This window comes from Lithobates pipiens, unplaced genomic scaffold (genome assembly GCF_037356315.1).
Source record: "Lithobates pipiens isolate NorthernLeopardFrog02 unplaced genomic scaffold, aLitPip1_a1.2 Scaffold_16, whole genome shotgun sequence".
NCBI classification, from domain to species: domain Eukaryota; kingdom Metazoa; phylum Chordata; class Amphibia; order Anura; family Ranidae; genus Lithobates; species Lithobates pipiens.
The window spans coordinates 351,975,253-352,047,341 of NW_027507748.1; the positions used below are offsets into that span (position 1 = coordinate 351,975,253).

Genomic DNA, 72,089 nt, shown 5'->3' on the forward strand with positions numbered 1-72,089 from the left:
CTCAATCAACATTGACTATTCTAATCCTTATGCTGTTAGCATTAGTAAATGGATAGGAGAGTATATAACATTTGCTTATTTAAAAAAAAAAAAAGTTTTTTTTTTTTTAATCAAGTCATTTTTTTATTAAACATTTTTTAAATACAACGACAAATTTAAAGCAGTGTAGGGACAACCCAAAAAGAAGTTCCCTATGATATACAATAATTTACATAAAATAAACCAAATTAAACTAAACAAAATTTATAAAAACAAACAAACAGAGCACCTCTCTGGCTCAATACTGTAGGTAATGTTGAATCATACACTTAGAACAGTCAAAATATGATTATGCACAAAAGCACAATCATACATTATGGAGAAACATTATCAACTTTTTTTTTTTTAAATCAGATTTTATCTTTATTTTATTTTTTATACCACAACATATACACAAACATTAAAATCAAAACACAAAACACATACACAAAGACAAAAAAAGAACAGAAAAGGGGGCAATTTTAACCCACCCCTTTTCCCACAAGTCAATACACAATCCTTTTATCCTATAATTAAAAACTATTTTTCTTTTTCCATACATCTATTTTCTAGCAAAGGTAACTCCTAACTCGGTCCCATATCCATATGGTCAAGCCAGGGCTTCCAAATAGTATCCAAATTCCTCAGAGAGAAAACATGCCTCTCATAGGAGATGGATCTATTCAGATCAAATTTCCAATCAGATATAGTCGGAGGGTGAGGGAAGGTCCACCTAATGGCAATTTGTCTCCTAGCCACAAAGCCACAAAGAGCACTTGTGCAACAGTAAACCACCTTGGTGGTTTAAGCATTGACCTATCAAGATAGCCCAGAAGACATATTAAAGGATTCACTGAAAGATTCAAATCTAAGAGCCCATTAGGTGTACTCACAACCTCTGCCCAATACCTCTGAAGTTTCGGACATCATCATAGTAAAATGTATCAATGGCCCCGAATTTCCACTTCTGGAGCAAGCCGAGTCGGTTGTTAAGCCAATATTAAACAAAAATTGGGGGGTCCTACATACCCTATGCAATATATAAAATTGTGTTAATCTAAATGAGGGTGAAAAAGATACAAGGGGAAGAGCCCGAAGAATCTTATTCCAGAGGTAGTCAGAGATAGGGCCAATGTCTCGCTCCCATTTCTCTCTAGATGGACAATGAAATTTATTAGAAGTACACTGTAATAGAGACTTATACGTAGCAGATATTAGGGCTTTAGTAGCAGTTGCCTGAACCACTCTTTCCAAAACTGGGACCGGGGGAAACAAAGCAGGAGAAGAAAACTTGGCATATAAGCCATGTCGCAGCTGCAAAAATTGATAGAACCATCTTCAGGGTTCATCAAGGTTCAAAGTAAATTCCCTTACCAACTGATCAAAAGATTTAAGTACACCCCTCTCATAAAGAGAGTGGTGCTCGTTCCCATCACTGAAAGCCCTAGAGGGTCAATATCTCAGGCAGTTCTTCATTGCCCCAAATAGGGGTATATTTATTTAGGGAGGAAACCCCCAGTATCCTTTTAACAGATTCCCAGTTTCCAACATCTTATATATAAGTACCAGGGTGGGTATATTAGAAAAGGAGGAGCACCCCAATGCCCCCTCCAGGGCTAATAGCGGCTGGTGTCCTTGAAAACTATAAGAGTAGTTGAGGTCTCCGATTCCCACTGTATTTAATGCAATTAAGCAGCAAGAAAATAAATCCTTGGGTTTGGGGACACTAACCCCCCCAGCCTCCTTTGGATATTGTAGGAAATCTAATTTGATACAGGGGTCTTATTTCCCCAAATCAAATTTCTAAATATCCTATTAATTTTAAAGTTCTTCAGAAGGATCCAAACTGGGGAATTATGCAAAAGAATATAAAAGTTGCGGCATCCGGATCATCTTAATTAAATTTATGCGGCTTATTACTAAAAGGGGAAGTTTACACCAAACCCATTATCAACTTTAATTAGTAGAAACTCCCTCAAAACCGCACATATTAACCCTATCCAACAAGCCCATTTCTCTCTGCCAAACCTATTCAAACAGGTGAACATTCACATGCATTTTAACTACTCTCCTCTATGATATTGGATAAAGCATTACATAATAAATTACTAGGACCTATCCAACGTGACCATATTTTTTTAAATTTTTTTGGGGCATCTGATATGTTTATACGTTTTCCTCTTTTTAGTATATAATTCAAATTCACACCACTGTTTGTGGGTTGGAGGTGCAGGAGAGGTCCATTTTTGTAGAATGAGTTTGCATGCTAGATATAAGGACCTAATCCACATAGTATGCATCTCATCTGGTAGCATTCCCTCAGGGATTATTCCCACAAGTGCAAATGTAGGGTTTCCTACCATTTTAGTTGAGCATAATGAATTTAGAGTTATAAACACTCTTTCCCAATGGAGATGGAATTTGGGACATCACCAGAGCATGTGACTAAAGAGCCATCAGTTAAAGCGCAACGGGGAAATAATGGTGTTATGGATTTTCCCCAAGCATAGAACTTTTGTGGGTGTAATGAACCCTAGGCAGAATAAAAAGTTGAGTCAACCACTGAGATGGCGAAAGAGACCTTTGGTCTAACATCCAGTGCCTGAGTCCACTTCTCCTCATCCAAAAATTTGAAATCCCTTTGCCAGGAAGTGAAGATGTTTACCTGCATTAGGGTGCTATCTGTCATTTTTAGGACAGAATAAAGATCTCCTATTAACCCCCGTTTCATACAGGATGTAGAGATGGCCATGGATAAAAGTTTAGAGGGATTATATTGCAGCTGAAAATTGAACATCTGACATTGTAGTGCATGACGTATTTGAAGATATTGATAAAAGTTGTTACTTGATAACTGATAACGTTCTTTAAGTGTATTAAAAGATAACCAGACATCCTTTTTGTATAACCGATATGGAAATACTATATATACCTCTGAGGGATTCACAGAACAGCTGTATTTATACTGAGTTTAAATTACACACAAGTGGACCCTATTTACCAATTAGGTGACTTCTGAAGGCAATTGGTCCCAATAGATTTTAGTTAGGCTGAATACATATGCACACCACACTTTTCAGTTATTTATTTGTAAAAAAAAATTAAAACCATTTATAATTTCTCTTCCACTTCACAATTATGTGCCACTTTGTGTTGGTCTATACCAGTGATAGCGAACCTTGGCACCCCAGATGTTTTGCAAATACATTTCCCATGATTCTCATGTACTCTGCAGTGTACTTGAGCATCATGGGAAATATAGTTCCAAAACATCTGGGGTGCCAAGGTTTGCCATCATTGGTCTATACATTTACATTTTTAAGTGTTGGCTGTAAAATGACAAAATGTGGACAATTTCAAGGGGTTTCAATACTTTTTCAAGGCACTGTGTATATATGTGTGCATATATATATATATATATATATATATATATATATATATATATATATATATATTCTCTCTATATCCATTATACCTTTTGTAAGTATAGTAAGTAATGCCACCCATTCAGATGAGCAGAATATTATGTCAACAAGTAATCTGTAAATTGATATGCGACTAATTCTTAGTGGCAAAATGAGTTTTAAATGTGAGAAAATAGGCAAAAGACGATAAAGCATTTTTAATGAAATAACAACACAAGACAAATGTTTCTCAGTCACGATCCAATAGTATATCTTAAAGTTCAGGGACCTTTGTTCAGTACAGTGCTTTATCAAATTATGATTGTAACCAGCTGTAAAAACAGCCCTTACAAGTCCCTAGAGAACTATAAATGTCATAGTCTGGTAATGTGAACAGCTATGCCCATGACTTTTCCTGGGGCACCCTTTGTGATCACCTTGCTTAACACACGAAAACAGGTTAGAACAGGAGAAGGAAGTTTGTAAAAACAATGTGGCAATGATAAGCATAACTTGTTCACCAATCTGTCCTTGAAAAGTCACTTATTCATTGCTGGTTTTGCTTGTTTTTCTCACATATATTTTTTTCAAAGAATGAAAAAAGTTTTTGTCTAATTTAAGTGGCGTGATAACAGTTCATTATAAAAAAAAATGTTTTTGGTGGGGTTCTGTTCCTGAGGTTTGATTCCGTGACCTGAGGTTATTTCAGTTTAGTTTCTGGTGGCATGACACGATCACAGGGATTCAGCTGGTCAAGTTCCTCATTGAGCTTGTTGTTAGCGTGAAACATCTCTTGCTTCTGAAGATATGAAATTACGTGAGGCGGCTGACTCTTGAGATGTCTTTGAATCGCACATTCACGACACCTCTTAGTCAATAGATATCCTATCTCACACAGATTAAGCAAAATACAGACTATTGTTGTGATCACCATAAACAATGTGAAAATATTTTTTTCAGTAGGTCTTGATATAAAGCAGTCAACAATATTGGGACATGGATTCAAAGTACACTTGACAATTCTTGGCAATGAATAGTCCTTATAAATATGATGAAAGATGTAGAGAAACAATGCATCCACCAAAGCTTTGGCTATAAGGCTGATAAGATAGGTCCACCATAAACCTCCTCGCTTCTTTCCGATGTCTGTATACAGCCGTCCACAGTTCTCTCCTTGCTTTTCCCTGTGTTTCCTTTCACGATCTTCCCGGTAGGCCACATGCATAATAACGAGAAGAGATGGACAGGTGACCAAAATAAGCTGCAGAGCCCAGAGTCTGATGTGGGACACTGGAAAGTAATTATCATAGCAGACATTAGTGCATCCAGGCTGTTTTGTGTTACACTCAAAGTCGCCTTGTTCATCACCCCAAACCCTTTCAGCTGCTACCACATAAACCAACAAGCGGAAGACAAAGACCACAGATAGCCAAATACGTCCAAAGCCTGTTGAAAAATGGCTTGCTCCACTCAGAAGGCCTTGAAAGACACCCCAATTCATGATTTACCTTTGAAAACGGGAAAGAAAGGTTATTAAGAAAAAAGTATTTCCAAATTATAGGTTACATGCATATGTTAAAATGTAGACAATATATCAAATGTTATGCAGCAATGTCTGTGTGTCAGTATATGTTTAGGCCAAGTTCACACAAATGCAAATTGGTTACAGGTTTCCCTGTATCCAATTTGCATGACAGGCAAGTGTCAGAGTGAAAAAGGGTCCTGTACTTGTTTGGGTCCAGTTTAGATGCAAATACAGGCAAAATTTCGGACCTGAATTGCCCCTGAACCAGTGAACAGACACACACCGGACCCCAGGCATGAACCCACTGCCGCATATATGTGAACCCAGCCCTAATGTGCAGATTATGTCCAAATCTTGGAAAATGGCATTAAAGTGCACCTATAATGAAACAATTATGTAGGGTGCCATTGCTGAAATCTTTTTAGAGAACTCTGCTTGCTTGACAGTCATACTGGTGCTTTGGACATAGGCTTTCTAAGTCATTGACATAGCAAAGAGTATAGAGATAAAAGATCCTGACGTTAGTTTATGGATAACTTATTCTAGTTTTTTTAATCAATAGAAGAGAAATCAAGCACAGCTAAGCAAAGAACATTTTCATTAAGGGGACAGGACTGACAGCCACAGTTCTTCTGTCATCATCTCGGATGTTATTTAAGCTGGTGAGCAGTAAAGGGACATCATTTGACCACTCAGTGCTTTTTCATAGCTGGATGTCACATGCACGCTCAGATAAACCAAGCAAGCATATGTATGTGAATTGTGAGAAAATGAGGGAGTACAGACAGATACTTAAGCAGCTAAGCAGATTTGTCTAACCTGGCTTTTGTAACACTGTGAGAATGTAGAGGCCTAGGGCTGAACGTGGGTCCCTGGATATAAAGTATTACATTTCTGGCTGAATTACAGTGCTGAGCCTCAATCACTGTAGCACGCAGTACTTATGTAGCTACACCTAATACAGATTGTCTGCCTGTATTTAGTAGTGAGGGTAGAAGTACTGACCAGGTCTCTTTAAAGTGATATTAAACCCTCAGTTTTTAAGCACTTTCAGGACCTGTTTAATCACAGCTTCTTCAACTTTTAATCCTTGTATATGTATCAGTTTAAACAGGTGCCATTATCATGGCCAAAGATTTCCTGATTCAGAGTGGCTCTTTTCTCTTGCAGCATCCTAGGGAGTCACTCTTACATGCAGGGACTAGAGTTGTGTCTCCTGACACTGTGTGTATCAATAGAAACACATAGCCCCGGAGCCTAGGATGGCAAGGCACTCGACTGCTCCTCTCCTACTCTTTTATTTTTTTTTCTCTAAGCTAACAGGCTGACAAGACACTGCACTGTCCACTGCATTCCTTTTGTAGCACCCTCTACTTAGATAGGTGCTAGAAGGTAGGATTTTTGTTTTGATCTGTGTGGCTTGGGAGTAGCAGCTGTAACTCGCAGACAGCATCACTCCACTGTCACCTCCCTCTTGATTCTAGAGGATTCTAGAAGAAGAGGAGGGAAAGAGGGAATGGAGCTGCCTGGAGTGTCTCAGGGAGCCCTAACCAATCCCCAACAAGGATTGCCAGGGGCAGGCCTCCTTGAAATACCCAGGGCCAGCCCAGATGGGGAGGAGTTATCGAGTGGAAGAACTGAGGATTGAGTACTAGACAGTCTGGGCCTTTGAGGGAGTTCCCCGGTATGGGGGGGGGGTGACCTTGGACCTGGGACTCGGGTGCAGGATGGAGTCCTTTAAGAACTTGTGAAGGATCCTAACAGGAGGCACAGAGAGGAGTCAGAGAGGACAGCAGGAGCTAGTACTGCCAGGCAAGTCTTCAGGAGGGAACCACCGCTTGCAGCCAGGAGGGCTGGTGAGTGACATGGGCAGTAGGGAGGACTGGAGAGGCATGCCAGGGAGGACTGGAGAGGCATGCCAGAGAGGACTGGAGAGGCATGCCAGAGAGGACTGGAGAGGCATGCCAGAGAGGACTGGAGAGGCATGCCAGAGAGGACTGGAGAGGCATGCCAGAGAGGACTGGAGAGGCATGCCAGAGAGGACTGCGAGGAAACAGTGGGTGTAAAGCCAGTAAGGATTGCAATCATGTTAAACTTTGAAGACTGGTAGTATAGGGAATCAGCACTAAGAGCAGGAGTCAGTAGCATTAAAGGTTGTATACTGCAAGTGCTGGCATAACAATGTTAATATTTTTATTTTTTAGTGGGGAATGTTTATTTTATTGTGCTCAATTTGTTAAAAGAGAAATGCGGGATTAAAAAAAAAAAGAAAAAAAAATTCATACTTACCTAAGTGTATTCACTATTGTTCCTAAGCTGCGTCTGTCCCCTGCTACATCTACACTAAAGGCCCTACACACAATCAGACTTTTTGACAACAAACATGCAAATTAGCTGTTTTAAAGCAACATCCGACTGTGTGTACGCTCCATTGGACAAACTTTTTCGGTTTTCATCTGACTTTTGTTGGCTATGCGAACAGACAAACTTTTTGACAACATAAGACCAATGGTGCAAAGTCCGATTGTGTGTACACAAAATCATCAGACTTTTGTGCAAAAGATCAGACAACATTACAGAAGTTGACCAAAGGGTGGCACCGGAGTAATTGAACGTTCTCTTTTGAAGTGTCGTCAGTTTGTTGAAACGTCACTACGTTCGTGTTTGTTGCCTAAAAAGTCTGATCGTGTGTATGCAATACAAATTTACGGACAACGCCCTTTGCACAAAAGTGCATGGGAAGGTTTGTACAGTCCCATCTTGTGTATGAGGTTTAAGAGCAAATATGGCTAATGTCTCAGTATTCAATGAACAAAGAGCCGGTGGATGGCTGATGACTTAGTCACCAGCGCTCTGCTCTTCCCCTCCAGCGCTCACTGGAGCTCCGGGCTGTAGAAGGGTGGGAGTGGCTGGCTCAGGCTCTTAGTAGTGAGCTGAGCCAGCTGCCAGTCCAGGCATCTGGGTCCATCCCTACATTAAAGTCGAGATCTCTCCAGAGTCTGAGCCATCGAAACAACATCAGCCGACAGTGGACTTTAGCCCGCTGTTGGCTGATTCTGGGTCGCAGAAGTGCAGAATGAAATACACGTCTTTAACCCACAGGAGAAAAAAAAAAAATTCTGAGGGGGTTTAATACTACTTCTAAAGTGTTGGTAACTTTAAAATGTAATACATCTGTCTCTTTAAGGCTTTTAACTGTGTTTTTTCACAACAAAATGCAATTTTTATTGTACTCCTTATGTAGTACCTGGTTGATACTGCCAGTTCCCCACTTCATGGTTGTAAACTGACCATGCTAGGAACAGATGCTGATCCGTGCTTGCATGGTCAGTTTGCATCCCTTTTCATCCCATTTGCAAGCACACAGCATGTACTCTCCATGGTCAGTGTGTTTGGCATGCCCCCTGCAACCCCCCCTCTCTTGATTGATAGCACCCACCATCATATCCTCAGCCCCATTGTCATCTCCCAGTCAATATGAGGTGGTGATGCCCACTTGCAGGTCCTTGATGTGCGGATCATGTGACCTGGATCAACCATGTTATAGAAAGGTATAAGCGCTGTTTTTTTAGATTGAGAAGTGTGGATTATTGAAAGGTATGTTTGTATGATTAAAGAATATATATTTGTGTTAAAATGACTTCACAACTACTTTAATGCATTTCCTATATGTATTAATAAACCACTTCAATACCAAGCACTTTTAACACCTTTCTGCCCAGGCTATTTTTCAGCTTTCAGCGCTGTTGCAATTTGAATGACAATTGCGTGGTCATGCAACACTGTACCCAAACGAAATTTTTATAATTTTGTTCACAAAACTAGAGCTTTCTTTTGGTGGTATTTACTTACCACTGGGTTTTTTTTATTTTTTGCTATATGAAATGTAAAAAAAGATAAAAAAACAGTTTTTCTTCATTTCTGTTTTTTTTTTTATATTTTATATATTTTCTATTTTTAATGATTTCTTTTTTAGCACACTTCGACCAGAGCACTATAATATTACCATAGTAACATTGTACTACTCTTGGGAAGGGATCGGTATTTGTTTATTTACACGTTATGCTTGCTTATAGCAATTTCATTAATATAAGCAAGCATTTTACTGAATTAAATCAATTCATTCAGTTTGTTTTGTTATGATTAGCTGTGATTGGCCACAGCTGATCACATGACACAGATGGGCTGTGATTGACCCGGTCTGTACCATGTGATCACTGTGACCAATCACAGCTAGCAACACAATTGTATACAATGGATGTCTTGAAAGGAAGCCGTCCATTGTTTACAGCTGTCATGTGGCCTGCTGTGATCAGTCATCGGCGCTGCAGCGCAAGGTGCAATCTGGGAGGACGTCCTATGCTGGCCACCTGGAACAACGAGAGTCCATCATTACGCTATTGTCTTTGTGGGAAGTGGTTAATATGAAAATCTTGTACAGTATTTAAAAAAATAATTTGCTACAGAGATATTTAAAGTTGTATTGAATCCAAAAGCAGCCATTTATTAAATTGCATCTTACCAATTCTCAGATGTGGTGACTGCATTCGTTTTCTTTTTTTAGGTTTTCTTTATTTTCACCTGATGATCTGGCCAGTAAGTCTGTTTTTCAGCTTTTCTGAAAATGTAGCAGTTAGTGTTGAGATAAACAGGAGTGCTTACAATAAATGGCTTTTATTTATTCATGCATAACCTTCATCCTAAAAGGAAAGAAAAAACTGCTGTAACTGATTATAAAGTGTTAGCTGGAGTTCAACATAAAAATGTTAGACGTACTAGCAGATTAAGATACACTAAGCCCACGTACACACGGTCGGAGATTTCCACAACCAAATCCGTCGGATTTTGCCCGTCGGATTTTGTCCGTCAGATCTTGTCCGAAACTGTTGCATACACACGGTCGGGCCAAGTTGGCGAAAAATCCGATCTTTCAGAACGTGATGACGTAATTTCGTTACGATGGGACTACAATCAGGCTAGTAGCCAATAGCTTTGATGTAGGAATTTGATCTGAGCATGCGTGGCACTTGGTCCGATGAAAATGCTCTACACATGATCGGATTAGGTCCGTCCGGCCCAGTTGGTCGGGAAATATTTCCAACATGTTGGAAAATTGGGTCGGACGGAGATTCGGACGGAATCAGTCCGATGCATACCACACACAGTCGGATTATCTGATGACACGGTCCGATAAGACGCATTCCGACAGATTCTCTGACCGTGTGTACAAAGGGCTAATACTTCCTTTCCCCCTGACTGACAATGCTGCTGTTCAAATGTACCCCTGTGCTCCGTCATCCAGAGTGGCGGAACTAATACAGGAGATGTGTTACTGGCCAGAACACCAGGTAGAACAAACAGAGTAAAAAATTAAAAAAGGCTAAAAAAAAGAAAATAAATGCAGCCACCACATCTAATGATTGGTTAGCTACAATATTACATTTATGGTTTTGGGGTTAATATCACTTTAATCACACATAAAATGTTTATATTGGTATTACTGTCTTTATTTCGTATAGTTATTTTGGCTACTTTATATAGTATGTTCATAGCTTAAGATACCTACAAAGCTGCAAATATAATAGTAGGTAAAGAAATCAGTAAAGTCAAAATCAACACCAGTAAATACCATACACACACACATATACATTATATATATATATATATATATATATATATATATATATATATATATATATATATATATATACACACACACACCACACACACACACACACACACACACACACACATTATATATATATATATATATATATATATATATATATATATATATATATATATATATATATATATATATGAGAGATTTATATTATTTATATTTATTATATAATATTATTATTGGCAATGTTTTCTTGTATTTTAAATACTGTTATTATTAACTACAATAACTATGACTGATATATGCCTTTGAAAATTCACCACATTAAAAAAGATACTTTATGAATATGGTGGAAAGTTGGGGGTGTCCTGAACTTGTAAATGTCCTAAATTGCCTCTTCACTTTTATAATGATTTTACGATCTGTACTTCTTTGTGTCCATTAAAAGCAATTAGGAAATTTACTGCGGTCATCCTGAAGAACATACGCTACTCTCTACAAATGTCATAATGTGTACTGTTACGTTTTCACTTTTTTTTTTTATTACCCTTGCCTATTGCGACTACAAATCACGGCAGCTCATGTTTTGCACAAACTTTAGTTTGCGATCATCATTATACAGATGACATACGGTAATTTTAATATGTGTCCAAGTAATATAATTAATGTATCCGTAGCTTGATGTAGATTAAAAGAAACACAACAATGGTGCTTAGAACACAACATATGCCAAAGCTTGCCAAGGTCATTCCATTTCAGTTCAGCAGGTAGATAGTGTTTAATCAGACAGCCAGTAGATTGTTAATTATACATAATCATATAGAAGTATAAGTCTTTATGCTATGTTCCTGCGATTCCATATCTTTTCCATATCAGTCATGCACATGCCTCTCGAACGTCTACAATATGAGCTTCACTTTGTTGATAAGTTGTTACATGTTGAATTCTACATTACATATCTCTGAATACTCTTCGTTTCTAGAGTCCTCTGTACTGTCTTGTAAAGTATTAATGAATTAAAACACTTACCTTTTTCTAAGATGTCCTCTTGGGAATTACTTATGAATACGCCATTGCCATTTTGTATCTCAGGACAAAAGGGGGAGTTATTTTGTCTTTTGTTGTTCCGAAATAAACAGATAAAAAATAGAATCCAGTTCCCAGGGAGTGCCTTCAGTTACTTGATTAAAAGTTTTCTTCTCCTAGCATGCTAAAAGGAAACCGGATCTGTCTGTATTGTGGCCAATCTGTGAGAAGTGGGCAGGTAAAGGTGTGTGCTGGAATTCCACTTGATTGTTAACCCTGTGAGCAACTCAACAAGTAAATGCACACTGCTAACTGGAAAACTTTCCCCCCACAGGCTTCTGTAGGTTTTCTTCTGGTTTCTTCCGGAGAAAGAAAAAAAATGCTGTTTTGCACTATACCTGTCAGGACTAAAATACGTAGACTGTTACTGTTTATGTCTCCTTCTGAAAAGACTAATTACCTGCCTGCCATGCTCATTCTTTGGCTTTAAAGTGTTTGTAAACCCCTTACAACCACTTTAAGCCTAGATTGAGGCTTACCTGTAGGTGCAAGAAATATCTCCCAAACATAAAAAGTTTAGGAGATATTTGCAGAAGTCGGGCGCAGGCGCACTGAGCGTACCGTTTCTAACAGCGATCATGCCATTAGTGGCGGCACCAGTGTGCATGCGCAGGAGTGAGGTCATCATGGCTTTGACCAGTCACAGCACCGGAGCCGCGATACTGTAAATCACTCGGGGATAGATGGCAGCGTTGGAGGAGGCAAACGAGGGCCGATGCGTGGGCTTCGATCTCAGGTAAGTCATTCATAATGAGCTAGTATGCATAGCATACTAGCTCATTATGCCTTTGTCTTGCAGGGTGTATTTTTTTTTCTAAAGAGGCTTTACTTTCTCTTTAAGTGACTGTAAAAAAATAGCTTTTTCTCCAAAAATAATCCATACGCATCCACTACTTAAAGTGGTTGTAAAAAGTCACCTTATAAAACAATCCATTCAGTGTAAAATATAAATGAAAGGAAAAACAATTGTGTATAAATATAATTTACCTAAAATATATTTTTTTATAAGTGATGCCATTCCCTCTGTCCTCAACTGCATAAGAACTGGGGAGAGGAGAAACAGCAGCACACTCATCTTATCAGTGAAAGGCTGTGCAGGGCAGGTGTGTCAGGACAAGTCTGGTCATTGGAGGAGAGCACACTGAGTTCCCAACACAGCTAAAGAACTGACCATGATGTGGTGTTCTGCTTAGTGTGGTCAGTTTTAAATAGGAAAGCAGGGAGGCTTGCAGGAACACCAGGGATTTCACACAAAGGAAGCAGATATATGCACTGACAAAAAATGTGTTTGTTTACTTTTTCGTTTCATTTGTTTTTTTTTGTTATTTTTTTCAGGTTATTCGTTATGATCAAAATTAATTATTTCGAATAAATTCGAAAATTCTGAAATGTGAAATTTTGGAAATGTGAAAACAATCCGAAAAGCTAAAAATAAGAAAGAAAATCCGAAAATAAGAACGAAAATTAGAATATCTGAAAATGAGAAAATCTGAAAAAACTAGCTAACAATAATTATTAAATTCTAGGTATTGGAATTCCCTTTCAGATTTGGCTGTTAGTGAACGTAACGAATATGAATTTATCCGAAATAATGAATGTTGCATCTAAACAAATGGAACATAACAAATTAATAATAATAATATTATTACTAACGCAGCAGAACACAGTTGCTTTAAGATCTCCAGAGTAATAGGGAACCCATTTATTTAGAGTACAAGAACCTTTAGTAAGATCCTCTGAGCTTGCTAACAGATAAAAACCCCAAAAAAAGGAGAACACTTCATCAAACGCTAAACAAAGGAAAAGCTATCACCGCCATAAATCACACAACTGATCCATATTGCAGAAGCTACAGAATGAACAATGCTAGCTCAAGTTCAAAATAATTCAAATCTCAGAAACCACCATTTTTGACTCTGCACTTTAAAGTTGCTTGAACTGCAAGTTTCTTATGAAAAGCCATTACTCCACTCAGGACATTTTTTCAACTAAAACTCTAACATAAATACAAAAGACTTGAAAGCATTTATTAAAACATCTACTAAGGGGTCTATGCCTACCATCATCAGACTGGTCACCAGCTTTACAGTTGGCTTTACCTAAACATTCCTTGGAGGAAGTGAACAAATAACAGCAAATCCAATGTTTCCTTTACATATTCAGATGAATACCACAAGGTGAATTTTTTTTACAAACCATGGCCTCTTCATAGTGACATTCGTGCATGTTATGAGAATAGCGCAGGAATAGCAAAGGAATCACCGGTGGCTACCAGATTCAACATGGATAAATGAAAAAGAGCAGGGGGCTCCCGAAGAAGTCCAGCATCTTGTCCACCAGAAGACTCAGAGACCATAGCAACCAGAGAGAAACAAGCAGCTAGTATAGAATTAACCGCCATTGGACCAGTGGCAGTTTCCACAGTAGTAAAAGAGGTCACATTGCTGTAGGCCACACAAGTCCCCCCTAACATTCTCCAGGGCAAGACTTCTTTTTGATGCAAACATTCCTAGATGGGGCTAGGGAACTAAATCCCTGTCTCCCCTCATTGCAGAAGAGCAGCAATAGGGGATGCAACATCAACCAAGCATAGTAGCCCCAGATTGTGGTGAATTCAGCCTGGAGTGGCATTTCAACAGAAGCATCAGGAGTGATGGGCACATTGGATTCAGGCTGGAATGGCATTTCAACAGGAGCATCAGGAGAAGCCAATGAGGCAAGTTCTAGATAGGCTACCCTTTCTGGTTCACCCGCCCCTAAGGAGGTTCCAGAACCACAGTGCTCTGTTAATTCAAATGTAAACAGGGAGAGGGTATAGATATTCAATATAGAATTGACTTCCATAATTCCATGATGGGAATAATTGTTTCTGCTTCTGTTTTCATGTTGGTAATGGAGAATGACAGATTTTAAAGAAAATAAGTGTGCTTTTCAATTTATGTTTTATTTCAACAAATGATTTCCATTCACACAATATTTGCTTTCCATGTGCAGCTATCACCCCTGTAACCTTTGAAGCGTAACACCCCTGTAACATTTGTTTTGCTGTCTGTGCCCCTGTTCAGAAAATTTCACCTCACTTTCTGTCCCTGTGACAATTGGATTTTGAAAATTGAGTTGTAGTGGAATAAGAATTGGTGATAAAGCATCAGTGAGACACCTGTTTCCCATAAGCCTCGGTTCACACAGGGGCGGCACGACTTGCAGCGCCGCGACCTGTAAACGATCAGCGGCGACTTGCAAAACGACTTCTGTATAGAAGTCAATGCAAGTCGCCTGAAGTAGTACAGGAACCTTTTCTCTAAGTCGGAGCGACTTGAGTCGCTCCTATTAGAACGGTTCCATTGTACAGAACGGAGCGCGAATTGTCAGGCGGCTAAGTCGCCTGGACAAGTCGCCCCTGTGTGAACCGAGCCTAACTCTTATGCCATGTACACACGGTCGGAAATTCAGACAGATAAGGTCCGATCGGATTGTATTGTCGGAAAATCCGATCGTGTGTGGGCTCTATCGGACTTTTTCCATCAGTAATTCAGACGGAAAAAATTTGAGAGCAGGATCTAAGATTTTCCGACAAAAAAATCTGATCAGACTTTTTCCGATCGTTTGAAGAGAATTCAGACGGACAAAGTGCCACGCATGCTCAGATCAAATTACGAGACCAAAGCTATTGGCTACTAGCCTCTATGTAGTCCCGTTGTATGCAACGAACGTCACCCCATTCCGAATGATCCGATTTTCTGACAGCTTTTGTGGTCGAAATATCCGACCGTGTGTACAGGGCATTAGACCCCTTTCACACTAGGGCGCTTTTCAGGCGCTATAGCTTTAAAAATAGTGCCTGCAAACCGCCCTAAAACAGCTGCTCCATTCACTCCAGTGTGAAAGCGCTGGCAGGGCATCAGGAACAGTCCTGCCAGCAGCTTCTTTGGAACAGTGAAGGAGCGGTGAACTCTTCGCTCCTCCACCGCTCCTTCTCATTGAAATCAATGAGGCAGCTCTGTCATGCCACCGGGAAAACGACGCTGCGGTGACGTATTGCAGGTGGATTTAACCGCCCCGCTAGCGGCTGAATAGCGCCACTAAATCAATTACCTCTGACGCCGGTGGAGGCACAGTGTGAAAGGGGTCTTTCACACTGCCAGCGGGCCGCGTTAGTCGTAAAGCGCTGCTAGTTTTAGCGTCGCTTTACCGTAATTTTAGCTGCGCTTTTCGACCGCTAGCGGGATGCTTTTCACCCCTGCTAGCGGCCAAAGAAAGGGTTAAATGTGCCTGAACCGCACCTAAGATGCTGCTTACAGGACTTTTTCTAACGTCCTGCAAGCGCACTGCTCCAGTGTGAAAGCACTCGGGCTTTCATGCTGGGGCTGCAGGAGAGGCGTTTTTCAGGCACTTTACAGGTGTTATTTTTAGTCCTTTAGCTCCTGAAAAATGCCTGAAAGGGGTCTTACAGGAATGAATTTCCCTTCCTAGTGGTGGAGTTCCTCTCACTTCCTGTTGTCTCCTTCTGTTTGTAAGTAGGAGTCATATGTAAGGCGGATGTTTGTAACTTGGGGACCGCCTGTATTGTGTAATGTCTGTACTTTATTATATGTCTTAAAATGTAAGGTACAACGAGGAAGACAAGTGGGTGGAGATTATACCTTTCCTGCATTGTATAATACACTACAGTATATGTCCCATTTTGTATAATTGCCATGTCAGGAAAAACTGATTGTCCTAACATGGCAGCTATAAAAATGCCATTTTAGGAAACATTGATTGTCCTACAGGCGGATGATGTCTCATCATGCTCCTACTTTCTCCATTGTGTCTGCATGATTTGTGCTATTTTGAGTAAGATTTAGTAATCTAAATGTTCTAGAGGAACTGGCATATCAAACTAAGTCAAATTTACATAAAAAGGTAATATGAGGCTCTCCTGTACTTTTTTCTAATTTCATCTTTTTTTGCAAATTTTGCATGTATGTAAGTTGTGTTGCGTAGACTGCAGGTGGGAGGCTGTTAGCAGTGCAATTACTAATGCTTTCAGTGGATATATTCCTTATTGTCAGCCTTATCTAGCAAATGTTGGCTCATTCAGTCCTGATTCTTTTAAGCCTAGTACATACCACTAGTTACTTTTCGTTCAACAAGGCGGGTTGAAGGAAAAAACTGACAGCTCCGGTCAAAGCTGCTGCACTAACAATCTGATGTTAGTACAGCGATCTCCCCTACTGTTCTATTGTGTTTGGACAGGGGAACGGCCCTCTTGCAGAACACACCGGTCAGCTCTCTCAGCCATTGGCTGAGAGTGCTGATCGAGAGTCAGAAGCCGGCCCATGTGTATGGTAGCCAGCTTCTGTCGGACCGGCTACCATACACAAGGGCCAAATGTCTGACTTTTTTTATTAAATTGGCCAATGCCGCTCGACATTTGGCCCGTGTGTCCTAGGCTTTAGCCTTTTGTTGCTCATGGCAATAATGTAAGGTGACCAGACTTTTAATGAAATGCACAGACTCTTTTTTTTTTTTTTTACGATTAATAGCCTGCAATCAGGGCTCTCTGCCCATTGCCGCTGCTGCCCACCTCACAGCCTGTCAAGTCTTACTCTCCGGGCCCTGGCTACTACTGGGCAGGGAGCGGAGGAAAATCACTCTGCCAGAGAAGGGAAGGAGATAAGCAGGTAGGCGGCTGGCTGGGACTTGAGCCAAGGCAGAAGAACACGCGAGCAGAGCTGTATGGGCATGCACCCGAAACTGAAGAAATATTCCCTCCACTCTGAGCAGCACATCATCATCAGAAAGGGGCACAGATAATGGAAAAATACACTCCCCTAAGCTAGTAGGAGCAGCAGAGTGGGGGTGGATTGGAATTCAGATTCTTTTTGTTTAATGCACTGACTGTCTTTTTTTAAATTGCCCCAGCCCCTGACTTGGTCCAGGGACAGTGTCCCCAATCTGCAGATACAAAAATACATGAGAATACGGGGTAGTTCAGATAAACCATTAATATCCTTTCAGTTTCTATGTATGGCTTAGGTTTGTCAACTGCTGGTCGTGTTGCTGCTGCTTTTGACAGCAGTGGCAGCGACTGTGGATATATCAGAGTAATGATGTAATGTGGGGCAGATAAGAGTGACAATTGCACAAATGGTGCCCGTGTGCTCTACAAGCTGACTGCTGAGAGTAATTTGATAATGCTTTAGTTTAGCTGTCCTTTTGGAAGTAATTATTTGTTTCTATTATTGGCAGTCTGCAAAGAAGTAAACATGCACTTTGCGATACTAGTCTTTGTGCTTAAAGTGGTTCTAAAGGCTGAAGGTTTTTTACCTTCATGTAGTCTATGCATTATGGTAAAAAAAAACCTTTAGTGTGCATCTTCCCCCTCAGCCCCCCCCCCCCCAATACTTACTCAAGCTTGAACTTCATCCAGTTATGTGCATGAGAGCAGCGATGTGCATGAGAGCAGAGTATCTCGCTTCTCATTGGCTGAGATGCAGGAGCCATTGGCCCTGCTGCTGTCAGTCACTGCCAGTGAGGAGGAAGCAGGGGCAGGGGCAAGGCTAAGACGTGCTCGCTGTGTCTTATGACACAGCGGGGCTCGAGAGTGAGCACACACAAGTTCCCCTGTAGTAAGAAGTTTACTCGGCAGGGGGGGGGGGCTCAAGTGGGAGACCTGAGAAGAGGAGAATAGGGCCGCTCTGTGCAAAACCATTACACAGAGCAGGTAAGACATGCCTGTTATTTGTAATAGAAAAATTACCTTTACAAACACTTTAAGGCTGCTCACTCTGCACAGTCTCATCATTGTCATAGTTGTTACATATTTGTAGTAAGCCTCAAATTCCCAATATGATGCAATTATGCTTTGTTACTGTCCTATTCCTTTTTCTCATCATCACATACTTCGAAGATGATGATGACCTTCCTAGCTACAGTTTACTTTATCATTTGTGGATTTTTACATTAATGGTCCCCATTTCCCAACACTGTTAAAACAGATTAGAAAAGTTTAACCACTTCAATACAGGGGACTTATACACCTTCCTGCCCAGACGAATTTTCAGCTTTCAGCACTGTCGCAGTTTGAATGAAAATTGCGCGGTCATGCTAGACTGTACCAAAATAGATTTTTAGCATTTTGTTCCCACAAATAGAGCTTTCTTTTGGTGGTATTTGATCACCTCTGGGATTTTTATTTTTTGCTTCTGTTACAAAACTTAAGTATGTTTTCTCCTTCACTGATGGGCACTGATGGGGCTGCACTGATGGGCACTGATGGGGTGGCACTGATGGGCACTGATATGCGGCACTGATAGGCACTGAAAGGCGGCACGATGGGCACTGATAGGTGGCACTGATGTACACTAATGGATGGTACTGATAGACATCACTAATTGGCAGGCATTATTGTTTGGCACTGATTGGCATCCATTGTGGGCACTGATTGGCATCTCAGCACTTCACTGGCAATCTGTGTCAGAATTCACCCACCCCGATTCACCAGCTCAGAGGTTGTGAATTGGGGAGTGAAGAGAGAATCCTGTGGGAAGGAGGACGATTTTTTACTTCATAAAATGGACACCAGATTTAATATTTCATTTTATCATAAGGGATATTAAAATCTATAGATACTTTTAAATAAAATGTATGAAATATTAAAATAATTATATTATAAGCAATATAATATGGCCCCAGAAATATCACTAAATAAACTAGGAAAGGAAGGGAACTAACCATTGTTTCCACATCATAATTAACCCCCTCCTACTTATACTCTATTGCATATGCATTACCCTAATATGTACTGGTTTAAACTATATGGGTTTTAAACAAAATAAACTACTATTACAGACTTAAGCATAGATAATATATAATTCGAACTAGGTTATTAATTAGCAGTTTCTCAAAAAGCACCGCAAATCAAAGTCCTTGCTTGATCCCTGGCACCAAAGATCCCAACTGGTGTATCCACCAAGACGCCCATTTACTAATTTCTCTTATATAATTATTCCCTCCAATGATGTTTAGGGGCTTCCACGCCACAAAATTGCATCCCCTTTGGGTTCTGATTGTGCTTATCTCTAAAGTGTATCGACAGATGGTATTTGTCAAACCCCTTTCTGATATTGCTAACATGTTCCTCTATTCTGACTTTGAGGGCCCTTTTTGTCCTTCCAATGTAAATCAAGTTAGAGGGGCATTTTATAGCATACACTACCCCCTTAGTCTCACACGATATGAAGTCTTTAATAGTATATGTTTGATTTGTACTGGGATCTGTGAATGTTTTTCTTTTTCTCACATGTTTTGGGACTGTTACGCAGCTGTAACACCAGACACAGCTGTGAAAGCCTTTAATGTCCCATAACATCTTAGTGTTTTGTTTTGGGGGTTCTATTAATTTACTATCGTACTATTTTGTGCCTTGAGTTAGTAGCTCTTTTATACAGTAGCTCTCAAAAGTGAGTACATCCCTCACATTTTTGTAAATATTTTATTAGATCTTTTCATGTGACAACACTGAAGAAATGACACTTTGCTATAATGTGAAATAATGAGTGTACAGCTTGTATAACAGTGTAAATTTGCTGTTACCTCAAAATAACTCAACACACAGCCATTGATGGCTAAACTACTGGCAACAAAAGTGAGTACACCCCTAAGTGAAAATGTCCAAATTGGGCCCAAAGTGTCAATATTTTGTGTGGCCACCATTATTTTCTGCACACGCTGCTGCATGTGCAGCCGCTGCAGCATGGCCAACATTGAGTTCCACCTGGTGGGCATGTTACATTAAAACCGCAAGCAGTTTTAAATGACTTTTTTCCGTTAGAAATGTCATTTTGTGTAGGGACTGTTCTAAACAGGGGAAACAAGTGCCACTTCACAGGCATACTATAGACACCCCCTAGGCACGATATTTAAAGGAATATTTCACTTTTTCTTCACTTTAAGTGTCATTAAAATCAGTGCTCCCGAAAAAACGGGCATTTTAAAAAAAATTTCTTGCACTGATACATGTCCCCTGGGGCAGGAGAAGGGTCATCAAACCCTTTTTAGGACAATAACTTGCATATTAGCCTTTAAAATTAGTACTTTTGATTTCGAACGTTCGAGTCCCATAGACTTTAATGGGGTTCTAAAGTTCGCGCAAACTTTCGGTCCGTTTGCAGGTTCTGGTGCGAACCGAACCTGGGGGTGTTCGGCTCATCCCTATCGAACAGGCAAAACATTTGTTCGAACACGCAAACACTGTTAAAGTCTATGGGACACGAACATGAAAAATCAAAGTGCCAATTTTAAAATATGCAAGTTATTGTCATAAAAAGTGTATGGGGAACTGGGTCCTTCCCCAGGGGACATGTATCAATGCAAAAAAAAGTTTTAAAAACTGAAGTTTTTTCGGGAGCAGTGATTTTTAAAGTGAAACAATAAAAGTGTAATATTCCTTTAAATTTTGTACCTGGGGGTGCCTATTGTATGCCTGTAAGGCCCCTTTCACACATGCGGACCGTATGTCCATATTTCATCCATCTGTTTTTGGATGAAATACAGACATACATGCATCCCTATGGGATAGCGAGTGTCAGCGGATGAACAGGGGATGATCCACTGACACCCGATATCATCCGTCTCCACTATGGTCAGATTCTGCAGACGGAGGAAAATCCTATTGTGTTCATCTGATCCCACATAGAGGAGAGCTGAGATCTGACAGGGCAGTCCCTGCACACTTTGCAGGGACCGCCCTGTCATCCGCCGGCTCAGCGGGGATAAACGGAGCGATCCCCGCTGAGCAAGCGGATGTTCACGGGGTGGATCATCACGGATCCGTCCCGTGTGAAAGGGACCTGAGAGCAAAATTACATTTCTAAAGGAAAAAAAGTCATTTATAGTACTAGTGCTAGTGCCAGCTATTAATGAATTGTCGGTCCCGACAATTCACATAAAAGTCATTGAAAAAAATATGGCGTGGGGTCCCCCCAAAAATCCATACCAGACCCTTACCTGAGCACGCAACCTGGCAGGCTTGAAGGGCCCCTTTGGTATGGATTTTTTGGGGGGAACCCCACAGCATTTTTTTTATTTTGGTGCGGACTTCCCCTTAATATCCACATCAGACCTGAAGGGCCTGGTAATGGAATTTTGGGGGACCCCCACTTTTTTTTTTCAATGACTTTTAATGACTTTTATGTGAATTGTCGGGACCGACAATTCATTAATAGCTGGCACTAGCTCTGGTACTATAAATTACTTTTTTTCCTTTAGAAATGTAATTTTGCTCTCGGACTGTTATAAACATGCGCTACTTTACAGGCATACTATAGACAACCCCCCCCCCAGGTATAAAATTTAATGGAATTTTACACTTTTATTGTTTCAGTTTAAGCATTATTAAAATCACTGCTCCCTAAAAAAACTGCAGTTTTTATAACTTTTTTTGCATTGATACATGTCCACTGGGGCAGGACCCAGGTCCCCAAACACTTTTTATGACAATAACTTGCATATTAACCTTTAAAATGAACACTTTAGATTTCTCCCATAGACTTTTAAAGGGTGTTTCGCGGCTTTTCGGATTTGCCGCAAACACCCCATTCGGCGAATGGGCGAACAGTCAATGTTGGAGTTAAACTCATGTTCAACTCGAACAAATAACCAATCCCTACTGAGTACAATGCACAATACAGTACTGGCAGCACACATGAGGAGTGCACATGCATGAAGTATCCAGAGATGACAGCAAAGAGCCCCGATGTGAGCTCAATGACACAGAGCAGCAGCAGCTGCCGACTCGTATGCATGCAGAAAGCCAGCACATCCATGAAGTGCCCCTGCACCCGCCTTGCTGTCCCCTGATGGTAACCCTGCTTACAGTACTTTATTTTTTTTGTCTCCATCTGTTACCAAGATATGCATCCACAAGTCTCCTGTTATTGTATGCTGTAAAGTAAACAGATGTATAAGGGGTGCCTGAGGGTTGGGTAGCTTGCACAGAAGGTGTCCTAACTTACCTACCATTGTTACCACCACAACATTTTGTCCCTACATCATGAAACTTCCTCGGGGGCCTAACATCTGCATGCCTGAAAGTGTGAAGGAGTGTGACAACAACAGACATCTCAAGTCACAGGAGTCTCCCACATTTTGCTGCGGCTCCCAGACACCCAAGAATGGCTGGACAATCTCCCGGCTGATGGTAGCAATCTGCCACAGACAGAGAAGCCTAAGCAGCCGAATAGGGCATTGATCCCTATGCTCATTACATGCTGAAGATCTCTTCATTGCAATCATCTGTCTGTCACACCACTCCATGCCTGACACTCTGCTACAGCCCACACGCTGAGCTGAGGTTGTCCCTAAGCCAGCTCAAATGCTCTTGATTCAAGCCATAGCAGCTGCCATTAAGGTGAATTACTAAAATGTATTTGTAGAACAAGCTGGATTAGTGCCTGCAATATTCTGTAGCTATATGTTTTGAAAATTAATATTCCTAAAACCACAGTTGGGTTTTAGGGCTAATTTTGCTAAATTATGGCTTCAGTGCCAGTCTAGCTGGATTGCACTGAGTTCTCTTTGGCTGCAGGTGTCGCTGTCACCGCCAGCAAGTGGTAGAACGCAGTCTAGTTGGGTGTATTGAGTGCCATCCCTTTCTTGGAACCAGCCCAGTGGGAAGGTTTTCCTGCTGTACACTCTGGGAGGTGGTATTTAAGGTACTGAGATCACGTACTATAGGGTTCCGGTCCAGAAAATATTTTCTGTCTGTTTGGTCCTGGTCCTCCATGCAATTCCAAGCCTCGGGACTGGAGGCGATGTAACTGCAGGGACAGGCCTGAATGGATATGGGGTCATAATGATCCAAGGGTGATCTGGTGCTGTCTCATCTGAGGAGAGGCCTTGCAACTGGAGAAGCATCCAGGGGAGGACTCTTCAGGAGAAGGCCATGAGCAAGGCTGGCTTCTCTGAAGGAGCCTGGAGGCTTGATTGAAGGACACTTTGTGGATCTATATTCATACGGTATCGCTGGACCGGCTGAGAAATACTGGTACTGTATGATAGTTCTCTAAATTTGTCTATGTCCCTCAGTTACATCCAAGTCTGTGGCAGCGAGTTCGTTTCTCAAGTGTTCTACATCCAAGTCTGTGGCAGAGACTTTGTTTCTCAAGTGTTCTACATCCAAGTCTGTGGCAGAGACTTCGCTTTACTTAACACCCTACCGGCTTCTAGGCCTAGTGAGAGGAGGTCTATCCGGAGGTTGTGAGAATCCAGCTGTGAAAGTTCATTCTCTGGATTTCCTCTATAAGAGACTTTCTATTTCTGCAGTTCCAAAAGTACCTGAACTTTCCTCCTAACCCTCTACCCTGCATTAAGAGACTGTGCTATCTTCTAAATAACCCAAAAGAAGATTCAGTGTCAGTTTCTGCATTTCTTTGGGCCCTCTACCATGGGAACCCCTAGACCGAGGCGAGGTCAGGAAGGTAACGGTAAGCCCAATAAAACCAGCAGCTCCTTCGGGGGTCAGTGCTACACTAGATTTGTGAAACTTCCTGTCTGATCAGTCTGTAATTAATGTAATATTCAGCAACTCTGATGAGAGCACAGACCAGGGTGACTTCTCTGTTTCCCAGGATCATTAGAAATCTTTATTGGACATTTACTGAGGGCTGGTGTTTGTTTGCCTGTGAGGTTAGGGTCTGCTTGAATTAATTTCAAAGCCTATGATCAGTTGCACTTATTCTTTAATGTCACTTAGAAATGTCTAAATATCTCTGCAGTGCCTCAGTATAGGGATATCACTTTGTAGCTGCTAATATGTTACAAGAAATCTGTATTTTAGGCTGGCTATGAAACAAACTTTAGCCCCAGAGTGGCACTCTTGCATCTTATAGTAACAATTCCTCCTTCAGAGTCCCTTATTTTTTTTATTTATTATATAGTGCTGTCTATTTACATAGCACTTTACATATACAGTCCCTGTCCTCAGGGAGCTTACAATCTTACAAATGTCCCTAACTCCCATACTAGGTCCAATTTAGACAGAAGTCAATTAACCTTCCAGCATGTCTTTGGAGTGTGCTTGGAACCCGGAGTACTTAGAGGTAACCCATGCAGGTACAGGGAGAACATGCAAACTCCAAGAAGGTAGTGCCGTAATTGGGATTTGAACCACGAATGGGGAAATCCATTCTATTTTTTTCTTCTGTCCACCAGCTAAAAAAAAATAAAAAAAAAGTATACTCACCTTTAGATTTACACTACAAAAAAAATTGTACCCAGCTTTAGTTAAATGCACCCACAAAGCTCAGCTCTAGTGGTTGCCGGCCCACCTTCATGCCATCACCACATCAGTCCTCTTGAAGGTGGGTACAGACAGATTAAAATTCAATCAGTTCGGCAAAATTTCAATCTGTGTGTTGCTCTCCCCCTTCTTATTAGACAGAATTTGATCAGTAGATTGACTTCTGTTGAACGGTCATGCTAGAAAACTCCCTACTGTCAGAATACAATGGCACAGTGCAGAGGATTCCTCCATCCACCTCACTTATGTGGATGGGAAAATCCTGTTCATTTTTTTTCTTCTGCCCACCAGCAGAACAATAAGAGAGCTAACTGTGTATACTCACCTTTAGACTTATACCACAGACACCAGGGCATCTTTTCCTTCCAGTGACAACACCAACACCTAGGCATTTTTTCTCACACTGACCCCAATATATTACTGTGGGATAGAAAGTCCACTGCTATTAAATTTATATGTTACATATGTTTTGATGAGACGTGTTGCACATGTCCCTAAAAACTGCAACCCGCCCCCTACTCCATCCTGGTGGGGGGGCACAATCTTCCCCCTGGGCACTGGAAGACCTTGTCCCGGCACTGCAGGTGGATGTGATGAGGTCCTTGTCAGGGCATGCCAGTCTGTGCGAGGTGGAGGAGTGTAACAAAGTCCTGCCTCCCGAATAGATGGAATACTGATCCAATGATACATTCAGTCAGTGTGATGTGTATCATAGGAGGCAGGACTTTGTTACAGTGGCTGCCGGGATATTTAAATCTGTAATAGAGCTCTGCGTGAGCAGGCTGCATTTAATTGGCACTGGTAAGGATGCATTTAATTAGCATTGATCAGGCTGCATTTCATGGGCACTGGTAAGGCTGCATTTGATTGGTGGTGGGGTGGGTTTGGCATTGGCGCAAAGTGTCTCCACCCTGAAAGGAGTTTGCACTTCCCTGAAACAAGTTTTTGCAGTTTGGGATGTCTTCAACAACCATGTATGTTTTTTTATTCCTAATTGGGGAACATTTATGGGCATCCAGAGGGGAATACTGACAATGAACAAATTTACTGTCTGAGTGATCAGCTACATACTCTACACGTGCAAAATCGTAATTCAATCGTAATGGAGAGGCATTTTATAGCTGGGACTCATGATAATTGCTTCTCTATAGAAATAATTGGGATTTATCCACACGTGTGCAAAGGAAGCAAGGACTCTCTGGAAAGGTTTCATTGGCGGTTGAGTGGTTCCCCACGGGCTGCACAGCGTGGTTCTGACAGGGATGTAGACAGGTAAGAATAATGCTGCGTACACACGACTGGACTTTCCAGCAGACTAAGTCCGATGGAATCAGTTTGTCGGACAATCTGATCATGTGTGGGCTAATCCGATCGTTTTTCGTTTAAAAAATCAGACGGACCTAGAAATAGAACATGTTTCAAATCTGTCCGATGGGCTCAATTTCTATCGGGAAAACTGCTCATCTGTATGCTGGTCTGATGGACCAAATACGACGCAAAGGAAGCTATTGGCTACTGGCTATTGAAGTTCCTTTTTTTAATCCCGTCTTACGTCATCACGTTCAAAACGAATGGACTTTCGAACGGACTTAGTCTGTTCATGTGTGGCCAAGCCCGTATGTTTGGAAAGTCCTTTGGAACTCCGCCGAAAGTCCGTCAGGAAGACCGCCGGACCTAGTCTGCCGGAAAGTCCGGTTGTGTGTACGCGGCATAAGACGTTTGAGACATGGATATCTTTTAAACTGTTAAAAACACCTTTAGTGTAGTTTAAACTGTTTAGTAAATAGTATGAATGAAAACAGCCAAAGGTATAATGTTTCAATTCTTTATTTACTGTAAAGAATAAAAAAAGGAACTTCCAAGAAGACTTTCCATAACTGTGTATGGTGTCAACTTGCAAGCACAAGTATATAACATTGTTTTGCAGTTGTAGGAACATTAATCTCGAGAGTTTTAACTGTCTGTTGATAACGTGTCAAAACACTTTTACAAGGTCCATATAACTGGCTTTTATTCAAGCAACCAAATAAACAGTAAATCAGTACTGTTAAAACAATGTTGTAGAGAGAGACAGTAAAACTGTTATGCATGCCACATCTTCATTTATATAGGCTCTGTATCAATGAACTTTAGCTTACTGTTCAAATCATTCTGGGTCTGTGAGCCTTGGAATGTTCGCAGTATCAGCCAGCTCAAGGTTATGAGAAACACAACAATTATATTCTTTAGGCTACATTCTTGTATATATATAACATTGATAAGGGAAGAATTGTAATTTTTACTACACAGCATAAAACATATACTAGATTAAAATCGAACTCCAGGCAGATACAAAAAAAGTACCAACTAATGCAGTTATGTACTGTATTAAAAACACACACACACACACACACACACTTATATCTTTTCATGTGACAACACTGAATAAATGAAACTTTGCTACAATGTAAAGTAGAGATTGTACAGCTTGTATAACAGTGTACATTTTCTGTACCCTCAATGTAACTGAACACACAGCCATTCATGTGTAAACCGCTGGCAGCAAAAGTGAGTACACCCTTAAGTGAAAATATCCAAATTGGGCCCAACGTGTCAATGTTTTGTGTGGCCACCATTATTTTCCAGCACTGCCTTAACCCTCTTGGGCATGAAATTCACTAGAGCTTCACAGGTTGCCACTGGAGTCCTCTTCCACTACTCCTCCATGACGACATCACGGAGCTGGTGGATGTTAAAGACCTTGCGCTTCTCCACCTTCCATTTGAGGATGCCCCACAGATGCTCAATAGAATTTAGGTCTGGAGGCATGCTTAGCCAGTCCATCACCTTTACCCTCAGCTTCTTAAGCAAGGCAGTGGTTGTCTTGGAGGTGTGTTTGGGGTCGTTATCGTGTTGGAATACTGCCCTGCAACCCAGTCTCAGAAGGGAGGGGATCATGCTCTGCTTCAGTATGTTACAGTACATGTTGGTATTCATGGTTCCCTCAATGAACTGTAGCTCCCCAGTGCCGGGGCACTCATGTTGCCCCAGACCATGACACTCCCACCACCATGCTTGACTGTAGACAAGACACACTTGTCTTTGTACTCCTCACCTGGTTGCTGCTACACACGCTTGACACCATCTGAATCAAATACGTTTATCTTGGTCTCATCAGACCACAGGGCATGGTTTTCATGTCCTTAGTCTGCTTGTCTTCAGCAAACTGTTTGCAGGCTTTTTTGTGCATCATCTTTAGAAGAGGCTTCCCACTGGGACGACAGCCATGCAGACCATTTTGATGCAGTGTGCAGCATATAGTCTGAGCATTGACAGGCTGACCCCCCACCCCTTCAACCTCTGCAGCAATGCTGGCAGCACTCATACGTCTATTTTCCCAAAGACAACCTCTGGATTTGACACTGAGTACATGCCCTCAACTTCTTTGGTCGACCATTGCGAGGCCTATTCTGAGTGGAACCTGTCCTGTTAAACCACTGTATGGTCTTGACCACCATGCTGCAGCTCAGTTTCAGGGATTTAGCAATCTTCTTATAGCTTAGGCCATATTTATGTAGAGCAACAATTATTTTTTTCAGATCCTCAGAGAGTTCTTTGTCATGTTGAATTTCAGTGACCAGTGTGAGAGAATGAGAGCGATAACACCAAATTTAATACATCTGCTCCCCATTCACATCTGAGACCCTATAACACTAACAAGTCACGTGACACCGGGGGAAGGGAAAATGGCTAATTGGGCCTAATTTGGACATTTTCACTTAGGAGTGTACTCACTTTTGTTGCCAGCGGTTTAGACATTAATGGCCGTGTGTTGAGTTATTTTCAGGGGACAGCAAATTTACACTCCTATACTACCTGTACACTCACTACTTTACATTATTGCAAAGTTTCCTTTTTGCTCAGTGTTGTCACCTGAAAACATGTAATAAAATATTTACAAAAATGTATGGGTTGTACTTCACTTATTTGAGATACTGTATATACACACACAAAGTACTGTTCAAAGTCTTAGGCGGGTGTAAAAAATGCTGTAAATTAAGAATGCTGCAGAAAGCGTGTTAATAGTTTATTTATTTTTTGTTGCGTCACTTAGCCTTGTTTCCATGTCCTATGCATGAAAATATAGGAACTGGGATGCAGAAAAATGGTAGCAGGTACTCTGGACTGATCAGTAAAAAATGTAAATATTTGACTCAGCTGTAGCAGGAGGCAGTTTGTTCACATAGGATTGGTGAGCTGTACAATAATAAGTGGCTGAATGCAACAGTAGAGCATGGTTCCTTGCAAGTTTGGGGCCTCACTTATACTAATGGAGTTGAGGGTTTGGTCAATATCAATGGTGTCCTCAATGCTGAGAAAAACAAGTAGATACTTAGCCATCATGCCATACCATCAGGGAGGGGTGTGATTTGCAACAAATTTATTCTACAGCAGAACGGTCCCAAACATACAGCCAATGTCATTAGGAACTATCTTCAGTGTAAAGAAGAACAAGGACTCCTGGAAGTGATGGTTTGGCCCCCACAGAGCCCTGATCCTAATATCATATCAAGTCTGTCTGGGATTACATGAAGAGACAGAAGCATTTGAGGCAGCCTACATCCACAAAAGATCTGTGGTTCTCCAAGATGTTTGGAACAACCTTCCTACCAAGTTCCTTCAAAAACTGTGTGCAAGTTTAACTCGAAAAATTGAAGAATTGATGCTGTTTTGAAGGCCATAGGTGGTGACACCAAATATTGATTTGATTTCTACTGTTAATTTACTTTCCATTTCTATTTCTGAAAGCATTCTTAACCACTTGACCTCCAGAAGATTTATCCCCCTTCATGACCAGGCCATTTTTTTGCAATACGGTACTGCGTTACTTCAACTGACAATTCGTGTGACATTGTACCCAAATAAAATTTTGTATTTTTTTCCCCCACAAATAGAGCTTTCTTTTGGTGATATTTGATCACCTCTGTAGTTTTAATTTTTTTGCGCTATAAACAAAAAAAGACCAACAATTTAAAAAAAGGAAACCAATATTTTTTACTTTCTGCTATAAAACATTTCCAATAAAAAAACGTAAAAAATCGAATTTCTTCATCAATTTAGGCCAATATGTATTCTGTTACATATTTTGGGTAAAAAAAAATCCCAATAAGCATATATTGATTGGTTTGTGCAAAAGTTATAGCATCTACAAACTATGGGATATTTTCTATTTATTTTTTACTAGTAATGTCAGTGACTTATAGCCAGACTGTGATATGATGGCGGAAAAATGTGATACTAACTGACACTTTTTGGGGAGCAGTGACACTAATACAGTGATCAGTGCTAAACAATATGCACTGCCACTGTACTAATGACACTGGCTGGGAAGGGGTTAATATCAGGAGCGATCAAAGGGTTAACTCTGTGCCTAGCCTCTATTTTCTCACTGTGGGGGAGGTGCTTTTACTATGGGAAAGCATTGATCCATGTTCCTGCTTTGCAGGAACACAGGATCAATACCTTCCATTCTGACAGAACGGCAATCTGCCTTGCTTACATAGGCAGATTGCCCTTCTGCCTGTATACTGTGTACTGTGTAATTGGTGTAATGGGCTGTGTGATCACAACGGGAGCAGATCACCGGTGGCGCACACACGTGTACCAGACCTAGAAGTGGCAGATCATGTACTAGGTACGTGATCTGGCACAGAGCGGCGCCCTTCCACAGTATATATGAGGTGGGCGGTCGGGAACTGGTTAATTTACAGCATTTTTTACACCTGCCTGATTTTGCATAGTACTATAAATATTTGTGCATACTTTACTTACAGTTGAGCGGTGTAGTACTTATTTCCTGATACCTCAAAATAGTTGTGTGTAGGATACTGGTACTTGTGCTCACATTTGCAGCAACCCATTACTCGGCAACGTGTCAGAGGGGTCAAGCTGTTCACTGAGTTGTGGCAAAGAAGAGAGAACCCAATTTACACACTGGACCCTTCAGGGGAGAGCTCGTCAAATATAAATTTTAATATAATATAAATTTTATTTTGAAAGTTCTTTAGAATTGTTTAATTTTGTAGCTTTCATTAAAATAATACCTGGTGATCCTGATAAAAGAACCTTTTTCATTAACTTCTTTCTCTGTCTCTCAGTTTGGTTCCTGCGTTGTCACTCTGTCACATATGCCCCTGATGGAGACTACAGGCACAATGCTGACAAACCTGATACACTTGTGTAGTTGTTGTTCATTATTGTCATTGGGGATGAGCCCAAACACCCAAACTGCTACTGTATATGATAGCTTCCTTTGTGTCATTGATTGTTAACCACTTCAATACTGTGCACTTTCATCCTCTTCTTGCCAAGTTCAATTTTCAGGTTTCAGCGCTGTCGCATTTTGAATGACAATTTCGTGGTCACGCAACACTGTACTCAAACAAAATTTGTATAATTTTGTTCACACAAATAGAGATTTCTTTTGGTGGTGTTTGATCACCACTGTTTTATTTTTTATTTTTTTTGCACTACAAATAAAAAAACAAGACCAGACAAAAAAAATAGTTTTTTTCTTTGTTCTGTTATAAAACTTTGTAAATAAGTATGTTTTCTCCTTCACTGGTGAGCACTGATAAAGCAGCACTGACAGGCACTGATAAGGCAGCACTGATGGCCACTGATGAGGTGACACTGATGGGTACTGATAATGGGGCACTTATATGCAGCACTGATGGGCACTGTTAATCATTACTGATAAACAGCACTAATGGACTCTGATATGCAGCACTGATAGGCACTGATAGGCGGCACTGATGGACCTTCATAGGTGGCACTGATGGGCACCGATAGGAGGCACAGTTGGGCACTTATAGCCTCCACTGATAGGCGGCACTGATTAGGAGGCACTGACAGCCATCACCGATGGGCACAGATTGGCATTTCGAATGGGCACTGATTGGCATCCCTGGTGGCCTCTAGTGGGCATCCCTGGTGGTCTCTAGTTGGCATCCCTGGTGGGCTCTAGTGTGCATCCCTGGTGGGCACCCTCAATGTGTCTGCACTGATAATCAATGTGCTGATTATCAGCGCAGACCCCCCCTGTCAAGAGAGCAGCCAATCGGCTCTCCTCTACTTGTGCCTTGTCAGCACAAGTAGAGGAAAAGCCGATAAACGGCACTTCCTGGTTACTATGTAATGAGCTGTGATTGTACACAGCTTTACACATGGTAAAGAGCCTACATCTTAGGTTCTTTACAGGGATCGGAGATGCGTTGTGTCAGACTCACACACACCACTGATCGCCAAGCTGCGTGTCCCTGTGGGTGTGGGCTAGCGGCTTACCCCTGCTGGACATCATATGACGCCCAGTCAGGATATTACAACCACTTTCAGGACATAATTCTGCTATATGGTGGGCAGGAAGTGGTTAAAGTGGTTGTAAACCCTCACATATACAAAATTAACCACCTCAGATGATACACAGAGATGAAATCCTACATACTAGCACATTATGCAATTGCCTTACAGGTGTTAACAGTCCCAGTTTACTACAGCTTTAAGGAATCCGCAAGCAGATGTTTAAAGAAAATGTGTTTTTTATTGTTTCACTTTAAGCAATATTAAAATCCCTGCTCCAGGAAACAATATTTTTTTAAATATTTTTTTGCATCGGTACATGTCCTTCAGGGCATAGCCGTTTCCCATGCCCCTTTTGCCAGCTCCTTGCCTATTAGCCTCAAAAATTGTGATATATTATTTTACAGATTTGCCACCCAAACTTGATATGTTTGATGAATGTCCCATGAACTGAACTGCAGTACATTCAGCCCATCCCTAATTATTATCCCCATGAGAAAGTAGGTCCAGAGCAATGATGGAAAAAACACAGTTTTGTTTATGATACACAGGGCTTTAGCTTATTAATGGCATCCAGTTATGGTTTAAATCTCCTTTAACCAGGGTCTAAAAAGTTGTTATAGGTATGCATGTCTTGTCTCCTAAAATACTTTATTAAGCTGTTTAATATAAACATGAATGTATAAAAAGCAAAATTTCAAACTTAACATAACATTTTTGGGGAATTTAATAAATATGCCAGGCTATATACAATAGAAATGTTGCAAAATAAGTTTCTAGATATCCTGTATACTAACAGTATCTGAATTAAATCCATACAATTAAAGAACTGTTGGTTGATAATGTCCATGTACACTGGGTCCCATGTTTGTCATTTGCTGCCATGGCATACTTAAGAATCAATAATTGTGACTTGTGTCTTACAATTTTTGTCTGTGCATTGTTGCTTCTTAGAAACATAGACACAATGATCAGAGCATGTCTCTCCCAAAGCTTTATGCTTTCTGGCTTGCATAGTCTCTCTACATTTTTTCCCTATAAGATATGATGCTTCCACAAGGTTCAGAAGGACGCACAAAGCAGATGTAATGATCATGAAGAGAGTAAAGATGTTCTTTTCAGATGGTCTCGAGATGAAACAGTCTACTGTGTTGGGACATGGACTAAGCGTGCATTTTACTAGTCGAGGAAGAAAGAAATTTTTATAGAGTCGATGAAAAACATAAATGAAAGTTATGTCCACGGAAGCTTTGACTAGAAGACTCAAAAGATAGGTCCACCATAGGCCACCTCTCTTTTTGCTAATGTCTTTGTAGAGCGTCTCACATTTTTCTCCCAATCTTTCCCGGTGTTTTCTCTCTCGATTTTCCCGATAGGCAACATGCATCACAACAAGAAGAGAAGGGCAAGTGACTAAGATGAGCTGTAAAGCCCACAGCCGAATGTGGGACACGGGAAAGTAGTTGTCATAGCAGACATTAGAACAACCTGGCTGTCGAGTGTTGCAGTCAAAGTCTTTTTGGTCATCTCCCCAGACACGGACTGCAGTTACTCCATATACCAAAATGCGAAATATAAAAACGATGGAGAGCCAAACCCGACCAAATTCAGTGGAGAATTTATTGACACCTGTCAGCAGAGCTTCATATACACCCCAGTTCATGGCTGCTCTTCTGGTTACTCTGAAGAACCTGCTAAAAAAATATATAAAATGTGATTTACTCAAACAGTTTAAACAATTTATGCTTAAACATATTATTATTTTTACTTTCCTGCTTTCTGGATTTTTGTAACTGAATCTTAAATATAACTACTGAATGTTATTCCTGTAGTTTTGATATTATTTTAAATCACATAGTATCAAACCATATTTGCTTATGAAATCTAAGCTTTGCATTTTGTAATTATATTATCATATTATTTATTATGCCATCTGACTGATGGTTATTGTTGATTCTAGCCCGCTCTGTAATTCTTCAGAGTCAATGGGGTGATTTACTAAAGTAGTAGAGGCTGATCACTTTAAATACTACTCCAGATAGCAAGCAATTGTGCTGCAAGTTTGAAAATGACTTGCTAAGCTATTGCTAGACTTGCCAGGCTTCATAACTTTGTTGCACAATTGCAGCAAGTCCACATTGCAGGACTCCAGATTAACTTTCCTTGCAAACATTCTGCAAGTCTGCTGCAAGTTCTGGTTCAGTTATGTTGTACAATAGTCATCCCACCACAGGGGTTCACTGTGGCTGAATTTTCATGCTGTAGACATGCTGTAGATTCACCACTGCAACTTCACTCTTGCTAGAGACTTGCCACACAAATTTGCTACAAATTGGAATTGTGCTTCAAGTGCTCTGCAAGTATACAACTTTCCAGTGAAAATGTTTAGCAAGTTAACAGAATTACAATTCAACACTGCCACAAATTTGTGGCAAGTCCTCCTTGCTATATGGGTAATCATGAGTAAAGTAAATACCAAATGATATTTGACTGCTCATGATTGGATGCTTGAAATAAAAATATCTTAACGTGTTTGTAAAGGCTGAAGATTTTTTTACCTTCATGCATTCTATGCATGAAGGTAAAACACCTTCTGTGTGCAGCAGCCCCCCTAATACTTACTTGAACCCAATATTGATCCATCAATGTGTACGAGAGCAGCATCTCTCTGGGGTCTCTGCCTCCTCCTTGGCTGAGACAGCAGCGGGAGCCAGTGGCTCTCAATCGCAGCCAGTGAGCCAATGAGGAGAGAGCAGGGGTGGGGCTGAACCATACTCTGTGTCTGAATGGACAGACAGAGCAGCGGCTTGGAAACAAGCTTGCTCGGGTACCCCCATGACAAACTGCTTGCTGTGGGCCACTCGGCAGGAGAGAGGAGCCTGAGCACCTTCGGGGACCTGAGAAGAGGAGGATTGGGGCTGCTCTGTGCAAAACCACTGCACTGAGAAGATAAGTATAGCGTGTTTATGATTTGTAAAGAAAAAAAACTTTAATATCACTTTATTTGTATTTACCAAGTTAAGTAAACCTTAAAGCGGAGGGCCGGTTATAAAAAAAAAAAAAAAAAAAGTCAGCAGCTGCAAACACTGCAGCTGCTGACTTAATAAACACACTCACCTGTCCAGGGCGCCCGCGATGTCGGCCGCCCGAGGCCGACCCGTCCCTCGGCTCTCGGGTCCTGGCGCCGCCATCCCTTGTAAGGGAAACAGGCAGCGGAGCCTTATGGCTTCACTGCCCGTTTCCTACTGCGCATGCGCGAGTCCCGCAGCTACTGCGCATGCGCGAGTCCCGCAGCGCTTTCTGAATGGGACGCGCTGTGTTCTGGAACACACAGTTCCCAGAACACAGCGCGACTCATTACCCAGAAGACGCCGCGACGAAGACAGAAGACAGAAGATCTCCGCGGAGGAGGAAGAGGAAGATTAGGAGAAAGTGCCTAGCAACAGGCATTTCTGGTAAGTAAAAAAAAAAATTTTTTTTCATTTTTTTTTTTTTTAGATTTTTTGTAATTTTTAACATTTTTTTGTTTTTCAGGGTGGCCCTCCCCTTTAATTTTATTAAATAAACTGTTTATATTCCATTAGTAATCAAAAACTAGATAAGTCGTTAATTTTGTTGATCTTGATCTCACAGCAAAACTATGGATTTTGCCTTTGCCAAAATGTTGTCAAAAATTTCCTTTAATCGATAGACAAAGCTATGTCAGATTCCATTGCTATGTAAACTTGGCTTTGTTTTTACATGGTAAACACACAGGTTTGTTGATAAACAAAATAATGTGTTTGTCATGACTAACATGACTGCCTTGCTAAGGCCCCTTTCACACGGGGCAGATCCGTTTTGACAGACTCCGTTTTGCTCAGAGATCTGCTGATTCCCACTGAGCAAGTGGATGACAGGTCCGTATCCACTTACTGTGAAGAGACGGACCTGTAAGGGCCCCGCTCTCCTCTATGGGAAGATTGGATGAAACCGGACTGCCTGTCTATTTTCATCCAATCCCATCTGATCTGATCTTCTGAATGGACTGCAAACGTATCACCATATGCTTGTTTTGAGCAGATCTTGTCGGATCGGATGGCAGTTCGGTGTCAGCGATCACATATACCCTGACACCAGCCTCCCCATTGAAGTCAATGGGCAGCCCGATCTGATCCACCTTAAAAACGGACAGGTGGATCCGATCGTGTGAAAGGGGCCTAACATGGCCTAACATGGCAATTAATTACTTTTGCTGTAAACACAGGTAGCGTCCATGCTGGGAGCCAGCATGGACTCCTTGGCGCCAGCTGATTCCCCTGTGAGATGCGATCCGCGGGCATGCCCCCGGAGCTCTTTAGCCCTTCGCCTCCCTCACAAGAGCAGCGTCATTCAGGGAGCCCAGCCATGGACCCTCGAGTCCAGCCGACTCCACTGGCTTGCTCTGGTGCACATGCTGGCAGAAATCCCTGTTGTGGGCGGAGCCATGTGGGATGGGGGCTTAGTCCTGCTTTGTCCCCGGTCCCTGCACATCGGAGAACTTGGGGGGATACAGCCGTCTCCCAGCTGGATGCTGTTGCGGGAGTGGCAGCCCTGTGTGGAATCGCCATGTGGTTTCCGGCCAGTCGGGCAAAGTGGCCGGAGACCCCCCATCCCATGATGCAGGCATGGTCAGTGGGAGCCAGCCAGAACAGCAGGTCCCGTCATATCAGTGGAGGGGTGAAGAGGAGCCACACAGTCCTGCAAGGCAGAGGTGCAGGAGGGACAGCGTGCAGCCTGGGCCTTCTGCGGATGGCACTTCCATGCCAGACCTTCGGCTTCAAGATGATCCACAGGATTCCTTGCGATCCAAGGGCGAGCTGTCAGGTTCTGAAGATGAGGTCACTCCGTTGCGGTCAGTGATGGGGGATTATGGATCTGCAGCTGTGGGATCGGTTCATGGTCAGCCTGGTAGGTCCATGTCTAATTCCATCTCTTCTTTACAGCTCTCTTTGTCTTCTGTGTCGGGGGTTAAGGTGGGTCAGAGCCCCGTGGTCAGTGCAGGTACCCCTACTTCTACAGTGGGCAGGGCTCCCCCCCCCTCTGCCGGTGGGCCCCGAGCCCACTGTGCAGGGCGATTTTGCAGTCGTCTATGATCTTGTGGCTGGGCTGTGTTCATAGGTACAATATTTTGATACGGGCTTGGCTTATAGCTTTGCGCCAGTGTCAGTTTGGGTTTCAGATCCGCTGGGGGCCGGCCAGGCAGTGGCCCAGGCCCCGGCTGTTTCAGTTACTGTGCAGGTGCCTGGAGGGATGTCGGGGGATGGCTGAACTGACCTTGACGGACTCGCCTAGGTGCTCTAGTAAAAGCACGGACACGGTTTGCTTGGTCGATGCTGCCAAATGCAAGGTTTATGTCTGTTTCAAGGGTTCTTTGGGTGCGCATCTAAAACCTGAGGTGGGGGACAAGATTTGGCGGGGGGCCTATGTGGAGATTTTCACATTGTTGCCTCTTGAGAAGTTTAACCTGGATAGGATTACAATGGAAGAATCAAAGAAAGAGGATGAGGAAAAATGTTGCTTCTGTTTTATTCCGCGGATGTTTAGTAACTGGCTCCAGGCATTCGCCATTTTTGCTAGCGTTATCAGTGAAAAACCTTGTGAGAATTGTTCCCCCCTCTTTTGTTATCTGGACGCCATCAGCGAGGCCAAGAGAATGTATGGGGGCATGACCTGGCTGCGTTAAGATGAACAGTTTCTTCAACTATTCGTCCCTCACTACAATGGGATCATAAGAACATCAGTTTATTAATCAAAATGATGTCCTCGATCCTCGACTCAGGCTTCCACAATGTTTTTTCAGCGGGGGGACAGGAGTTCGACAGCCCCTGGAGAACCGGCTGCAAATTGGTGGAGTCAGCACTGGCAGTTCAATGAGGGTTCTTGCAGATTCGCCACTGGCTGCAGATACAAGCACAAATGCTCTCACTGCGGGGGGGGCTCATCCCCTGTCTCGCTGTTTCAAGGACGGCAGGGCCCATCCCAGCAATGCTGCGGGAAAAAGGCAAGACTCCAGTGAGGGTGGACAGAATGGCATGCAGCCCAGTTATTGCAGGCAGATTTCACCGAGGGTTTCTTGATCCCTTGCTCCCTTCCTCAGATCCCTTCCACCGCAGACAATTTTCGGTTGGCTCTTTTACACTTTGCAGTGCTTTCAGAAAAACTTGCTAAGGAAGTGTTATTGGGCCAGTTGTGCGGCCCCTGTACCTCACCCCCCTTGGACAATTTGGTGGTCTCTCCTTTGGGTTCAGGTCATCAATTTACTGTCAGGGTCCTTCCCACCCCTCCTGTAATCCAGCTTTTACAACATCTTGTTTTGTGTTGTCTTCAGCTAAATATGTTTCTTAAAGATGGGAGTGAAGAATACATTGGCTGGAGCTCTCTCTCTGGGCGCGGAACAACATAGAACCCCTTGTTCTCCTCAGCTGTGGCGGATTGCATTGGAGTTGCCTTCATTTTGATTCAAATCTCCTTGAGTGAGTTGACGTGGTCTTCATACACTAAAGTCTGGCAGGAGTGGGATGGCTTCTTTAGCGGGCAGGAAGGGTCAGTTCTGAAGTCAGACATCTCTTGATCTATTTTGATTGTTTTGTTGACGGCGTGACTATTTTCGCCATTAACCATATGTTGGCCGCACTGGCCTTCCTATTTAAATTGCAGGGCATCCCAGACTTTACCAAGGATTTTTTGGTTAAACAGGCCCTGCGAGGTTACCGGTAGGGTGCTCAGAGGCCGCCGGCCGATCACTTTTGACATACTGCAATTCTTGTTCATGCAGACGAGTGTGGTGTGTTCTTCTAGTTTCGAAGCTCTGTTATTCCGTGCTGCTTTCGCTTTGGCTTTTTATGGAGCTCTCAGGATGGACGAGTTGGTTAGTAAATCCAAGGCTGCTCAGGGGGGCTTGTCAGTGACAGATGTCCACTGTGATGGCTTTTCAGTGGTCCTTTTTATTCGCTGATCTAAGACGGATAAAGTAGGAAGGGGGGCGCATTTGTAATTGCTGAGGGTTTATGGTTCGCCCATCTGCTCAGTTTCCGCAGTGGTGAAGTATTTACAGTTTTGCCCTGTGGGGACTGGTTCTTTTCTTACTCATTGGAATGGCTCAGCCTTGTCCACTTTCCAGTTCGTGTCAGTTCTTCGGGATTGTCTAACGGCCGCAGGGCTGGAGGCACACAATTACTCTTCCTATTCGTTCCGCATCGGGGCGACCACTGAGGATTAGACAAAGTGGTGGTAAAATGCATTGGCAGGTGGGAGTTGGGCGGGTTTAAATGTTATGTTCATCATCATTTGGTTTAAGCATAACCAGGTTTCTGGGGAGTCTTATTGTTATCCATATTAAGTGTGCTAATATGCATTTTGGTGACAGTTTCCGTGTTATGTGTTATGATTTATGTATTTCCTTTCAGATTATGCTTGCCTCGTTTGGATCTTGGGTCACTCCTTCATTCATTGGAGGGCCAAGAGGGCTGATATCAAAACTAATGGACATCAGGTGGGCTTCCCTAGGTCTGAGACTAGCATCAGGTGTCTAGGTGTTCTGGGACTGTTGTGGAGCAGGGTGGTCCCAGAGGTACATGGTGTTTCACGATAGGTCAGGCCCCCCTGGATGTTCTGGTCTTGCACGCTGGTGGCAATGAGCTGGGTGTCTGTTCCAGCCGACACCTCATTCGGGACATCAAATTTAATGTCCTTCGGCTGCAGCTGTTTTTTTCTCACACAGTGGTGGTTTGGTCTGACATTGTATGCTGTACGTCGCGGCGATTTGGCAGGTCTGTGGAAAAACTGAACTGGGTCAGAGTGAAGATTAATAAGGAAGTTGGCAAGTTCATAGTGCGAAACGGCGGTTTAGTGGTTAGGCATCGGGAACTAGAGGTGGATACGTGGCAGTATCTACACAGCGACGGTGTGCATCTGAATGCTGTGGGCACGGATCTGTGGTCTCTGTGATTAGAAGACAGGGTTCAAAAGGCATTGCTTATTTGGCAGGGCACAAAGGTTTCGCACTTTGCACTGTGGTGGTTGGGGTCTTTGGAGGCATTTTAAAATAACCTGCTGTGATGATTTTTACCCATCTATGGTATGGAGTCCCTGGTGGAATGCCAGTTATGGTGGATTAACTGGTAATTACAATGGTGGTATCTGAATGTTTGTTATATATTTGTTATTGTTTATATGGCCAATTTTACTCCAATATTTTGGAGTTTTGGTTTTTGGTAGGTTTAGTTGGGGTAAGAGGGGTGGTGTTGGGTAGAGTTTCAGTAATACAAAGGGTTTAGGATGACATCTGGGGTAGTTTTATTATGCCATTGTATCTGTGAAAACATGCAACATTCCACTCCTGATAAGGAGCAGGCACTTCTTTAACCACTTCAGACCCAGAAGGATTTATAATAAATATCCCCAATTTAGAAAAAAAAACAATATTCCTAATCAGTTTAGTCCGATATGTATTCTTCTACATATTTTTGGTAAAAAAATAAGCATATATTGGTTTGCACAAAAGTTTTAGAGTCTACAAAATAGGGGATAGATTTATGCCATTTACTAGTAATCGCTGTGATCAGCAATTTTTATCGTGACTGCGACATTGTGGTGGACAGATTGGACACTTTTGACACTTTTTTGGGACCAGTGACATTTATACAGCGATCAGAACTAAAAATAGCCACTGATTACTGTATAAATGGGAAGAGGTTAACACTAGGGGGCGATCAATGGGTTAATTGTGTTCCCTAGGTGTGTTCTAACTGTGAAGGGGATTGGACTGACTAGGGGAGGAGACTGATCCGTGTTCCTACTTAGTAGGAGCACACGATTTGTCTCCTCTCTCCTGAGAGAACACACACAGATCCTGGTTCTCGCTCTGTCACGAGCGATCGCAGGTGCCCGGCGGTCATCACGCTCTCCTGGCACAGCATCTTAAAGAGCCGACATACAGCTACGATGGCTCATGCAGGGTAGCCAACCTACCACAATATAACTACAGCAGCTGGTCGCAAAGGGGTTAATGCGCTTGTCATGCATATGATAGCCCATTCAAGTGAATTGACGGCCCTATGTGTGATGTGCGGAAAACCGTGAAACATGCATAAAAGTGGGAATGCGCATTTCCACTATGCAAAGTGTGAATAGTGCCTTAGGATTAGCAATAGGGTTAGGGTTACCATTTATTAGCACAAGAAAAGTACCAGGACAGTTGAAAAGATCTTTCCATCGTGAGCTATTTAAAGCCCACTGCATCCTTAGAAACTTCTTAAAACTACTTTAGTTTTACTGTCCCTGTCGACTCCAAGGCATTTCACTGACTGGTGAAATTGTGCCAAAATAACCAAACCCTAGATGAAATCTTCGAAAGCAAATGTGTTTGGCAAAATGAAACCATAATGTACATGATCTATCTATCTATCTATCTATCTATCTATCTATCTATCTATCTATCTATCTATCTATCTATCTATCTATCTATCTATCTATCTATCTATCTATCTACAGTACATACATACATACATCTATATATAGATATGCATATATAGAAATATGCATATATATATATATATATATATATATATATATATATTTATTGTATAAATATGTAGTATACAAATATAATTTTCATTTAAGAACCTAAAGAATTTTCTATATATTTTGAATGAATGTTGTAACCAAATGTGCATTGATATATGCTGGTGACATTCTGATATATTTTAAGTCAATTCATAATCACGGGAACTACTGATTTTATTTAAAGTGTAAGTCAAGGCAAGAAAAAAAATCATGTGAATTTCCCCATATTTTATTGTTTTAACCACTTAAGGACCGGAAGGCACTCTGTCGCTTTAACTGACAATTGCGTGTCTTTTGCGACCATGTACCCAAAATAATTTGATGTCCTTTTTTTCCCCACAAATAGAGCTTTCTTTAGGTGGTATTTGAAAACATTTTGAAAAAAAAAAAAACAATATTTTTTTACTATAATAAATATCCCCAAAAAATGTAAAAAGACAAATTTCTTCCTCAGTTTAGGCCAATATGTATTCTTCTACATATTTTTGGTAGGAAAAAAAAACCCAATTAGCATATATTGATTGGTTTGTGCAAAAGTTATTGCGTCTACAAAATAGGCGATAGATTTATGGAATTTTTAGTATTATAATTTTTTTTACTAGTAATGATGATGATCTGTGATTTTTAGTGGGACTGCGACATTGTGGCAGACAGATCAGACACTTTTGACACTTTTTTGGGGATCAGTGACATTTATACAGCGATCAGTGCTATAAAAATGCACTGATTACTGTATAAATGACACTGGCAGGGAAGGGATTAACACCAGGGGGCGATCAAGAGGTTAAATGTTCCCTAGGGTAGTGCTTTCTAACTGTGGGGGGAGTGTACTGATGGAGTAGAGAGATTGCTGTTCCCAATCACTAGGAACAGACAATCTCTCTTCACTCCCCTGACAGAACAGGGATCTGTTTATTTACACTGGCAGATCCTCGTTTTGCCTCTCTGTGGAGCAATTGCGGGTGGCTGGCGGGCATCGAGCACGCCAAACCCACTGATTGACTTCCCTGCTAGCAAAAAGACACGCACGTGTGCCTCCGGCATCCACACCATGTATGCGCCCAACTTTGGAGGCTGGTTGGGAAGCAGTTAAACATGCTGCAACTGTTGATGAGCAAAGTAAAATAGTGTATCCCTGTTTTCCACTGTGACATGACAACACAGCTCTGAATTCCTAAGCATGTAGTGTCAGTGTTGCCTACTTAATTTCTGACGGATAACACAAAACATAGAACTCTCTATATCTCCATCTCCCTCCTTAACGCATAACAACTCCTTTTGTGCAGGAGGAGAGAGTACAGAAGTTATCAACTAAAAAGATTTATGACAAAGTCAACAAACATTTTTTGCGCTTATCGACCAGACATAATAAAACACTTTTGATAGTATATATAACAGGCCAAAAGAGAGAAAATAAGAGAAATTCATTGTTAGAGTTTACATACACATTAATGTTTTAGTATATGTTAGCACTGGCTATAAAACAGCACTGTGTAAACTTAGTGCACGTGTGATCTAAAAGCTTATTCAGGCCTATGGCTGTCAATGCATACACACAGGCTATTTTACACACAGGAGATTTTCTTGCTCCAGGGGGAGAGGGTTAGTGTCCATTAACACTTGTGCAACTTAAAAATCACGTGATTTCCATTGTGACTTTGCCGTGCGACTTGATGTGACTATGATGTAACTTTGGTGCGATTTTGATGCTGCTTTGGATAAGTGTGTCTTTGTTACAACTTTGGCTTTGACCAATGTGAGTGTTTTGTTTGTGCTCTACAAAGTCGCTAGACATGTGCAGAACATAAAAATGTGTTTCGTTTTGTTTGGTTTTTTCATTTTCTAACGAATTCCAAATTTTCAGAAAGATTAAAATTCGAATCAATCGAAAATTGAGTTTCCCCACTGACACCTGAACGTAAACAAAAGAATGCTGGCAATGAAAAATAAGTGAAAAAAAATGTCTATCCTTAACCACTTCCCGACCGCCTCACGCAGATATACTGTGGCAGAAGGGCACATATAGACAGATTAACGTACCTGTACATTGTCCTTTAAGAGGCGGCTTGTGGGCGCATGCCTGCCGGGAGCGCTGTGACCGTGGTCGCGGGTTGTGCGGACCTGATGTCCATGCGGATACCCGCGATCATCTCACGGTGAGGAAGAACGGGGAGATGCTGATGTAACCGGTTCCAGACCAGCTCCTGCACATATACATCGGCAGAATGGCACGGCTGGGCAAAGTAACGTACCAGTACATTACTTTGAATTTCCCGCTGAGCTCCATGACCAGGACTTGATCGCTGCGGGGATACCACGGTCACGGAGCTCAAGAATGGGGAGATGCCGATGTAAACAGCATCTCCCCTTTCTGTCTAGTGACAGCACACTGATCGTCTGCTCCCTGTTATCTGGAGCAGCGATCAGTGTGGTGTCACACACAGTCACGCCCACACACAGTTATAAACACGCCCCTAGGAACACTTAACCCCTACACTGCCACCTAGTGGTTAACCCCTTCACTGCCAGTGACATTTTTACAGTAATCAATGCAATTTTATAGCATTGATCTCTGTATTAATGGCAATGGTCCCAAAAATGTGTCAAAATTGTCCAATGTTTCCGCCAAAATGTCGCAGTCACGATAAAAATCGCTGATCGCCGCCATTACTAGTAAAAAAAAATTATTAATAAAAATGCCATAAAACTATCCCCTATTTTGTAGACGCTATAACTTTTGCGCAAAACCAATCAATAAACGCTTATTGCGTTTTTTTTTTTTACCAAAAATATGTAGAAGAATACATATCGCCCTAAACTGAGAAAAATAATTTTTTATATATTTTTGGGGGATATTTATTATAGCAAAAATTAAAAAAGAATGTTTTTTTTTCAAAATTGTCGCTCTTTTTTTATTTATGGCCCAAAAATTTAAAAACGCAGAGGTGATCAAATACCACCAAAAGAAAGCTCTATTTGTGGGAAAAAAAGGATGCCAATTTTGTTTGGGAGCCATGTCGCATGACCGCGCAATTGTCAGTTAAAGCGACGCAGTGCAGAATCGCAAAAAACGCTCTGGTCATCAAGGGGGTAAATCCTTCTGGTGCTGAAGTGGGTAAACAAGCATTTCCCTGTTCTGCCTATTGACACTGTCACTGATCAGCTTTCCCTGTAGCTAGCGGGAGTGGTGATCAGTGACGTGTCACACACAGCCCATCCCCCCCACGGTTTGAATCATTCCCTAGGACACACTTTCCCCCTACACCGCCACCTAGTGGTTAACCCCTTGACTGCCAGTGACATTTTTACAGTAATCAATGCAATTTTTTAGCATTGATTGCTGTATTAATGCCAATGGTCCCAAAAATGTGTCAAAATTGTCCGATGCGTCCGCCATAATGTCGCAGTCACATTAAAAATCGCTGATTGGCGCCGTTACTAGTAAAAAAATAAATTATCAATAAAAATGCCATAAAACTATCCCCTATATTGTAAACGCCATAACTTTTGCGCAAACCAATCAAACGCTTATTGCGATTTTATTTTACCCAAAATATGTAGAAGAATACATATCGGCCTAAAATGAGGAAATACATTTTTTTAATATATTTTTTGGATTTTTTTATTACATGATTTTATGATCAAATACCACCAAAAGAACGCTCTATTTGTGGGGAAAAAAGGACGTCAATTTTGTTTGGGAGCCACGTCGCACGACCGCACAATTGTAAGTTAAAGCGACGCAGTGGCGAATTGCAAAAAGTGCTCTGGTTAGGAAGGGGTAAATTCTTCTGGGGCTGAAGTGGTTAAATTCATACCAGACCCTCATCCAAACATGCAGCCCAGCAGTTCAGGAAAGGGGGGGGAAGGGGGGCAAGAAAGTGCCTCCAAATGACGTCATATGACGTCCTCCCAGGATAACAGGTCCTCCACTTGTCCTTCATATTATAATAGACTGGGCCGGAAGGGAATTAACCATCAAAAATGTTTTACTATATTTAACCTTTTGTCCAATCTTGACATTATTCCATTTGTTTAAAAAAAAAAAATTAAATGAAGGAAAAGTAATTATATACAGTATGTGGGGACAACCTGGAAACAGTACAGCTGTTAAAATGTTATTATGCAATCAGTAATAAGACACTAGCATTCATCATCCCTAGCACTTTGTTACTGTCACTATGTAGTCCTGATATAGACCAAAGCAGGTAAAACTTGACAGACTTTAATCTACTTATATGAAAAATGTATGTTAATACAGTTGCTTTCTGCTGCACGTCTTTTAAAATAGGCCGGGGTACTTCATATAATGCTGAAGTGTAAACTGCACACTCCTAGCAATGATTCACAGATTAGCTTTAAATAATCTTCAAGCTGCTAAAGGCTGGCTTTTGATTTGTTGTCACACCCTAGTGCAAATAATTGTCTTTGTAATACGTAATTAAATATGCTTTTATGTCTTCATGTAAAAAAAATTTAGTATACAGTAGATTTCTTGTTTTAGGACGCTCCTTACCGATTAATTTCTTTACATCCTGCAGGAAGTAACTTTTTTCACCTTTCCACTCTTTCTCTGTCTGGACTAGGGATGAGCCGAACACCCCCCGGTTCGGTTCGCACCAGAACTTTCGAACAGACCCCACGTTCGTTACGAACGTTAGAACCCCATTGAAGTCTATGGGACTCGAACGTTCGAAATGGAAAGTGCTAATTTTAACGGCTAACATGCAAGATACTATCCTAAAAAGGGTTTGGGGACCTGACTCCTGCCTCAGGGGACATGAGTCAATGCAAAAAAAAGTTTTAAAAACGGCCGTTTTGGCGGGAGCACTGATTTTAATGACGATTAAAGTGAAAAAAAAAGTGAAATATTCCTTTAAATATGGTGCCTGGGGGGTGTCTGTAGTAGTGCCACGTGTTTCCCGTGTTTAGAACAGTCCCTGCACAAAATGACATTAAACGGAAATAACACCATTTAAAACTGCTTGCGGTTTTAATGTTATATCTGGTTCCTGCAATATGGTTGAAAATCATTGAGAAAAATGGCATGGGTAGCCCTCCCTGCCCATTACCAACCTATTTGGGTCTTGTACGCATATTAAGGGGAACCCTGTACCCATATTAAAAAAAGGAAATGCGTGTGGCCCCCAGGCCATATATACTCAGAACAGCAGTATACAGGCGGTGCAAACAAGACTGGGACTGTGTAGGTTTGTTGTGTTAAGTTGAATCTGTTTGTAATTTTCAACTGGTATATTTTTAAAGTGTAGCTCCAGTCAAAAAAACTATTTTTAAGCTTTTTGGAAAACATAGGGAAGGGTTATCACCCCTGTATAATTTGTTTTGTCGTCCATCTTTTTTCATCTCACTTGCTGTTGTCTCCTTCCGTTTGCAAGTAGGAGATGTTTGTAAATTGGATGTTTGAAAGTAGGGGCCTGCCCTATATGCTCTGCAGAAATGGCGGAACAAGGTGTTGGTTTTGCCACAACATTGTAAGCCCTCAAAGTGACTCTTGGTGGGCGCTGGAGCGCCCTGCTGTGAACGATTATATCAAGAATTGTAATTACATGCCATTGTTGAACAGTGGTAGAAAAATTGACCTTTGGTGGTTGTGGTGCTGGTGCCACAACACTATAAGTCCTCACCGTTACTCTGGGTGGGCACAGGAAGGGGCCCTCCTGTGAAATATTATATCAAGAATTGTAATTACATGTCCCTGTTAAACAGGGGCAGAAAAATTTGGCCTTAGGCACTGCTGCTGGTGCCACCACACTGAAACCTCTTCCATATACTCTAGTTTTTTTGCTGGAATTAGCCCTGCTGCAAAGCATTGCATCAAAAATTGCACTTAAACGCCCCTGTTAAACAGGGGCAGAAAAATTGGGCCTTAGGCTGAGGTGAATATCGCGGTGTATACTGCGGTCAGGGCACGCAGACAATAACCAGAAAACAGCAGAGATAAAGGGGTATATACAGATGTATACTGTGCTGTGCTGGAGGCACACACAACTTCCAATAACTCCTGCAGATGGCAATTGGGCTCAAATAGAGAACAGCTATGTAGGTGGATTATAGCGGTATGTACTGGGTACAGAGCACGCAGACAGCACGCACTATCTCCTAACACTACTGACTGCAAGCTCTATTATTAAAGATAGATCACTAGCTATATAGGTGAGGTGAATATAGTGGTGTATACTGCGGTCAGGGCACAGACAATAACCACTACACAAGAGCAAGATAGGAAATCAGCCAAAAACGATCGGTGTGTAACTGTGTTGAAGGTACACAGAACACCCACTGTTTCAGATGCCAACACACTACACGAGGCCGCCTCAAAGGCGGCCTTATATAGTGTGGGGCGTGCACTACACAGCCTGAGCTATGATTGGCCACAGGCATCCTGCCTGTGGCCAATCATGGCTCTCCTCGCTGCTGGCGCTGCGATTGGCCAAGCATGCAGGGTCACAGTGCATGCTTGGCCAATCATGAGCCAGCAATGCACTGCGCCATCGCAGTGCATTGTGGGCCGTGCGCGCCACACGAATTTTGACGCGAACGGACCAAGAGTTCGGGTTTCGCCGAACGGACGAACAGCCAATGTTCGAGTCGAACGTACGTTCGACTCGAACACGAAGCTCATCCCTAGTCTGGACCTTTTAGGCCCCATTCACACTGTCAGGTTCGCCTGTTAGTTTTGTCGGCGGACTTGAACGGGCGCTCCGTGCTGGACTATGGAGCGACGGATGTCAGCGGTGACATGTCCGCTGATATCTGACCCAGTCCGATCCGCCAAAAGCAGATGTATGGCCCTACGTCCAGATTCGTCACATGCTGTCCGTTTTTATCCGATCTCTCCATAGAAACCAGCGGCGCTCAACAAGCCCCTCCCCACTCAGTGAGCAGAAAGGGACCTGTCCTCCGCTGGCTCAGCGGAGATCAACGGAGAGATCTCTCACTGAGCTGGCGGACAGAGGCGGTTCCGAGACAGCGGATCCGCCTCGTGAGAGTGAAGCCTTACAAAGTTGCACATGTATGATTCATATTACTTTACCTCTAATTAGCCGACAAACTGTTAATAAACCCAGGACTCTGTATTCACTATATTTGGTCTCCCACAGTATACAGATCATGGAAATTATAGTTATATCAGTCAATATAAACTGCTAAATACCTTTTTCTATCAATCAGTAGTTAGAGCAGTCTTGTGACTTTTCTCGGTGCCTGGTTAAAGCTTGTAGGAAGAGTTTTCATTCTCCTCTGATTGTCCTATAAGGTTGCAGGACCCCGACCCTTTGGACAGTTCTGATTGAAAAAAAAACTCTCAAGCAATACACACCAAATTGAGAATGTGCAGAGTACCCCCTAGCTTCTGTTCTATCAGGAGATGGTTTGGCGACTGTGGAAGAAGGGGAGGATCAGAGAAGACAACATCAAACAGCCTTTTTACACAATGTGCAGGATTAACCCCCCTTAGGTTCCAAACATAAGTTTGAGTCGAACACCGGGCGTTCACCTGTCCATCGAATAGCGAACAATTTGGGATGTTCACAGCAAATTCAAAAGCTGCAGAACACCCTTTAAAAGTCTATGGGAGAAATCAAAAGTGCTAATTTTAAAGGTTTATATGCTTGGTATTGTCATAAAAAGTGTTCGGGACCTGGGCCCTGCCCCAGGGGACATGTATCAGTACAAAAAAGTAATTTAAACAGCTATAATGACTTGTCTATGGGAGAAATCAAAAGTGCTAATTGTAAAGGCTTATATACATAGTATTGTCATAAAAAGTGTTTGGGGACCCGGGTCCTGCCCCAGGGGACATGTATCAATGCAAAAAAAGTTTTAAAACTGTCCGTTTTTTTCGGGAGCAGTGATTTTAATAATGCTTAAAGTGGGCAAGGGTTGTGGGGATAAAATCCATACCAGACCTGAAGGGCCTTGTATGGAATTTTGGGGGACCCCCACGCAATTTAAAAAAAAAATTTGGTTTGGGGTTCCCCTTAATATTCATACCAGACCCAAAGGGCCCGGTATGGATTTTTGGAGGGACCACCATGCCGTTTTTTTTCAATGACTTTTATCTGTATTGCTGAGACCTGACAATTCATTATAGCCGCGAGTAGTTTTACATGACATGTCATTTTGTGCATATAATATAAATCCGCTTTATGTGCACCAAATGCATTTGCAAACTCAAATATTACCCTGTAAAGGTTTCAGTGACATTATCATTCTGCACCTAGCCACTGCAGATAGCATAACTGTGAGTGAGACCCAACAGTTCAATAACTACAGGCTGCCACAAAAAACAACAGGAAGAGGGGGCGCACACATGATCAGTTACCCCACAAGAAGAGGGAGCACCAGTGACTGGTTTCTAGTACAGAAAGTTCCTGCACAAAAAAGTTTCACAATGAATAACTGAACAGATCTGATAGATATACACAAAACACACTAAGATTGAAGTATACATGTCACTTGTATTTAGATAATATTTGCTTAACGCGGAGTTCCACCCAAAAATGGAACTTCCACTTTAACCACTTTCAGACCGGACCAATTTGCTGGTCAAAGACCAGACCACTTTTTGCGATTCGGCACTGCGTCGCTTTAACTGACAACTGCGCGGTCGTGCGACGTGACTCCCAAACAAAATTGACGTCCTTTTTTCCCCACAAGTAGAGCTTTCTTTTGGTGGTATTTGATCACCCCTGCGGTTTTTATTTTTTGCGCTATAAACAAAAATAGAGCGACAATTTTGAAAAAAATGCATTATTTTTTACTTTTTGTTATAATAAATATCCCCCAAAAATATATAAAAAAACATTTTTTTCCCTCAGTTTAGGCCGATACGTATTCTTCTACATATTTTTGGTAAAAAAAATCGCAATAAGCGATTATTGATTGGTTTGCGCAAAAGTTATAGCGTTTACAAAATAGGGATAGTTTTATAGCATTTTTATTAATAATTTTTTATTATTTTTTTTTACTAGTAATGGCGGCGATCAGCGATTTTTATTGTGACTGCGACATTGTGGGGGACCCATCGGACATTTTTGACACATTTTTGGGACCATTGTCATTTATACAGTAATCACTGCTATATAAATGCAGTGATTCCTTTGTAAATGACACTGGCAGTGAAGGGGTTAACCAGTGGGCGGCAGTGTAGGGGTTAAGTGTTCCTAGGGGTGTGTTACTAACTGTGGGGGGGTTGGGCTTTCATTTAGTGAACACTGATCTCTGCTCCAATCACATGGAGCAGAGATCAGCGTCACTAGTTGCTAGGCAGAATGGAGAAATGCTGTTTACAACGGCATTTCTTCATTTGGCCTCTCCGTGAGACGATCGCGGGGATGCCCGCGGCGATCGAGTCCGCGGGTCCCGTGACCGGACTCACGGGGGTCCCGACCAGCGCGGGAGTGCGCCGCCGGCGGCGCGCTCCCGATGGCAGGGCGTCAAATTTAAAGGGACGTACATGTACGCCCATTTGCCTGCCCGTGCCAATCTGTCGACGTACATCGTCGTGCGCTGGTCGGCAAGTGGTTAAGGGAAGGTGACCCCTTGACATGCCACAATTGGCATGTCATTTTTTTCAGGGTTCAAGGGTTCCAGCTCCCGCTTCCTCCGGGGGCACCACGGCGCCGGAAGTAAGTTCACCACTTCACCTCCCTCTCAGCGATAATCTGGGACATGTCACAGGTCCCAGATGAATGCCTGGCGCCAACAGTGACAGTGCTGCAGAGAGGAGGGGGAGACGAGCGGGGCTTAATTCCCCTGCATTGCTGGACCCTGGGACAGGTAAGTGTCCGATTATTAAAAGCCAGCAACTGCAGTATTTGTAGCTGCTGACTTTCATTTTCTTTTTTTTTAAGTGGAACTCCGCTTTAAGCTGGAGTTCAGCTTTAAGTATTCATTTTCAATGTCTTCCGGCTCAATACACATTGCAATTACCACTGCGATGTGATGTCTGCCAGCAAGCGCAGAGGAACTTATTCCCCATAACTGAAATTTACAGACAAAGCAAGTCTACCCTAGAATTTGTCAGAAACTAATTTGCCTGTCTCTTGTGCCCACCAAAGGTACTGCACATCTTAGCACTGGTTATCGCCAGTATCGACTGTATATTAATACTAGAAAATAAATCTCCCCATACACACACTTTATATTCATCTGCCAAATTCAATTCTTGCAATCAGTCACTCTAATAATTCCATTTAACTATTACTGTATGTTAAAGCCCAACTCTGGAAAAACTGTCTGTTGTAGAAGGATTGTGCCTGCAATGCAAAGGTTAACTGCCCGTTTAGGCCTAAGGGACATCAAAATAGTAGATTTGCTTACCAGATCCTCTGCATCCCCACCCTGCTAGACAAGTTCCCAAGGTCCTAACGTCATAAAAACCAATGCGGTATCCATAGTCCTGCACTGGGTATGAAGTTACTGTAGCACAGTCCACTACCGGAGCACGGGGAAATTCCCTCTGCCAGGGAAGGGGAGGATCAGGTAAGTAAAAGTGCCAGCCCCACTGCACAGGAGAATTTTGAAATGTCCCAGAGTTATTAATATACAGGATTTATATAGCGACAACAGTTTGTGCAGAGCTTTACAGCGTGAGATTAGAGTTAAGCTTTAATACTCAGTCTAAAATAAATTTGCCCAATATTACCATCATGTATCATAAAAATGCTATGAACTTGAGCAACAAATTATTTTTTACAAGTTATTTATTAATTTTCTTACAGTTTACTGAAGAGATGCTTTAAAAATTTGAATGGGCTGATTAAAATTATTAACTAAATTGCTTAATCTTAAGTATGTGTGTTTTTAAGCCATGTTGTTTGTGCAATAATGAGGAGTCTGTTCATAACATGTTATCAATAGATTTACACGGCTTTCTTCTAAGATTCACACAATTTTATTATTGTATTCATTTAGAAAAATAATGTGAATCCTGGAAGTAAGTTGTGAGTATCTTTTGTGTGAAAACCCCTTATAAATAGATTTTTGAACAAGCTATAGGACATGCTGCTGAAACATTTTTTTCCAGTAAGCAATGCTTTGTCAATGAAATTAAGTTCTTGTAAATTGAATTTTTTTGTTTATGTATTGCAGGAGAAAAAAAGAAAACTATTCACCCAATATTGTGCATTCTCTTTAAAAGATCAAGATAGACAAAAAGAAGATCAAATCTTTGCAATGGTGGAGGGTATATAATTAAAAAAAAGATCAGTACAAGCTCAGGTATTCAGGAAACAAAGAATTTTCAGCACATATTTTAAGTATGTGTAACATTGTGTGCTGTGTTTCAACTTGAAGACGTAAGTATTGCAGGCAGTTATATAAAGATATAAATGTAGAAGAAAATACAAAACATACACAAAATACAAAAAAAAAAAATACAAAATATAGTATACTGAATGTCAGATTACCTGTAGTACTTGTATATATGGTATGCTTACTATATTTGAGGAGCTTTCTCAAATGTATAAGTTGCAGTTTCAGTTCCCTATTCTATTGGGGCTAGCCACATTTTTAAAAAGATGATAATTCTAAATATTTGTTGTTTACTCTAAGAACAACCACTTACCAGAGACGTATTACTCGATGCAGTTACTGCTCTTTCAGACCTTCTACTCTCGAATTGTCATCCATGTCTTCTCTTGGCTTAATACGAAATCAAATAGCATACCTGGGTGTGTCATGAACATTACCTGAAGGCGGAGTGAAAACCAGGGGATCAACTTTTTTCAAGTTATATACTTAAGAACAAGAAATATCACACTGGATGTAAAAAGAAAAATAAGGGAAGAGAAAATAAATATTGAAGCAACTGTTGTTTTCAGTTAGAAAAAGTTATTTTTTTCTGTACACGTATATGGATTCCTGAACTTGTCACTGCCCAGGACCAAAAAAGCACGCCCCTGCCTCATTGTGTTTCAGCCACCAAAATATAACTGGTAAGTGTTGTGCTAATAAATAACCAATATACAGTGCCTTGCGAAAGTATTCGGCCCCCTTGAACTTTTCAACCTTTTGCCATATTTCAGGCTTCAAACATAAAGATATAAAATTAAAAATTTTTGTGAAGAATCACCAACAAGTGGGACACAATTGTGAAGTTGAACGAAATCTATGGGATATTTTAAACTTTTTTAGCAAATAAAAAACTGAAAAGTGGTGCGTGCAAAATTATTCGGCCCCTTTACTTTCAGTGCAGCAAACTCACTCCAGAAGTTCAGCGAGGATCTCTGAATGATCCAATGTTGTCCTAAATGACTGATGGTGATAAATAGAATCCACCTGTGTGTAATCAAGTCTCTGTATAAATGCACCTGCTCTGTGATAGTCTCAGGGTTCTGTTGAAAGCGCAGAGAGCATCATGAAGACCAAGGAACACACCAAGCAGGTCCGTAATACTGTTGTGGAGAAGTTTAAAGCCGGATTTGGATACAAAAAGATTTCCCAAGCTTTAAACATCCCAAGGAGCACTGTGCAAGCGATCATTTTGAAATGGAAGGAGTATCAGACCACTGCAAATCTACCAAGACCTGGCCGTCCCTCTAAACTTTCAGCTCAGACAAGGAGGAGACTGATCAGAGATGCAGCCAAGAGGCCCATGATCACTCTGGATGAACTGCAGAGAACTACAGCTGAGGTGGGAGAGTCTGTCCATAGGACAACAATCAGTCGTACACTGCACAAATCTGGCCTTTATGGATGAGTGGCAAGAAGAAAGCCATTTCTCAAAGATATCCATAAAAAGTCTCGTCTAAAGTTTGCCACAAGCCACCTGGGAGACACACCAAACATGTGGAAGAAGGTACTCTGGTCAGATGAAACCAAAATCGAACTTTTTGCCCACAATGCAAAACTATATGTTTGGCGTAAAAGCAACACAGCTCATCACCCTCAACACACCATCCCCACTGTCAAACATGGTGGTGGCAACATCATGGTTTGGGCCTGCTTTTCTTCAGCAGGCACAGGGAAGATGGTTAAAATTGAGGGGAAGATGGATGCAGCCAAATACAGGACCATTCTGGATGAAAACCTGTTGGAATCTGCAAAAGACCTGAAACTGGGACGGAGATTTATCTTCCAACAAGACAATGATCCCAAACATACAGCAAAATCTACAAAGGAATGGTTCACAAATAAAGGTATCCAGGTGTTAGAATGGCCAAGTCAAAGTCCAGACCTGAATCCAATCGAGAATCTGTGGAAAGAGCTGAAAACTGCTGTTCACAAACGCTCTCCATCCAACCTCACTGAGCTTGAGCTGTTTTGCAAGGAAGAATGGGCAAGAATTTCAGTCTCTCGATGTGGAAAACTGATAGAGGCATACCCCAAGCGACTTGAAGCTGTAATCGCAGCAAAAGGTGGCTCTACAAAGTATTAACGCAAGGGGGCCGAATAATTTTGCACGCCCCACTTTTCATTTTTTTATTAGTTAAAAAAGTTTCAAAAATCCAATATATTTTGTTCCACTTCACAATTGTGTCCCACTTGTTTGTGATTCTTCACAAAAAATAAATTTTTTATATCTTTATGTTTGAAGCCTGAAATGTGGCAAAAGGTTGAAAAGTTCAAGGGGGCCGAATAATTTCGCAAGGCACTGTAACTTAATGAGAAATAAAGTGATCTCTAATTCAACTAAAAAGTAGTTCCTGATAAGTGTGAAAAGATGAACATCACATTTAACATATTGTTAAAGTCCCCTTTAACAATATCCCATGAATGAGACTTGATGGGCAAATCACCAGTATCACCTGTTACGGACATGCCGGATGAAAATGACCCCCTTATTCAGAGTGGTCTAAACAAGCTCAGCCTGGGACTGCACCTCCTCAATAACAGCTCTTTCCACAAAAGCCCTCATTTTTAGTCTGAGTTGTTCTTCTAATAAGAGGTAAATGCACCCACATACTCAGAATCATGCAAAAGTATGCATGATAGTGGAGTCTACACTCCTCATAGTGTAGAGATCACAAAACACAAATTATTTAATAATAAAAAAAATACAATTACAAGCATAAAAATGGGTTGCCCATAACAATAAAATCATCTAACCAGCAAAACAGCATGTCCTTAAAGAGGAAGTAAACCCTGATGGGTTTACTTCCTCTTTGATTACCTGCAAAGGTAAAGCATAATGGACTACTATGCATCGCATAGTAGTCCATTATGTGTCACTTACCTGACACAGCAGCCAGTGAAGTCACCGCTGTCCCCTGTATTTCCAAACATCCATCTTGTTGGTGGGTCTCGCTGCTCTGGCGCTGTGATTCACCAGAGCCACGATGACGTCACTTGCGGCATATCGCCGCGATCTGCGGCTTGCCCAGTGCGCCTGTGCGCCGCTGTCTACGGCGCATGCTCCGTAGACAGCGGTGGCTGTCTTCGGGTAAATATCTCTTAAACCGTATAGGTTTAGGAGATATTTATTGGACCTACAGGTAAGCCTTAATCTAGGCTTACCTGTAGGTCAAAGTGGTTTGTAAGGGTTTACAACCACTTTAAGCTTTACTTACTGTATACAATGACATCACAGGAGGGGGGGCTCCATCCAACATTGCATGGTTTCCAATTTATATTATTTGCTCACCACCAAAATGCCTGATTTCATTTTTTTTCAGAGTTTAAAGGGAGCAGTAAGATTTACCTCTCCATGACAATATAAAACTTGACCCTAATGATTGGCTGCTAAGTCCAGCACTGCGTCACAGAGGAGGGGGCTGGGTTTCCACAAACCCTGTCACTTTGCCCTAAAGTGTCATTCCATTTAAACCTTTTTTTATTTTTTTAAGTTTAGGATAGAGTAATAAGGGAATGAAACCCCCCTTTTCAGATTTCTACTGCCACCCAACACTCCCCAAGAGATGTCCCCTCACTTACTCTCACAATGACAACAGTTTTACCAGACAGGAAGTGAAGGAAAATCTGCAACAGGGGCAAGAACAGCAATACAAAGTTGACAGGGTTCTAGCCTAGTTCTAGATTTTGTTGCACTTCCTTTCTGGTTAAACCATGGGAACAGGAAGGGTACATTTCTTTAAAGGGGCCCCAGATAATAGTGAAAACTCATCAAGAGTTCCTTACCCACTCTGTCAAAAACCAAATAAGTTTTGATCAGATGTATACTTTAAAGACCAACTTACAAAAATAAAATTAGTAGTTCTCACTGAAATATTAATTTCTCCCTGGCACTGTTGCTGACTTATTGATCTGAAATCCGGTGCTCTTTCAGAATGATGCACAATGTAATTAGTGGGACTAATTTAGTAGTCCCACTATTGTTATTTGTTTTTTTATTTATTAATCAGTGGGACTGCTTTATTAATCATCATCTTTTTATTATTATTCCGTAAGTTTTTTGGCTCTGCGTAACTTCTGCATACTTTCAGCTATTAACCATTTAAGGACCGCCTCACGCCGATATACGTCGGTAGAATGGCACGGCTGGGCACAATCATGTACTGGTACGTGATTCTTTAAGTGCCCAGCTGTGGGTCGGGAGCCTGTGCTCCGTGACCGTGGCCGCGGGAACAGCGGACCCGATCGCCGCTGGTGTCCCGCGATTGGGTCACACAGCTGAAGAACCTCTTCCCGTGCTTCCCTGTGTGGCTGTCACCGATCGTCTGTTCCCTTTTATAGGGAAGGACGATCAGTGACATCACAAGCCAGGCCACACCCCTACAATAAAAAAAACACATCACGTCATACATAAACCCTACACTGCCACCTAGGGGTTAACTCCTTCACCGCCAGTGTCATTTACACAGGAATCAGTGCATTTAAATAGCACTGATTGCTGTATAAATGACAATGGTCCCCAAAATGTGTCAACAATGTCCAATGTGTTTGCCATAATGTCGCAGTCACAATAAAATTTGCTGAACGCCACCATTACTAGTAAAAAGAAATATTAATAAAAATGTTATAAAACTATCCCCTAGCTTGTAAACGCTATAACTTTTGCGCAAACCAATTAATAATCGCTAATTGCGTAGAAAAAAATATGTAGAAGAATACGTATCGGCCTAAACTGAGGAAAAAAAAGTTTTTTTATATATTTTTGGGGATATTTATTATAGCAAAAAGTAAAAAATATTGCATTTTTTTCAAAATTGTCTCTCTATTTTTGTTTATAGCGCAAAAAATAACAACCGCAGAGGTTATCAAATACCACCAAAAGAAAGCTCTATTTGTGGGAACAAAATGAACGCCAATTTTGTTTGGGAGCCACGTCACACGACCGTGAAATTGTCAGTTAAAGCGAGGCAGTGCCGAATCACAAAAAGGGGCCTAGTCCTTTGGCTGCAAATTGGTCCGGGGGCTTAAGTGGTTAAAGCCATTCAACTTTTAAAATGTTCAGCTCTTCAGCGAATGATGGGACTTCAACTTTTTTCTACTATTTATACTTTTTAAAATATGAAGCTTTTTAACACTTTTTTAACATTGAAGTCAATGAGAGCATGGTTCAAATCCTTAAAATCTTCTTCCGCTCCCAAACGTTTCAGCCTCTTCATACTTTCACCTACAGACACCAAACAAAATATTCAGCTATCTGGCTATATCTTTTCAGTTTGATGTCTTTTACAGTTTTTGTGAAAAAGCTGTTTAAGTTTGGTGATAATTTCAGAAAATGTCATTACATTTAGGGCAGCCAGGCTTTTGTTGTCTGTTTTGTTTCCATGGTTACCAAAGCTTCTTATACACAGTGATGGACAGTGGGGGGAGGCAGCTGGAGCATCTCAGATTACAGAGCCTGAGGGAGACCACAGACATATCATGTACTGATTTATAATAGAGGAATATGATGGGGCAGTTTTGATGCTATTCAGCATTCCTATGCATTTTCTCTACGAAATGCATTTGAAGTTGAAGGAGAACACACATCAGCTGAAAGGGCTGAACGTTTAAAAAGTTGAATGGCTTTAATATCTGAAAGTATGCAGAAGTTATGAAGAGCCAATCATCATCATCACCATCATCACCACCACTAGGGATGAGCCGAACACCCCCCGGTTCGGTTCGCACCAGAACTTTCAAACGGACCCCAAATTCGTACGAACTTTAGAACCCCATTGAAGTCTATGGGACTCGAACGTTCGAAATTAAAAGTGCTAATTTTAACGGCTAATATGCAAGATACTGTCCTAAAAAGGGTTTGGGGACCTGGCTCCTGCCCCAGGGGACATGGGTCAATGCCTAAAATGTTTTTAAAAATGGCCGTTTTGGCGGGAGCACTGATTTTAATGACGATTAAACTGAAAAAAAAGTGAAATATTCCTTTAAATATGGTGCCTGGGGGGTGTCTGTAGTATGCCTGTGAAGTGCCACGTGTTTCCCGTGCTTAGAACAGTCCCTGCACAAAATGACATTAAACGGAAATAACATCATTTAAAACTGCTTGCGGTTTTAATGTTATATCTGGTTCCTGCAATATGGTTGAAAATCATTGAGAAAAATGGCATGGGTAGCCCTCCCTGCCCATTACCAGCCCCTTTGGGTCTTGTACGCATATTAAGGGGAACCCAGTACCCATATTAAAAAAAGGAAATGCGTGTGGCCCCCAGGCCCTATATACTCAGAACAGCAGTATACAGGCGGTGCAAACAAGACAGGGACTGTGTAGGTTTGTTGTGTTAAGTTGAATCTGTTTGTAATTTTCAACTGGTACATTTTTAAAGTGTAGCTCCAGTCAAAAAAACGATTTTTAAGCTTTTTGGAAAACATAGGGAAGGGTTATCACCCCTGTATAATTTGTTTTGTCGTCCATCTTTTTTCATCTCACTTGCTGTTGTCTCCTTCCGTTTGCAAGTAGATGTTTGTAAGTTGGATGTTTGAAAGTAGGGGCCTGCCCTATATTCTTTGCAGAAATGACGGAACAAGGTGTTGGTTTTGCCACAACATTGTAAGCCCTCAAAGTGACTCTTGGTGGGCGCTGGAGCGCCCTGCTGTGAATGATTATATCAAGAATTGTAATTAAATGCCATTGTTGAACAGTGGTAGAAAAATTGACCTTTGGTGGTTGTGGTGCTGGTGCCACAACACTATAAGTCCTCACAGTTACTCTGGGTGGGCACAGGAACGGGCCCTCCTGTGAAATATTATATCAAGAATTGTAATTACATGTCCCTGTTAAACAGGGGCAGAAAAATTGGGCCTTAGGCACTGGTGCTGGTGCCACGACACTGCAACCTCTCCCATATACTCTAGTTTTATTGCAGGAATTAGCCCTGCTGCAAAGCATTGCATCAAAAATTGTAATTAAACGCCCCTGTTAAACAGGGGCAGAAAAATTGGGCCTTAGGCACTGGTGCTGGTGCCACCACACTGCAACCTCTCCCATATACTCTAGTTTTATTGCAGGAATTAGCTCTGCTGCAAAGCATTGCATCAAAAATTGTACTTAAACGCCCCTGTTAAACAGGGGCAGAAAAATTGGGCTTTAGGCACTGGTGCTGGTGCCACCACACTGCAACCTCTCCCATATACTCTTGTTTGATTGCAGGAAATAGCCCTGCTGCAAAGCGTTGCATCAAAAATTGTAATTAAACGCCCCTGTTAAACAGGGGCAGAAAAATTGGGCTGATGGCATCACCCAGAACCAGAAATGTTCTTCCAACATATCAGCGGAGGAGGAAGAGGATAGACAATCAACATAACAGGACAGTCACTCAGCATCAGCATAGGCAGTCTTGAAGGAATGTGATATTTCAAAAAAATTATTCGGTTACATCAGCTTCAGGTGCTTGGTAGCTGTGGGTGATCCAAGACTGATTCATCTTGATGAAGGTCAGTCGATCAACTGATTCGGTGGACAGGCGCACCCTGTGATCGGTAACAAAGCCACCAGCAGCACTGAAGGTGCGTTCCGAAAGAACGCTGGATGCAGGACAGGCCAGTAGCTCAATTGCATACTGTGCAAGCTCTGGCCAGTGATCCATCCTCAAGACCCAGTAAGCCAGAAGATTTTCGGTGGGAAAGGTGTCCAAGTCTGACCTTGCCCCTAGGTATTCCTGTACCATGTAAATCAGACGCTGGCGATGGTTGCTGGAACCGATCATACCTTGGGGCTGTGGACTAAAAAATTGTCTGAAAGCATCAGTCAGACGGCCACCTTCTGCACCGCTCCTTCTGACCGATGCCCCAGAAACACGTTGTCCAGGACCAGGAGTTTGTAACCTCCCAGTCTCTGGGAACGCGTTGCACAGACCTTTCTGCAAGGCCTCCCGGAGATGTCTCATCCTCTGCTCCCTCTGCGATGGCAAGATAAGGTTGGCAACCTTACCCTTGTACCGTGGATCAAGGAGAGTGGCCAGCCAGTAATGGTCCCTCTCCTTGATCCGAAGAATACGAGGATCCTTCCACAGGCTTTGCAGGATCAGGGAGGCCATGCAGCGTAGGTTAGCTGAGGCATTCGGTCCGGAGTCCTCTGGGTCACTAAGGACAACATGATCCGCAGCTACCTCCTCCCAGCCACGTACAAGTCCACGTGTTTCTTGGGACTGTAAATCATCCCTACAAGACTGCTGCTGCTGATGCTGAGTGCCAGCCTCCACCTCCATGCTGACACAATCATCCTCCTCCTCCTCTTCCTCCTCCTCATCCTCTTCCTGTGTGATGGGTGGCACAGCAGGAACACTGTCTGGATAAATGGGGTCTTGAGAGGCAAAGAAGTGCTCTTCCTGCCTCTGTTCTGCCTTAAGTGCCCTGTCCATTATTCCACGCAGCGTATGCTCCAAGAGGTGGACAAGAGGTACAGTGTCACTGATGCATGCACTGTCACTGCTCACCATCCTTGTGGCCTCCTCAAACGGTGACAGGACAGTGCATGCATCCTTGATCATGCCCCACTGGCGTGGTGAGAAAAAACCGAGCTCCCCTGACCCTGTCCTGGTGCCGTAGTCACACAGGTACTCATTGATGGCCCTCTGCTGCATGTGCAGCCACTGCAGCATGGCCAACGTTGAGTTCCACCTGGTGGGCATGTCACATATAAGGCGGTTTCTTGGGCAGGTTCCACTCCTTTTGGAGCTCAGCCAGCCGAGCACAGGCATTAAATGATCGGCGGAAATGCACACAGACTTTCCTGGCCTGCTTCAGGACATCCTGTAAGCCCGGGTACCTGCCCAAGAACCGCTGCACCACCAGGTTAAGGACGTGAGCTACACAGGGCACATGGGTCAGTTGTCCCTGTGGAGGTTGGTGCCATTGTCGCAAACCACCATTCCTGGCTTAAGCTGGCGTGACGTCAACCACCTCTCGGCCTGCCCCTGCAGAGCTGACAAAACATCCGCCCCAGTGTGGCTCCTGTCCCCCAAACAAACCAGAGCAAGCACGGCATGGCATCGTTTTGCCTGCGTACTTGCGTAGCCCCTGGAACGCCTACGGAGCACCGCTGGTTCTGAGGACAGAGCACTGGAAGAGGCCATGGAGGAAGAAGAAGAGGAAGGGGTGGAGGAGAGAGGTGTGTCACAACCAATAGTAGCATTTTGGAGGCGTGGTGGCGGAACAACCTCCAACACTACTGCACCTTGTCCTGCATCCTTCCCAGCTGCCAGAAGAGTGACCCAATGGGCCGTGAAAGACAGGTAACGTCCCTGTCCATGCCTGCTGGACCATGAGTCAGCGGTAATATGCACCTTACCGCTGACCGCCCTGTCCAGTGAGGCAAGGACATTGCCTTCCACATGCCGGTAGAGAGCCGGAATCGCCTTCCGTGAGAAAAAGTGGCGTTTGGGGACCTGCCACTGAGGAACCGAACATTGTACAAACTCACGGAAGGGGGCCGAGTCTACCAACTGAAAAGGCAGCAGTTGAAGTGCTAGCAATTTAGCCAAGCTAGCATTCAACCGCTGGGCATGTGGATGGCTGGGAGTGAACTTCTTTCGTCGGTCCAGCAGCTGGGGCAGGGACATTTGCCTGCTATAATCGGACGTGGGTGTACCGCTAGCAGAGTTCCCGGAAGCACTTGGCTGTGACACACCTAATTCTACACCTTCATTCCTCTCAGAGCAGGTTTCAGAGAGGACTGAAGGTCTAGTGGGGTTGGAGATGCCAGCTGATGAGGAGCAAGGAGAGGTCCGCTTTGTTCTTTGGTGTGGGTCTTTGAGGTACGCTTGCCAACGAGCTGCATGGCAGGTCAACATATGTCTGGTCAAGCATGTGGTGCCCAAGCGGCTGATGTTTTGGCCACGCGAGATACGCTTGAGACATATGTTGCAAATAGCAGCGGTGCGATCTGATGCACTCGTCTCAAAAAAGGCCCACACCAAAGAACTTTTAGAATAACGCGCAGAGGCAGCGCCCTGCACAGGCGGAGCTCTGCAGTGTGATTCAGTCGGTGTGCTGCCCCTAAGCTGGCCCCCGGAGGGCATCCTGCCTCGTTGGACATGTGCCTCCTCCTCCTCCTCCTCCTCCTCTCTCCTACCAGGCACCCACGTGGAGTCAGTGCCCTCATCATCCCCTCCCTCTTCATAGCTGTAGCAAACCTGGCAATATGCTGCAGCTTGTGGAACATGACTGCCAGATTGCTGTCCTTCTTGAGCATCCCCTCTCTCTGCATTCACGCTACTGCCTTCCTCTAGCTGAGTGTCATCATCAGAGCCTACAAAACACTGGGCATCCTCCTGGAGCATGTACCCAACACTGTGCTCAAAGTGTTCAGGAGACTCCTCAGGAGGACGTGGTGGGTCTAGGGAAGGAGTCACTGATGATGGCATTGAGACGAGGGAAGACGATGCGTTGGCAGCTGCTTTGCTAGTACCCTGAGACTGGGTGAGAGAGGATGGAGAGGATGAAGAGGGCTTGGTCATCCACTTTACCAAGTCATTGGCATGTTGCGGTTCAACATGTCCAGCTGCCGAAAAGAAGGACAAGCGTGTCCCATGGCCACGTGCTGATGACAATGCACCGCGTCCACGACCAGCACTGTTGTCTCTAGACACAGAGCCTGCTTGCCCTCTTTTATCGGCTCTCGCCTGTCTGCCTCTCCTTGCTGGCCTTCCAGACATGGTAATGGCCTGAAGGGAGTTGGGTAAAACAGCAGTTGGGTAGTGTATATTGTGCTGGAGGCACACAACACCCACTAACTCCTGTAGATGCCTTTATTATAGAACACCAGAGATAAAGGGGTATACTGTACTGGAGGCACACAACACCCACTAAGCCCTGCAGATGGCTCTATTAGAGAACAGCAATAAAGGGTAGATACAGGTGTATATTGTGCTGGAGGCAAACAACACCCACTAACTCCTGCAGATGCCTTTATTATAGAACACCAGAGATAAAGGGGTATACTGTAATGGAGTCACACAACACCCACTAAGCCCTGCAGATGGCTCTATTAGAGAACAGCAATAAAGGGTAGATATAGGTGTATATTGTGCTGGAGGCACAAAACACCCACTAACTCCTGCAGATGCCTTTATTATAGAACACCAGAGATAAAGGGGTATATACAGATGTATACTGTGCTGTGCTGGAGGCACACACAACTTCCAATAACTCCTGCAGATGGCAGATGGCTCAAATAGAGAAGAGCTATGTAGGTGGATATAGTGGTGTGCACTGGTACAGAGCACGCAGACAGCACGCACAAGCTCCTAACACTACTGACTGCAAGCTCTATTATAAAAGATAGATCACTAGCTATATAGGTGAGGTGAATATAGCGGTGTATACTGCGGTCAGGGTACGCAGACAACAACCACTACAGAAGAGCAAGATCGAAAATCAGCCGATAACGATCAGTGTATACTGTGTTGAAGGTACACAGAACACCCACTAACTGCTTCAGACGCCAACACACTACACAAGGCCGCCGCGCTGGCGGCCTTATATAGTGTGGGGCGTGTACTACACAGCCTGAGCTATGATTGGCCACAGGCATCCTGCCTGTGGCCAATCATGGCTCTCCTCGCTTCTGGAGCTGTGATTGGCCAAGCATGCGGGGTCACAGTGCATGCTTGGCCAATCATGAGCCAGCAATGCACTGCGATGACGCAGTGCATTGTGGGCCGTGAGCGCCACACGAATTTGGCGCGAGCGGCCCATAATGTTCGGAATTCACCGAACGGGCGAACAGCCGATGTTCGAGTCGAATGTATGTTCGACTGGAACACGAAGCTCATCCCTAACCACCACCACCACCACCATCATCATCTTTTTATTATTCTGTACGTTTTTTGGCTCTGCGTAACTTCTGCATACTTTCAGCTATTAAAGCCATTCAACTTTTAAAATGTTCAGCTCTTTCAGCTGATGTGTGCTCTCCTTCAACTTTTTTCCTAATATTTCTACTTTTTAAAATATTAAACTTTTTAACACTTTTTTTTAACATTGAAGTCAATGAGAGCATGCTTAAAATCTTTAAAATCTTCTTCCGCTGCTAAAAGTTTCAGCTCCTTCACACTTTCACCTACAGACGCCAAACAAACTTTAAAATGTTTACAAAATATTCAACTATCTGGCTAATCTTTTCAGTTTGATATCTTTTACAGTTTTTGTGAAAAAGCTGTTTAAGTTTAGTGATAATTTCAGAACATTTCATTAAATTTAGGGCAGCCATGCTTTTGTTGTCTGTTTTGTTATCATGGTTACCAACACTTCTTATACACAGTGATGGGCAATGGGGGAGAGCACAGATACACCATGTACTGATTTATAATAGAGGACTATGATGGGCAGTTTTGATGGGGGCAATATGATGGGGCAGTTTTGATGCTATTCAGCATTCCCACGCATTTTCTCCAGGAAATGCATTTTCTAGTCATCATCATCATCTCTTTATTATTCCGTATGTTTTTTGGGTCTTCGTAACTTCTGCATACTTCAGCTGTTAAAGCCATTCAACTTTTAAAGTGTCCAGCTCTTTCAGCCAATGATGGGACTTTTTTTCTACTATTTATACTTTTTAAAATATTAAGGTTTTTAACACTTTTTTAAACTTTGAAGTCAATAAGAGCATGCTTAAAATGCATAAAATCTTCTTCCGCTGCCAAAAATTTCAGCTCCTTCATACTTTCACCTACAGACACCAAACAAACTTTAAAATGTTGAAAAAATATTCAGCTATTTGTCTATATCTTTTCAGTTTGATATCGTTTTTGTGAAAAAGCTGTTTAAGTTTAGTGATAATTTCAAAAAATGTCAATAAATTTAGAGCAACCAGGCTTTTGTTGTCTGTTTTGTTTCCATGGTTACCAACACTTCTTATACACAGTGATGGGCAGTGGGGGAGACCACAGATATGCCATGTACTGATTTATAAAAGAGGAATATGATGGGCAGTTTTTATGGGGTAGTTTTGATGCTATTCAGCATTCCCACGCATTTTCTCCAGGAAATGCATTTTCTAGTTTACTCTACTTCCTATATGCCCAGGGAATCAAGGAGAATGCCGCAAAGAGTGATATTACACTCCCTGAAGCATTCAGGATCCACTCAGACTAAAGGAAGCAGAGGATGTAGAGGACCCATGAAACCTGCAATTGGACCAAAGACATCTGAAAAAAAGGTATGTAAAAAGGAGTCTTCTGAAGGTGGGGGGTGATGGCTGGAATTTGAGCTTTACACTGTAGAAAATTACACTGTACTGCCATTCTTTTTATGACCTTTCATGCTATTGTCAGACTGTTTTTACTGCATGACAAAAATAGATTTATAAGAAAATTATATGAAATCCAGAGAATGCTGCATTTTCATTCTGGGAATGTTGCCAACTTGGTGAGTGTAACACTGATTTAATTACATTTATAGGTGTTCCAGTGCTCTACTTTAAACATACATTTAGGTGACTATGACTATATAGGGTGGAATGTGCACACCAAAGCCCAGTCTGCACATCCTCTAATTACATGGCCCTCTGTTTATTTTATCATCTTAATTGCAAGTTGTGGATATGCAACATATGGTTTATGAGTGTACCCAGCCTCTTTTGTCATGTATAATAAAAAGCCACCAGTATAAGATCAAGCATACTGTTACACCATAAAAGCATGCTGATGGATTTGTTACATGGGTCCCTTTAGTGAAATTCAAAAAACACACTGACTACTTGATATGGGTTTAAATGGCCACAACATGTCTCTACCCACAAAATGATTAAGAGTTCCAGCTTTACAATAACCAAAATTAAAACATGCCAAATACATAACATAATAATTGTTGGTTACAAGAATAGCTTTTTGGCGTTTGCTAGCCAAAAAAAGACAGCTCCAGAATTGACTACTTTCGATTTCCCAAGGACCAAGCCCCCTTAAACAACTAACACCAATGTGGGGAGAACATACCACCTAATGACCACTTTGTAACCATTTCAGCTTTGCACAGACCCCGCAAAGACCCCTAACCCATAAAGCTGCTGTGACAACCACATATAAAATCTGATGAGCAACATTAAACAATGACAGGTGGGTGGGATAACCATGTTTTTCACTGATCTCTCCAGAACAAGGCCACTGTTAGAAATCATGGGGCCCTGTGCAGACTGCCCTCAATGCTGTCCCTGACCCCACCCCTACACAGAGATTTCAATCCATATGAAAAACTGACTGGTGGCCCTAATTGAAAAGGTTGGGTAAAAGGTTCTTAAAGGGGAGTGGTAGGGGGCACTGAAAGAGACCCAGCTGCATGTTTTTACTGCCCCATGAAACACAAGTGTAAAGTCCTCACTGTGCTTATGGTCATCATTATTATAATGATTGCAGCATAGCAGGTACATATAGAACAAGTTTGGGACTTTAAATGAGGCTCACATAGTGCCTCCATCCCGGTATATTTGCAAAAAATAGAGAGAGAATTTGGGACTTTAACCGCTTGCAGACCTGCCTCCGCAGTTTTACTGCGGCAGGTTGGCTCCGCTGCACGAAAACCCGTTAGCAAAATACACAGTAAAGTAGAGACCTACATTGTGTACATGATAATACACTAGAGGGATTGACGCACAATATGCTCTACGTGTTTCATGAAAAATCACTTCGTCAGGAGCGAGCGTAATCCAAATATCTATAAAAAAACATGAGTAAGCATCAATGTCACTATATCAAAACAGTATTGAAATTATCAGCTCAAAAATTAGCAAATAACTGTGTAATAACTCATGAAAAAATGGCTCCCATTGTCAGTGCCAGGTGCCAGGAACTGAGGGGGCCATCTTGGGAAAAGGTTGCAGGACCACAAGATGATGGTGGAATGTCCATATTATATCTTTAATGATGAACTAATCATCAAATAAGGATTCTATAGAAATAATAGTAAAAACATATATATATATATATATATATATATATATATATATATATATATATATATATATATATATATATATATATATATATATATATATATATATAGTATTGTACCATAGAATTATGAATTCCCTTCTATACATGGTATTCCTATTAATGAGACAGATTATAAAATTTCCCTTTATGCAGATGATGTTTTACTTTATATAACATCGCCAAGGATCAGTATTCTGTCTTAAAAGAAATCAATTTATTTGGATATTTAAGTAATTTTAAGGTAAATCTAACGAAATCTGATTTATTAAATATCTCACTACCTAGAGATGAGGTTTGTTCGCTGGTAGCGTTATTTCCTTTTCGCTGGCAAGAAGTAGCAGTGGAATATTTAGGAGTTCAAATTCCAACAAATCTTACTCTGGTTTATGAGTTAAACTTTTTTCCACTTCTACTATGAACACAAGCCGAATTGTTATTGTGGTCAAAGCTTTCTTTATCATGGTTTGGCTGTATTAACTCTATCAAGATGGATACTCTCCCAAAGTATCTATATTTATTACAAACCTTACCTATTAAACTACCCAAAACATTTTTTTAAAAACTGAATAGTTTGTTATCACAATTTGGATAAATACTAAACCTCAAATTAACTGGAAAACACTTTGTCGATCAAAAAATCGTGGAGGAGCAGGTTTGCCAGATTTTGAGTGTTATTATAAAGCAGCTATATTCTCTCATATTCTAGATTGGTTCCATCACCCCAATGATAAACAATGGGTTCAATTGGAAATTGGTTCTTCCCCATTGAATCCTAAAGCTGCTTTGTGGCTCTGTTTTAAAGATATAGGATCATGGTCTTCTTGGCCTTGGCTTACTTATACGGTTTTGTATTTCAGCTCCACTCACTCCTTTAATAGATAATCCTTCTTTATTTATTATTTATTCTTAATGCTATTCTAACCTGGGACAAATTCGATTGGCCCCAGATTAGGCATATGATTTTGGAGTATACTTTTATGCCATTTGTAAATTTTCAATCCCTACATGATCAGAAAAAAAAAGTATTTGGTTTGTTTATCTGCAATTGCAGAGTTTTTACTCCTCTTTGATCCTAAAATTCTCTATCCATCTACTGCTTACAGATTTTGAGCAGTTATGTATATCTTTGGAACCATCAACACATACTATATCTTGGATATATATGTTATTATCCATTTTTAATTCACCTGGTGTACCATAATATACGATCAAATGGGAGGTGGAGCTAGATCAGGTAATACAAGAGGAAGATTGGGATCAAATTTGAATACCCATAAATTCTCAATAGCTTGTGATACCCAAGAGCGCAATTTTAAACTGTTATCTAGATAGATGGTATCATACTTCAGTTAATCTAAGTCAAATTTTCCCATCACAATCATAACTATGCTGCCATTGCAATGTCATCATAGGCAACTTATCTCATCTCTGGTGGGCTTGTCCCCTTATTTGTAAATGATGGGTTTAAGTAATCAGCTTATATAATATTGCTGTGGGTGAATCAATCAACAACTCGGTTGAAATAGCTCTCTTCCTTTTTACCTCGATCACTATCTAAAACCAAAAGATCTCTTTGTTTTTTTCTCTCAGCAATTAGAGAATTGATACCAAGATACTGGAAATCTCCTATTGCACCTTCAATTCCGGAGTAGATTGAGACTCTTAATGGTATTATGCATATGGAGATACTGGTAGCTGAAAATAATAATACTATACAGAAGTTTAATGGGGTGTGGCAGACCTGGATAATATTTAAGGATTCATCAAAGTTCTTGGCACTTTCTAATTCCTAAGTCCATTTTTGTTGGAACATATATATTCTATTTTTTTTGTTTCAAATCTGTAAAAGTTGAAGAAAGAATTTATAATTGTATTAGTGTGAGACACCATTATATATGTTTCCCCCCCTCCCCCCATTTAATCGCCCTGAATATAGAGGGGGGTTTCTGAAGAGATGTGTTATTCTGTAACTTAGTAATTATACATTTAATGAACATCTCAGCTATTAACATGTATTCAGGATGATTGTATTGGTTTAAATATGGTTTGTGTGTTGTTGTTTGTGAAAAACTTTGAAACTTAATAAAAATATATGTAATGAATTCTCAATGTGCAAATGAAAAAATTCAACGTAATGGGCTTACAAAGGAATTATAACAAATGATGGTTAATGAGTATATAATATGTGTATTTGGACCATGAAAAATGTAGATTGACAATATTACTAATATGACCCATAAAGGTAAACTGCAGTCAGGTGTCAGCCAATGAGAGAGATAAATAATGAGTGAGTATGGTGAAAATATTGTAGAAAATCATGATAGAGTGCCAATGTGCAAAACATGTGTGAGGGGTATGCAATCCCTGTGGGGATAAACCCAACAGGGTTCAGTGAAGGACTTATGAGCGTGAGAGAAAAAGTAAGAGTTCGTTCATCCTGAGTCAATTACTTTGTTGTTGGTATGATGTCCATAAAAAAGAGGGATCAATAACTGGATCCTTTTTATAGATATTTGAATTGTCATCAGATTTTGTCATTTACTGTTTGACATGCCCATGTAACTTGTTGTACATAGGCCGTACCATTCGCCCACTCCAAAAACATTTTGGAGAACACCGTCACCTAGTAGAGGAAGGAAAAGACAAACACAATGTCCCTCTCCACTTTGCTAACTGTCATAAAAAATCCACCACAGGCCTCGAAGTTTGGGTGCTGGAACAAATACCCAGGGGTCTTCCAGAGGCAGAGGAATTCCATTCCATTCTACTCCCTAATCCCCTGTCGGATAAAGCATTTTTCTTTAACAGCTTGCGCCAGTATTACCCTATTGTATGTCTTCATGACATGGCTTGCTGCTCTTTCTTGGTATAACTCACTTATGACATTCTCTTTTCTTTAATGCAGCTAAACAGGATAGTCACAGCTAGTCTCAAAGCTCTTGGCTTAACCGATGACCAGTTTACTATACAGGTGCTCTCTTGCCCACCTGGCAGAAATAACATTCTGATGACCCTCAATTTCTGAGCCGAATAAGGGAGTTTTAGGCTTAATTTGTGCAAATTGGAGGCAAATACAATTTTTTCATGTTATGACTTTTATGTATATCAAATTCAAGGAACAAGGAGATGAATACATTAAGAATTAAGTGATTCGTGAACACTTCAGAGGATGTAATTTTTATGCCAATTTCTCTGACATAACAGCATTTTCATAAAGTACGCCATGAGTCACACCAGGTACTTCCTGTGCAAATGATAGCATTTATTGACATAATATTGCTCTAATGGGGTTTCATTTCACAAAGTTCAGGTTCTAACTTGAAAAGATTATCTGAATCAGTTGTAAACTGAGGAAAAAAACTTTTTTTACATTAATCTTTGTAAAGCTATTAATATCTTTCCTATGATACAGCCAAAAAGGCTCACTAGTCCAAATGTTTGTCAGGTATAGGGATGGTCCCGTTGTTCAAGTTGAACGTAATTTTGACTCGAACGGGTGTTCGTTTGCTCCTAAAACAAACCAAACATATGGGTCGTTCGTGGCAAATTTGAGTGCCCATAATGCACTGTGAGATTGCAGTGCATTGATGGCTGCTGATTGGCCAAAGTGTGCTCCTGACCTGCATGCTTTGGCCAATCACAGCGTTGCTGTGAGAGCCATGATTGGACAAAGGCATGGTTCAGGGGGCTAAGTACACGCCCCACACCATAAAAGGCTGCTTACACGGTGGCTGTATATAGTGCTATGATTGAGAAAACGTTATCTAGAGCCAGGTTAGTTAATGGCATGCAGGCAGTTTAGTATGTATGTATATATATATATATATATATATATATATATATATATATGTATATATATATATATATATATATACACACACACACTATATATATATATATATATATATATATATATATATATATATAT

At 41.8% G+C, this 72,089-nt stretch overlaps 2 protein-coding genes across 5 annotated transcripts; both read right to left on the reverse strand.

Annotated features, from left to right (window-relative positions):
- Positions 1 to 3,625: 3,625 nt before the first annotated feature.
- LOC143982863 (gap junction beta-4 protein-like) lies at positions 3,626 to 11,820 on the reverse strand. 3 transcript variants are annotated; one of them, XM_077481917.1, is made up of 3 exons: positions 11,600 to 11,818; positions 9,470 to 9,565; positions 3,626 to 4,930 (listed from the first exon to the last, which is right to left on the reverse strand). In XM_077481917.1, exon 3 carries the CDS (start codon positions 4,921 to 4,923, stop codon positions 4,123 to 4,125), a length of 801 nt encoding a protein of 266 aa, XP_077338043.1. In that variant the 5' UTR covers positions 4,924 to 4,930; positions 9,470 to 9,565; positions 11,600 to 11,818; the 3' UTR covers positions 3,626 to 4,122. The 3 variants fall into 3 exon arrangements, with proteins under 3 accessions (XP_077338043.1, XP_077338042.1, XP_077338044.1); XM_077481916.1 differs by having other exon boundaries at positions 9,470 to 9,647; positions 11,600 to 11,817; XM_077481918.1 differs by lacking the exon at positions 9,470 to 9,565 and having other exon boundaries at positions 11,600 to 11,820.
- Positions 11,821 to 26,752: 14,932 nt separating this feature from the next.
- Positions 26,753 to 53,613, reverse strand: LOC143982864 (gap junction beta-5 protein-like). Of its 2 annotated transcripts, none has more exons than XM_077481920.1 (2): positions 53,455 to 53,613; positions 26,753 to 33,970 (listed from the first exon to the last, which is right to left on the reverse strand). In XM_077481920.1, the coding sequence occupies exon 2, from the start codon at positions 33,940 to 33,942 to the stop codon at positions 33,172 to 33,174; it is 771 nt and encodes a 256-aa protein (XP_077338046.1). In that variant the 5' UTR covers positions 33,943 to 33,970; positions 53,455 to 53,613; the 3' UTR covers positions 26,753 to 33,171. The 2 variants fall into 2 exon arrangements, with proteins under 2 accessions (XP_077338046.1, XP_077338045.1); XM_077481919.1 differs by having other exon boundaries at positions 26,753 to 33,973; positions 53,455 to 53,609.
- Between the last annotated feature and the right edge of the window lie 18,476 nt (positions 53,614 to 72,089).

What these genes read in the sequence shown, in the direction of transcription:
- LOC143982863 (XM_077481918.1), bottom strand. Translation starts at nt 4,923, where the DNA reads ATGAATTGGGGTGTCTTTCAAGGCCTTCTGAGTGGAGCAAGCCATTTT.
- LOC143982864 (XM_077481920.1), bottom strand. Translation starts at nt 33,942, where the DNA reads ATGAACTGGGGTGTATATGAAGCTCTGCTGACAGGTGTCAATAAATTC.